The following is a 72,089-nucleotide window of genomic DNA, read 5'->3' as shown; positions in this document are numbered from 1 at the left end:
TTTAAATTTAATGAAGAAGAACCTCAAAAATAGGCCTGCGGCGGGGTTTGTGATAAAGAAATATGAGTGAGAGGCCACTTATAGAACTGGAGACAGTGCAGGGCAGGCTGAGCCGCATCCCACCTTTAGATGCCCTTGTCTGCATATGTGTTGGAATTGCCGTTCCTTCTATGTGTGTGTTTTAGGAATTGGATCCAGTTTGTGTGTGAGCTCAAAAATACCCCACCTACTAAGCCTGTACTTGCCATTGATCTGCTCCTCTGTCCGGTCAAACAGTATCTCTCCGATCCTAAATATCCCCTCCTGTCTCCTTCTCCTTTGCTGTTAAAATCCTTATTTACACATGTAGATTTACTCATATGTAAATTTACTCCTGCACCTCAACGTAAGTCTACACTTTTTCGCATTTCACCATTTCAGAGTGAGGATTTATGCCTAAGTGTAGGCTTGAGCCTCATACAACAGAATTTTCTATGGTTCTTTGGTTGGATTCTGAATCTTTGCTCCATCTTCTCTACAAATGCTTAATGTTCTTCCACCATGCTTTGTCTGACACATTTATTGGAGGGTTGGGTTAGATATGCAACCTCATAAGGCTATGGCTCAGGAAAATGTGAATGCCATCGTTGGTGGTGGCTCATTCCATTTGCCGCAGACGACTGACAGTCAGAGTATTACATTGCCCTACTGCCCCACAGCCTAGGTGACAGTCCTTGCAGTCAGCACTTAGACAGTAAGCATTTGTATGCGCTCCAGGTAGGGATCAGGGAGTCACATGGTAAAATCATATTTTCCAAATTCAGAGTGGAAGCAGATTTGGAAATCTTGGGGCTGATTCACAGAACTAACCTGAGATAAAATCCTAAACTTACTACTTTTGGTATTCACAGAAGGTATTTAGTAGTAGTAAAGTTAGGACTCCTAACTTTACTACTACTAAACTGAGATAAGATCCTAAACGTACTACTTTTGGTATTCACAGAAGGCATTTAGTAGTAATAAAGTTAGAGTTAGGACTCCTAACTTTACTACTACTAAATGACTTTTTCTGAATACTGAAAGTCGTAAAGTTAGGATTTTGTCTCAGTTTAGTAGTAGTAAAGTTAGGAGTCCTAACTTTACTACTACTAAATACCTTTACTACTACTAAATGCCTTCTGTGAATACCAAAAGTAGTAAGTTTAGGATTTTATCTCAGATTAGTTCTGTGAATCAGCCCCCTTGTTCATAAAATACTTTTTGTTCATTAGCAGATCATTGGTCCTGCAAACACATTCATGCAGTCTTCTTCCCGCACCCATGCATTCATCTACCCACCCAGTGATCTGACCGCCCACCCTTCTCCTGACACTCATCCACCAAACACTTGTCTGTTTATTTTTCAGTGCTTTTATGAGGCATTAGTCCACCCTTCCCCAAACAACTAAACAAACACAGATGCATCCACAGACTCGCTCTCATGGTTCCATCATCCACCCTCACCAAAGCATGTATTCATCCAGCTACGCTCAAGCATGTATTCATCAATACACAAGCAAGCATTCATTCATTCACCATCACTGGCATACATTCAGCTAGCAACAACACATCTAACTACCCACTCGCCCATCACTTTATGCACACAAAGCCATCCATCCATCATTTCATTCTTCTACAAAACCACAAAGCCATTACCATGCATCTAGCCAACATCCACCTTTGTTTGGATGTGCTTGTGTCTTTGTTGTCTTACTAAATGCGTGCCTGTGTTGTGTGTGTGTTCATGGATTTGGCACGAGACTGTTTATGTGCCATGATGCAACAAAAAAGGCTCTGTCAATCGTTGTGTAACATAACAATTATATAATTATGCATGAAGCTGTTTAATATGACCAATCCCAGTAATTCACAAGGTCTCACACTGTTCCCTTTTAAAGAAAAAATACATTTGAGTGAATCTGCAGGTGAAAGATTTGGCAGAAGTCATGCTGAATTGAAAAATACCCGATTTCCACTCCTACCAGAAAGACTTCAGAAACTTTCATCTGGCCGGAGTGGTGCTCCAACATGACATTTTTATTAAGGTTATGTATGTGAGCATCCGTCTTCATTCGACTGGTACTAATTACTGGCTGTTGCGCCCTTTGCTACTGTGTACAGGGACCACATGCTCCCCTTGACATGACCGTTGCCAGCGAGGTGGGAGTGGTAGCAGGAAACCTCTCCGCTGTGTGCAGATGTGAACCTGCTGGTGCCTGATCACAACAGCTGGGAATATTCTCCTTTTAAAGGCTTATCTTGTTGATACTTGAGTTTAGCTGTTGCACACTGGAACAAGCAAACGGAGTGAACAAGCCCCTCCAAGGGCGCCTTGTACTGCAACAGCTAAGACCCCTCCACGTGCTCTCCGAGGTTGCTTCATAGACATGACAGCTATGCTCAGCACACACGCTTCTGAACAGTCCATGCTAAGCCAAGAATCGTGGAGTCAAAGACAATATGGCGATAAACAAAACAAAGAAAACTTACTGCACGCGAATTTGGGAGTTACTCCAAAACCAGCCATGGGAAAGAAATGTGATTTTACAAAGAGGTGTTTATTTTAAAAGTAGGAGCCTGCAAATCTCCTGTTGAAACACATTTTTAGTAAATTAAACCAATATTTTTATATTACAATTGTTTGACACCATCTGCATTTAAGGTTTTTATCATACAGCTACATTAATTCTTAAAAGTTCCATAAATACTTTAATTAAACTTTTTTTAAGTTGCAATACTGAACAAGTGGGCAGTTACACCCTGTGCTAAAATGTTTGCTCAAAGCATGTGATGGGATCACCGACTTCTTTCTACGCCGCCCTAAACTGGTGTGCAAAAAGTAGTTTCAACAAGAACAGGCAGATTTGCACACAAGGGGATGGTTTATAAATGCACTGCACAGAAACCAAATTGTGCACCAATTTTCAATGGATGTATGATGGAACCACTCATGTCACTACCACGCATGACTTTACAACGCGATCTAAACCATAAATACGCTTAAACCACACACGTCTTTACCATCCATACCACTACGATGCATGTCCATAGAGGTACATGGAAACTTTACCACGCATGCCATTACCATGCATGCCTTTACCAGTACAGCACATTTGTCTTAAAGCATATTAAAAAAACCTTTCTGCAAAAACGACATATTTTCTACAAGGTAGTAAAATGGAAAGTGATGCAAATATTATACTTTCTTGAAATATTTCATTGAAAATATTATCTAATATAAAATAAATAAGAAATATATATCTTAGACACATATATTAGAAACGATCCCGTTAGCGCTGTACCCTTTCCTTTGTTTCTCTGCTTCTAAAGCTACGTATGCAAAACAAAAATGACTGTCGTAGTAAGTGATGCCTTCACAAAACGTTTCCCTCAAACATTTTAAATACCGTTCAGTCATAATATTAAACACGTTAAAATGTACATTCCAGTGTATATTTTTGTCTGAAATGTGGTTGTCCCTTCAAAACAACTATAAAACGGGCCGTCCACCAGTTTGTGACCAGTGGTACACTGACACTGGTCGGGACCACACATCTGTTTGGCTCTGTGAGACCTGTAATAGTTAGCTGTGGAGTCAGTGCCTTCTACCAGACACAAAGTAAGTTTAGCGATTAAGCAAACTGCATACCTAATACAAGCAATGTATCACGAATAATTAATATTTCTTTTTTCTTTTTTCTCAGACGTTGACATCCCCTACCATTTTTTTAGGCACAACAATAATCAATTTCCAAACTGTAAGTAGCCATTAATTACATTTTCTCATGATAGTAATAAGAATAAATCCAGTACCAATCCTTTAATTTTTTATTTTTTTTTAAATAGAATCTTTTAAAACCTCCGGGGACAACCTTTAAGGGAGATGCTAGACAGAGAGTAGGGGAAAAAATAGTATTTAACCTCTGGTGGGGACTTCCCTCAGGGCAGTTCCTGGACAGTGACTGGGGGCAAAATTATTGATCTAACTCTTCTGGGGGCGTCCCTTGGGGCAAATGCTGGACAGTGACTGGTGCAAAATTATTAATCTAACTCCACTGTAGGCGTCCCTTAGGGCAGGTGCTGGACAGTAACTGGAGGTCCAATTACTATTCTAACTCCACTGGGGGTGATCCTCAGGATAGATGCTGGACAGAGACTGTGGGCAAAAATACAATTCTAACTCCACTGGGGGCGACTCTCAGGGTAGGTGCTGGACAGTGACTGGACAGTGACTGGGGGCAAAATTACTATTCTAACTCCACTGTGGGTGTCCATCAGGGCAGGTACTGGACAGTGACTGGAAGCACAATTATTAATCTAACTCGTCTGGGGGCGTCCCTCAGTGCAAATACTGGACAGTGACAGTGACTAGGGGCAAAATTATTAATCTAACTCTGCTGCGGGCATCCCTCAGGCATGTGCTGGACAGTGACTGGAGGTGAAATTTCTATTCTAACTCTCCTGGGGGAGATCCTCAGGGTTGGTGCTGGACAGTGACTGGGGGCAAAAATACTATTCTAACTCCACTGGGGGCGACTCTCATGGTAGGTGCTGGACAGTGACTGGGGGCAAAATTACTATTTTAACTCCTCTGGGGGCGTCCCTCAGGGCAAATACTGGACAGTGACTAGGGGCAAAATTATTAATCTAACTTCGCTGCGGGCATCCCTCAGGCATGTGCTGGACAGTGACTGGAGGTGGAATTACTATTCTAACTCCACTGCCGGAGATCCTCAGGATTGATGCTGGACAGTGACTGGGGGCATAAATACTATTCTAACTCCGCTGGGGGTGACACTCAGGGTAGGTGCTGCACAGTGACTGGGGGCAAAATTACTATTCTAACTCCGCTGTGGGTGTCCATCAAGGCAGGTACTGGACAGTGACTGAAAGCATCATTATTAGTCTAACTCCTCTGGGGGCGTCCCTCAGGGCAAATACTGGACAGTGACTAGGGGCAAAATTATTAATCTAACTCCACTGCGGGCATCCCTCAGGCATGTGCTGGACAGTGACTGGAGGTGAAATTTCTATTCTAACTCACCTGGGGGAGATCCTCAGGGTTGGTGCTGGACAGTGACTCGGGGCAAAAATACTATTCTAACTCCACTGGGGGCGACACTCAGGGTAGGTGCTGTACAGTGAATAGGGGCAAAATTACTATTCTAACTCCGCAGTGGACAACCCTCAGGGCAGGAGTTAAACTGTGACTGGAGGCAAAATTATTAATCTAACTTTGCTGGGGGTATTCCCCAGGGCAGGTGCTGGACAATGACTGGGGGCAACATTGTAAATCTAACTCCACTGGGGGCACCCCTCAGGGCAAATGCTGGACAGTGACTGAGCGCAAAATTATTAATCTAACTCCGCTGGAGGCGACCCTCAGGGCAGGTGCTGGACAGTGACTGGGGGCAAAATGTGGGGAAGATTTACTAAGATTGTGCACCATGTTTGCATCACAAAAGTGACACAATTCAGCGCAAAATCTTTTTTTCTCTATTTACTTTCCAGCGCTAAATTTGTTTAGCGTTTGAAATAACGGAAAAGTAATGTGCATTACTTTGCGCCATGGGGGCATACCAAGTGTAGAGCATGAGCGTTCCCTTGCAAACACTAAAGGTTTCTCACGCTAAATCCAATTTATTAAATTAAGTAGATTGGGATTAGCGTGAGAAAACGGCACCCTTTTCAAGTAAGCGCACGGAAGGAGAAATGCTTTCATTTCTCCTTCCTTTATGAATTTGCATGCATGCTACACTGTGCAGCACACATACAAAGTAGGAAAAATTTGGCATGTGTCTGGGCATCATATTTTGTACAGAAAGGGTACCCTTCCTGTACAAAACCTATGCTAGACTAATGCACACACCCTAGCGCTATGGCGTTAAAGTGTGTGCGTGGCGCACGGCAACTGTAATCAGCTCTGGAGCAAGGGAAAGGGAAGGAGAGAGCCATATATCTGAAGATATGGCACTCTCCTGCTCCCTCCCTGTCGTGCAATGCAGCGCAGACTCGCAGGGGGCTGCGCTGCGTGATTTTTTTGTAAATCTCCCCCTTATTATTCTAACTCAACTGGGGGCATCCCTCATGGCAGGTGCTGGATAGGGAGTGGAAGTCAAAAGTAACATTGGGAAAACTGTAACCTGCTCTTTTTTCATTTCTTTCATTATCAAACATATACTCCCAGTACAGTGGAGACTCTACAAAGATACACCTTCAATCCTAGAGCAACAGGAGGCATTTTACTTATTGAAGTAGATCAACCTTTAAAATGAAGTCATCAGCAAACCAAATTAGACTAATAGTAATGGATATGTTGGACTTGGCCCTTTTTTCAGGGTCATCCCTGAAATTTTTACCTTCCTCCTGTATTTTTTCTGACCTGTTGTTGGCTGTTCTATGACTCTGGGCACTTTACCACTGCTGATCAGTGCTAAAGTGCAAATGCTCTCCCTACTGTAAAATGTATATGTTGGTTGGATTCCATGATTGGCTTATTTGGTTTACTGTCAGACCCCAGTAAAGTGCACCAGGAGTGCCCAGGGCTTGTAAATACAAATGCTGCTGGTGGGCTCGCAGCACTGGTTGTGCCACCCACAGAAGCGGCCTAGTAAAATGTGTCTAAGGTCTGCCATTGCAGAACCTGCGTGCAGTCTGGTACTGTCATGCTGACTGGGCAAGTGCACCCACTTCCCAGTCCCTAAACCTTCCCTTAACTTCATATTAGTCACCCCTATGGTAGGCCCAAGGGCAGGGTGCATTGTAAGCATAAGGTAGGACAAGGCATGTCCTAATAGTGAATTACAGCCATTTTTGTTTTTCACTATTGCAAGGCTACCTGTTCCCATAGGCAGAATGGGCTGTTAGAATTGTTACATCCTATGATCCTAACAGACCCAGGGAACATGGTAGAAATTCAAGTTTAGTATGCCTGAACTCGGAAAAATAAAATACATCTTTTAGCAAAGTTTATTTTAATATTCTGTGCTTGCAAATACCACTTTTAGAAAGTAGGTATTTGCTTGCCTAACCATTTCAGCCCGCCTCTGCTATGATGTGTATCTGCCTGTCTGGTTTGTGTGAGTGACAGGGCTGGGGAAACCCAGAGGGGCAGGGCTAGGTAGCCTGGTGGTGAATAGAGAGATTGACATCCCGATGGGTGGGAGGAGTGCACCTGGACTCTGAATAGGGCTGTGCTCTGCCACCACAATGCTGGCTCCACCTCCTGTGGAGCGGCTGATGTCTCTGCCCTGCACCCTGAATAGAAAGTCAGAGTCATGTCAACAAAGTGCTCAGGAACTGGTTTGGACTGGGCAAAGGCCCCTCTACCCCAGAGGAACAAAGGAATTAGGGGTATAAGTATTGGGACCCTGCTCCCAAGAAATTAGATCCTGCTTGACAAGAAGAACCTCCGCCTGAGGAGAAGGAACTGGGAAAGCTGTAAGGAGGAGTACTGTCCCTGACCTGGGGGGATTGGCCTGCAGTGGTTGCCTTGCTGTTGAAGGAGAGGAGAAAGACTACAAAGACTTTATTTCAACTTGTGCTTAAAAAGATCTCCAAGGGCTTGGAATAGAGCTTGCGTCCTGCTGAAGTCTCAGGAACAACAGACTTCACCCCCCAGCTCCCCAGAGTTCTTTGGAAGTGCCTACTGCTGTTGTTGGACCTTCTGAGGGACTGCGTGTCGCAAGGAGCTGGAAGCGCGACTCGAGGAGAAGAAGCGTGCCGCCGTCGGAGCTGTTGTCGTCGCATCTCGTAAAGTGTGTCGCCGCTGCAGCATCGCATCGAGCGGAAGCGTCTCGCATCATCCAAGAAGTGTCTCGCAACGCCGAAGAAGCGTGTCGCCATCGCAGCCATCGTAGCTGACGCATCGCACCGCATCAAGAGAAGAGTCTCGCATCGGGGAAGAAGCGTGTTGCCATCGCAGCCATCGTAGCTGTCGCATTGCACCGCATCAAGAGAAGCGCCTCGCATCCACGGAGAAGAGTGCCGCTGCGAAGGCCGCTGTTGTCGCATCGCGCAATGGGTGACGCCGCTGCAGCTGACGCATCGAGTCGAGTCTTCTCGCAACATCGGAGAAGTGTAACGCATCTGGAAGATCTTCACGTCTTTATTTCTTTGCACCAAAAACTTCATCTCATCGATCTCGTTGCAACACTTTCGTTGCCCTGCGTGTCGCATCTAAAAGGTACATTGACTTAAAGTGTCGCACTTAAGAACTTAAGAGAACTAAGCCAAATCCTACTATCTAAAGTAACAGTATTGTGTATTTTTGTCGTTTAATGGTCTTGTGGTAACTCTATATAAAGAATCCTTATTTTTAATATAAAACCTGTGTGGTGTCCATTTGTAGCGTTGTCACTTGGTTACTGTATGTGTTCACAAATGCTTAACCTATAACGCTCTGAGATAAGCCTTGTCTGCTCGCGCCAAGCTACCTAGAGGGTGAGCAGGGGTTATTTTAGGAGTGTACCCCCTTATCCTGACTAGAGGAAAGGTTCCCTGCTTGTCACAAGTCCCTACCTGTGCCAACCATAGAACCCGGATTCAAACATTGGTGGGCAGCGCTGAGGATTCTGGACTTGCATTTGTGACTCATGTACAGTAATTGGTGAACACTACTTAGTGAGTGTAGACCTTAACGCAACCAATACTTGTTGGTAGATTCTTTTTGGGACTTTCTATTTTTGAGTACTGCCAAGCTTAACCATGGTGGAGAAAGCAGCATCCATAGCCTCTGTGAATACTGAATTTGAATGGGAAGAAGAGAAATTGGATAGCTTCACTGCCAAGCAGCTGAAATTCTTCTGCAAGAAATGTAATGTTTCTACAACTGGATGCAAAACATAAGGCAGAGTTCTACAAGGCGCTGAGGGCCTGGGTAGAAGCAAGGAATGCCACTGATAATGATAATGCAGAGGAGCAGCTGGATGGGCCAGTGGGTCCAAGAGGAAGGAGAACCCCTTCCCCTGCCGGTAGCAGTGTTTCTAGTAAAAGTCTATCTCCAGAGGAGCTGGCAGATAGAAAAGAGTGTAGGATGCATGAATTGGAGCTCACCAAGTTCAAGTTAAGTGGGCAGTTAGAATTGGAATGGCAAATTAGAAAGTTAGATCTAGAGGAAAAGAAAACAGAAATGGAGCATGAGTTGAGTATGAGGAAGCTTGACTTAGAGCTCGAGAGGCTTGAGGCCATGAGTGTCTCAGCCCAGCAACAAGAAATGTGTGTAGCTCAGAGATTGAGCTTTGCTGAGTGGGAGGAGGAATCCAGCTCAGATGGTGGCAGCAATATTGAATTTTCTAGAGCTGAGAGAGTAGTACACACACCCAGAGATGTGGCACCTGACTTGAAGGAGGGGGTTAACATACACCAGGAGGTTCACGGACATGAGGTAGCTCCAGTAGTGCGCAGTGTCCCTGAGAGGAATAGGGTAACTGGCGCAGGGGTTCTTGGTCCTAGTGGTGGGAGGGACACTCTACTGACTCTAGATGAGAGGTGCAGGGAGAGGGGTTCCCCCAAAATTGAAGTCCTGGTATGTGAGTGTGAAGACCGCCCAGAAGAGTGTGGGTTGTGTGACAGAGACAGTCAGATACTGTCTTGCCAGTCTCAGGAGAGTGGTGTGGAGTACGTGTGCGGGGCACTGGATGGTGAGGTGAAGGATAGTTTTGTCAACCCTGCTAGGGGGCTGTGTGATCCAATTGTGGCAGAGCATATTGTAAGTCCCTGTTTTCCAGAGCTATGCCAACACCTGTTGGAGAGTGAGTTCTCTGACCGCAGGGAGCTCACATTGGAGGCAGACCTTTTGGTGGAGTCCAAAGGGTCTGGAAAGGCATTGGGGAGTGATCCCAAGATGAGTGGTTCAGGTATCTTCAAACCCAGTGTGGTGGAAGTGGCTCAGCGTAGCCCAACTAGGTCCTGTAGTAGTGAGAGGGGTGTAGGGCCTCACGTCCTGTCTTTAAGGGGAAGGAGTGAGAATGGGTTATGTCCCGGTAGTGCCCAACCTCAGTCTCAGAGCCTGGATGGTTCTTTAAGGGAACACCAGGTGGGGAGCCTAGTCTGTCCTGAGGGGCGGCCCATTGTGCGGGACCCCCTAGTGTCTGGTGAACGGGGAGTGTCTGTAAGCAGGCCTCCATCAGTTCTGGTGTCTGGCAGTACCGCTCCAGTTGGGAGGGTGCAGAAGTCCAGAGTGAGGGGTGAGAGGGGGAAGGAGTCCCCAGTGGAGGAACCAGTGGGTCAGGGGCCAGCCAGAAGGGCTGCAGCCCCAGTGAATGACCATGGTGACACCACTTCTGTCCTGGGGGATCTTCGCGCACTGTCAGATGGACAGGGGTCGGGAGATCTGCACCAGGCAGACTGTCACACGACACATGAGTTATGTGTCACCCTCAGGAGGGGCATGCTTGCTCCCCAGGAAGTCCTGGTGCGCCAGGCGAGCGTTCAACCGCATGGGTTGGTCCCAGGATTGGGAAGCCAGGTTCAGGTGTTGTCTGACCTGGAGGGTGGGACAACTGTAAACAGTGTCCTGACCCATGTTGCTTCTTGGTGTACCACTCCAGGTGGGAGGGTACAGCCATCTGGAAGGGGGTGCAGAGGGAGGGAGTCCTCGCCTCTGGCCCCGGCTCAACTGAAGGGTTTAGACCCTAGGTTGGAGGGCCAGGTTCAGAGTGTCCCCCCTGACCTGGACGCCCAGTTGCAGGGTAGAACCCCTGAACTGGTGGGCGAATTGCGCAGGACACCTGCCACAGGTGCCCTGGCAATTCTGGAAGGGGGTACCACTCCAAGTGGGAGGGTACAGAGCCCCAAGGAGGAGGACCGGGTGTGGGACAGGCCACCCCAGTCTTTGGTCCAGCCGCCGGGTACGGGCCTGGGGCTGGTGGGTCAGTGCCAGGATGTCATACCTGACCTGACAGGAGGGAGAATGGACAAAGGGTGCCAAGCACCTGGGGCTACTGCCCCCCGCTCCCTGGCGCCACAGAGGTTTAAGAGCCCTGAGAGGCATACTACCTGGGTCTCATCCCTGACTACTGTCAGTGGCCACTGTAGCAGTTTGCTGTCTGTCTGTTGGGACACACCTGTGAGCCAGTTACGGTTAGGTGCTGCACAGGTGGTGTCCACAGGTGAGGAGAAGGGTTCCCCATGGATTGGCTTGGTGGGCCCTCAGAGTATGGACAGAGGGATTCCAATAGGTTCAGATTGGCGTAGAACTGGAGTCTGCCCCTGCAGTTGCGGGCCAGGTCCAAGCAGGGAAGCCCATCACGGTGGTGATTGGGCTACCCTGCGTTTTGGCTGGATGGAAGGGGGTCATGTTGGACATGGCCCTTTTTGCAGGGTCATCCCTGAAATTTTTACCTTCCTCCTGTATTTTTTCTGACCTGTTGTTGGCTGTTCTATGACTCTGGGCACTTTACCACTGCTGATCAGTGCTAAAGTGCAAATGCTCTCCCTACTGTAAAATGTATATGTTGGTTGGATTCCATGATTGGCCTATTTGGTTTACTGTCAGACCCCAGTAAAGTGCACCAGGAGTGCCCAGGGCTTGTAAATACAAATGCTGCTGGTGGGCTCGCAGCACTGGTTGTGCCACCCACAGAAGCGGCCTAGTAAAATGTGTCTAAGGTCTGCCATTGCAGAACCTGGGTGCAGTCTGGTACTGTCATGCTGACTGGGCAAGTGCACCCACTTCCCAGTCCCTAAACCTTCCCTTAACTTCATATTAGTCACCCCTATGGTAGGCCCAAGGGCAGGGTGCATTGTAAGCATAAGGTAGGACAAGCCCTGATGTGTGTGGCATGTCCTAATAGTGATTTACAGCCATTTTTGATTTTCACTATTGCAAGGCTACCTGTTCCCATAGGCCAGAATGGGCTGTTAGAATTGTTACATCCTATGATCCTAACAGACCCAGGGAACATGGTAGAAATTCAAGTTTAGTATGCCTGAACTCGGAATAATAAAATACATCTTTTAGCAAAGTTTATTTTAATATTCTGTGCTTGCAAATACCGCTTTTAGAAAGTAGGTATTTGCTTGCCTAACCATTTCAGCCCGCCTCTGCTATGATGTGTATCTGCCTGTCTGGTTTGTGTGAGTGACAGGGCTGGGGAAACCCAGAGGGGCAGGGCTAGGTAGCCTGGTGGTGAATAGAGAGATTGACATCCCGATGGGTGGGAGGAGTGCACCTGGACTCTGAATAGGGATGTGCTCTGCCACCACAATGCTGGCTCCACCTCCTGTGGAGCGGCTGATGTCTCTGCCCTGCACCCTGAATATAAAGTCAGAGTCATGTCAACAAAGTGCTCAGGAACTGGTTTGGACTGGGCAAAGGCCCCTCTACCCCAGAGGAACAAAGGAATTAAGGGTATAAGTATTGGGACCCTGCTCCCAAGAAATTAGATCCTGCTTGACAAGAAGAACCTCTGCCTGAGGAGAAGGAACTGGGAAAGCTGTAAGGAGGAGTACTGTCCCTGACCTGGGGGGATTGGCCTGCAGTGGTTGCCTTGCTGCTGAAGGAGAGGAGAAAGACTACAAAGACTTTATTTCAACTTGTGCTTAGAAAGATCTCCAAGGGCTTGGAATAGAGCTTGCCTCCTGCTGAAGTCTCAGGAACAACAGACTTCACCCCCCAGCTCCCCAGAGTTCTTTGGAAGTGCCTGCTGCTGTTGTTGGACTTTCTGAGGGACTGCGTGTCGCAAGGAGCTGGAAGTGCGACTCGAGGAGGAGAAGCGTGCCGACGTCGGAGCTGTTGTCGTCGCATCTCGTAAAGTGTGTCGCCGCTGCAGCATCGCATCGAGCGGAAGCGTCTCGCATCATCCAAGAAGTGTCTCGCAACGCCGAAAAAGCGTGTCGCCATCGCAGCCATCGTAGCTGACGCATCGCACCGCATCAAGAGAAGAGTCTCGCATCGAGGAAGAAGCGTGTCGCCATCGCAGCCATCGTAGCTGTCGCATTGCACCGCATCAAGAGAAGCGCCTCGCATCCACGGAGAAGCGTGCCGCCATCGGAGCTGCTGTCGTCGCATCGCGTAAAGGGGTGTCGCTGCAGTTGACGCATCGAGTCGAGTCTTCTCGCAACATCGGAGAAGCGTAACGCATCTGGAAGATCTTCACGTCTTTATTTCTTTGCACCCAAAACTTCATCGCATCGACCTCATTGCAACACTTTCGTTGCCCTGCGTGTCGCATCTAAAAGGTACATTGACTTAAAGTGTCGCATTTAAGAACTTAAGAGAACTAAGCCAAATCCTACCATTAATATAAAACCTGTGTGGTGTCCATTTATAGTGTTGTCACTTGGTTACTGTATGTGTTCACAAATGCTTAACCTATAACGCTCTGAGATAAGCCTTGTCTGCTCGCGCCAAGCTACCTAGAGGGTGAGCAGGGGTTATTTTAGGAGTGTACCCCCTTATCCTGACTAGAGGAAAGGTTCCCTGCTTGTCACAAGTCCCTACCTGTGCCAACCAAAGAACCCGGATTCTAACAGGATACAAATCTAATATTGTATTCTATCTTTTTCTCTTCACTACTAGAAAACCTACAACATCGTACTCTGAAAAACAGTAAACCCAAACCAGATTTTGGGCAGCACAACTTTCTACAAAAGTAAGAAGTCACACTATACCTCAGGTAAACAAATGTCAACTTTCCACTTCTCCAATACTAACAAAGAACATTTTTTTTCTAGGTTGTAAGGAAAAAAATATCACTGAAATTTCACATTTTCAATAGGATTTTTAAACTGTTCTTTTGTTCTCTTGCTAGGCAAACTAAACAAACATTTTGACTTTTTTTTCCAAACAGGCAGAAAATCAGTGTGTACAAAATTTAAAGCAATGCAAAAAAAAACACAGGGACCGATTACGATGTCGGGCAGACCCACCCGACACCGTTGCAGATTGGAACCGCCTGACCATGGGTCAGTGGTTCCGACTGCACAGTTTGGATGCGACTGCCTTATGGGTGGTCAGAAACATCAATTTTTCAATGGCAGCTTGTGCGGCAAGTGGAGAAGGTCTGCAGCTCATGCTGCCATTGAAAAATGTATGTTTTTAAACAATCCTGCACCATGTGGCAGGCAGCACGAAGTGCCTGCCACATGGTGCATGGATGTGGGCCCCCCATTACCCATGGCGGAAGCCCAGGGGCATAGAGGCCCTGCTAGGAGCCCCCAAAGTCACTTTCCGACAGCCTTTCCATGTCAGAAATGCGGACATAGAAAGGCATGAGTCCGGTGCTGTCCATGCCACTGGAATCAAGCTATCCTGGCTGAAGAGGGGCGAAACCCCGAAACCGGTCCTAGGATCATTGGTTCCAGTCCAGGGAGGACCTGGCTTGGCAGTTCGGGCTCGACTGTTCCCATGAGGCACAGGGTCAAGACTGATTTGCATATGGCTGGGTTCAAACTGGAATGGCATGGTGAGCAAAAAAACGATGGATTTAGGCCCAGATCTCTGTACTGGGGTGAATGTATGACATTGTTCTGCATTCTGTCCATCAACTGTTGTTTTTGACATAGAAAGGCTGTCGGAAAGTGACATCATAATCCCGACGGCTCTTGCCGTCATTATGGAATTTTGATTCTTTCTGATGCTCAGACTGGCTCAAGGAGCCGGCCGGAACAGCAGTGGATGGTCCCTCACCTGATGCCTCCCCCTGTCACATTGTAATATGCCGGCAGACAACAGGGGTTAGCTCCAGAACAAAAAATCCAACATTTCAAGGCAAAAAACAGAAAGCCCAAACCGAACTTTGAAAATCCCAAACTATACTTCCGGGAAGCAAATCTTACCTTTCCATTTATCTTTCTATAACCTACACATTTTTTCCTAACAGGTAATTTCAAAAATAGCAATACACTTTACAATTTCAAACTGGGTTTCTACCCTGTTCCTTTTGTCTTTTGCTAGCCAAAATTGACCAAACAATTTGACTTTTTACCCATATAGCCAGAAAAGAATGAGCAAAAAAATGTAAACATTGTAAAAAAACACATTAGCGTATACTTTTTTCTCTTTCCCTTTCCTGAACAGCATCAAGAAAAAAATGGCCGAAGGTAGGCACGCTGTATATGTAAAATCCAGAAGGGGCAATCAACTTCTAAAATATAGTGGCTACCTTTATTTTAAGGATCGATTGACTGAGCCCCGGAGTCATTGGAGGTGTTTGCAATATTTTTCATCCCATTCCCAGGTAAAGCGGTTACACTTGGAGATTGTGTGGAAAGTAAGCCTGGGCAAAGCACTACGCTACGCTCGCGTAGTTTGCGAAGTTCGCGCTACTTCGCACTACGCGAACTGCCCGTAGCACAGTGCGAACACGCGTAGCGTAGTGTTGCGTAGTGCTGCGGTCATTTTTTGCTTGCTCGCGGTCCTCAACGTCAAGTTGGCGACCGCGAGCAAGCAAAATGACATCCCGGCGAGACTTTTTCCTTGTTCGCGATCAGCAACATCAAGTTGGCGATCGCGAGCATGGAAAATAAACCTCCCGGCGATATTCCCAACGCGAGGAGGTCAGGTTTCTCATTGCGAGTGGTCGTGTATGCTCGCGACCGCTCGCGATGAGAAACTACCAGTTCGCGTTGAGAAAGCTGCCGCTCAAGTAAAAATCTACTCGAGCAGCAAAAAACTACAGCTCGCATTGTGCAAGATGCCGTTTTCAATGATTGCACAGTGCCGGTTGCTTGTCCGCACTGTGCAATCATTGAAAACGACATCTGGCACAGTGCGAACAAGGTACTACGCAGTTCGCGAAGTGCTACGCGTAACTCGCGTAGTGCGAACTGCACTTTGCGTAGCTTCGCGAAGTGCTACTTCGCGAACTACGCCCAGGGTTAGTGGAAAGCACATCTGAGCATAACCTCTCTGCCTCTGCAATGGAGATAGAAGTTAGAGAGAATGTCCAAAAAATCAAGCAACTTGCATCCACCTCCAATGAACCCTGTGGCGCAGTTTTGAGGGGGGTTTCATAAAACATTCCCATCCATGTTGCTAGTAGTATGCCTGCAATACCTAACCTTAGAAGGATGATTCGGAGGCAAAAACAGGCAAGTAATCCCCAACATGTGACCCCCACAGACCTTTTCTGATATTAAAATTCCCCAAGAACTTATGATTACATTCACTAAGGAGGCCTTTCTACTGCATGATAACAAAAACCCTAAAAGAAGACTAATAATTTTCTCAACAACCTGTAACCTGGTAACTTTTGAGAATAGTGACATTTTGATGATGGATGGTACTTTTAAATCCACACCCCATCCATTTGCCCAGATATACACTATTCATGCCAAAAGTAATTACACAACCGTGCCTTTGATGTACAGTTTACCCTCAGACAAACCATCACCAACAACTACTGAATTTTTGTCAGTGATAAAATCCAGAAATTTGAATAAAAACCCAGTAAAGTGATTATTGACGTTGAATTATCATTGATTAATACCATTACTAAATTATATCCCACCATCCAAATTCAAGGATGTTTTTTCCACTTTTCACAGGCATTTTGGCAAAAATTCCCAAAAACTTTGAAAGTTGAGGATTATATGCCTGACAGTAAATTGCAATTCAAATTACGCAAACTCCCTGTCTTATGCTTTGTACCATCTGTGTGTATAGACGTGTTCTACACATCAATTACTGATTGATTATTTTTCACAAAATGATGACATATTGGCACCCTTACTAAATTATTTTGAAGACACCTGGATTGGCCATCTAAGCAGGTTGGGACAAAAGAAGAAGCCAAGGTTCCCAATTGACCTGTGGAACTACTACACAATATGTTTATTTGATGTTGCAAGGACTAACAATGACATTGAGGGATGGCACAACTCCTTCAACAAATCTATTGGCAAAAATCATCGAAACCTCTATCATTTTCTGGAAATTTTGAAGATGGAGCAAAGTTTGGAAATGAAAATTGCACAATCTTTTACAGGTTGTCATGAGCCACTCACCTGAACACCGGGAAGTTCTGATGGGGTGACAATGGAACCTGACTCCCGCTAAGGACCTTTCCTTGGTAGCAATGAAAGGTACTAGCCCAGGGAAAGTTCTCAAGGGAAGGGGGTAATGGCAAGGAGAGGCAAAGATACAGATCGCACAGGCTCTGCACATCTCTCAGGACCCTGGACTGCATGGGCAGGAGGGTGATGCTCTTGACCTCCGTAAAGAACAAGTTATGTTAATACACAATTTGTTTAGCGAAAATAGATATTGAGTAATTACTTTTGCTAACTTAATAATTGATTACCTTTTTAAAACAGTCCTTGGGGATGTTGTTGCCAAATGTGATACACGCTTCTTTTAGATGATCTAGCAAAACGTTTAGCCTTGGTCCAAACCAAACTTAATCTTCTTGAATCCAGAGTTCTTTATGTTTACAAAGAAACTGTCTTAACAAATTTTTAGGTGTAGTTTTGTCCATCGACCCTAAAGATGTATTTTTCAAAATGAATCTGAGAGATAAGCTCTTCCAGGAGTGTAAGCAAGACGCGATACACTTGTGTCCTTCTATCTGACTCTTACACTTTCATTATGATTCCCAAAACTCATGAGCTGTCCTTTTGCATCTTTCATTACAATGTTTCAAACTCTTGAGCTCTTATTGTGCCTGCCTTTAGAAAATAAATTGTTTTACCTGAAGTTGAGTTGAGATCTGATCATCAGATGGCAGTTCCATGGTGAGTATTTCTTGTTTTTTCTTTCCTCCTTTGTCTTTGTCTGTAGGAAAATTGAGTCAGCGTGGGGAAGAGGTGAGCAGCTCGAATAACATCTGGGATCTGAGTGGTTGCCTTAGAGGCCTGCAGGACGCCGAGCCAGGCCGGGTGACAAGCAAGACAACAGGAGTTGCTGTGATAAGAGGAGCTGGAGCTGCTGCGAGAAGGTGAGCAGGATTCAAAGCAAAGTCCGGAGCTCAGGTGAGTGGGTTTGGGCAACAAGGCCAAGTGCTAGTTCCAGAGCCTTAGGGGTTTTATAGATAGTAGGTGCGAAATGTGGTGCCAATCAGTCATCAGGAATTAGATTGGTGTGGCAGAAACCAATCAGTGAGTCATCCACAATTACCAGCAGGAAACAATCAGTGAGTTATCAGCAATTACCGGCAGGAAAATAATAAGTGAGTTATCAGCACTTACTGGCAGGAAACAATTAGTGAGCCATCAGCAAATATTGCCAGTGTAGTGTCTCATAAGAACTTGTTCTTTTTTCAAACATCAAGAGCCATTGCAGGGGCAACAAACGTATTAGTGAAAAACACCACAGACATACTTGAGTGTACACTACCATTGCTATTGGAGAATTCCTACTCCAAGTAATGTCTTAATAGGGAAGGAGGCCACACTAGGGACAATGACGGAACGAGCAGTGGAACTGGACAACTGGGTCAGGTAGTCTGAATCCCCGAGTATCCAAAATAATTCAGGAAATGTCAGAAAGACTATTGGCAAAAAAGAAAGACTTTTCTTTGATAGGTGCATCAGAGTACCTTGAAAATAATGGGCTTTATCTTACACTACTAAAATCTACTTACACTTTTTCCCATTACTTGCCAGTTTTTACAAAACTGTATTTTTAATTGGATTTTTTACAAACATTCTTTTGCACTTTTAAGTTACAATGTTTTCCTATCTGATGATGTCTTCTTTCTTCTACTCTTGGTAACGTTTTAAGTCCTCCTGTCACCAAGAGTTGTTCGTGTCCCAAATATCCAAATTTAGCTTCCACATCCAAATTCGAAACCTCTTTCGCAAAACATTTTTTAAAATTAAAAACGTAGTCTATTGCTTTGAAAAAAAAAATCCACTATCTCCAGAAAGATTCTGACAAGTTTTTTGAAGAAGACTATGCTCCAATGCAAAATAATTTCCCGCCCACTGGTAGAATTTTCATAAAAAATAGAAGGAAGCCAGTTGCAAAAATAATAAAAATCCAAAATGTAATCCAAACTGTTACTTAGAAAATTAAAATCCAAACAAGGTGTCATCCCTGGAAATGCAAAATGTTCACTTCTTGAACAAATCCCAGATATTGTGTCCATGTACTCCGGCCTGGTTCCACCAAGTTTTTGAAGATTCTTCAAAATGTAAACCCACTACGTAATGAAAACTCAAAACGTTGTTTTTCTTGCCAAAAAGTCTTAAAAAGTACTCACATATGTGTTTTCTTACTTTTAAAATTTTTGGGACATTAAAAACAACCATCGCGACACAGGCATACTACTACAACCTGTATGGGAATGAACTTTTCTGTTAAACCTTCAAACATAACATCATTTGACAATTCTGCTATAAAATACCTCCCCCTTTCTATCCTTACAATAAATGTAATCACCTATATACATCTAAAAAGTAATTTAAGTTTATCTTACCTGACTGCAGCTTTCCTCTCCATCCGATCTGTCCCGTGACGCTCTACCGACTGTCTAAAGAGACGCACAACAGCGTATGTCGTAGCTGACTGTAAAAAGATAAAAAGGATCATTTCACCCATTGAAATCAATGAGAAAACACGGGAATAATAATGTAGTAACTTTTAAACTATTTTTTCCAATGTTATAATTTTTGTGTTATATTTTTTAAAAAATTGTTAAATACAAAGTTACAATATTTATTGTATATATTTTGTAAATGTTTTAATAATTTTTTTTTTAAACTCGTGTTGTGTTTTTTATAATTGTTATATTGAATGTTTTTAATAAAATTTGCATACAATTATGCTTGTGTTTTAAAATATCAAATTATCATTTAAAGAATTTTAATTTTAATAATATACTGTAACCTTCTAAATACTTTTTTCAAATTATTAAAGTATTTTTTAAATGCAAATTAATGCTTGGGTATTAGAATTAATACTTGAGTATTAATTAATACATTTCTCCACCCTATATCCCTGGCAGCCCGTCCCTAAAATCATTTGTCATAGATTTGGAACTAATTAAAATTTATTTTATACATTTAAAATATATTTTACAAATTAATACCCGGGTATTAAAAATAATACCTTAGTATTAATACACTTCCCCACCCTGTATCCTTGGAATACCATCACTAAAAAAAATTCTCTTGGATTTTTAACTACATAAAACTTATTTTTTTATAATGGAAAAATATTTTTTTAACTAATGCTCAAGTATTGAAATGAATACCTAAGTCGAATCAAAACAAAACAAAGCTTTATTCGATTTTTGTAGGAACAAATCATAAAAGCATACATAGTATTACAGATATAAATATAACATTTAAATACAATATTAAATTAATCCATTAGTCGGTCAAAATTACATAAAGACTAAAAACAAATAGTGCTGCATTCAATCATTTTGTATTATCTCATTAAAATTGTTTTCCTACACTTGATTATACTTTTTAAAAATAAGGCTATGTCTCTTATAAAACATTGATTGTCTAAGACCTGCAGTGCAATAAAAGCTGGGCGGCATTGCTTCAGGCCCCATAGGTATAAAATGGGTATAATGCATCTTCTTCTATTTACAATATAACATTTGCAGAATAGAACTACGTGTATAGTACATTGCTGGGACACCAAATCGCACGGGCACAGGCACAATATTTTTGACCAATCGTTTGTTGATGGAAAACTTACCAAACGATGGAAAGTGCTCAGTCTAAGGCGGGTCAAAACTAGTCTATCGTACCCGCTTGGTATGTTGGCTAAATAAGGCTGGATGCAATAGGTACTTAGCCGCATTTGATGTGACAGTACCGTTGAACGTGGGGCTTCCCCAGCAAATCTATTCGCCTCCAGATGGGCCATGCAGAACTTTAAAAAAACGTTTCTAGAGATAGAGCCCATAGAAAGGGAGTATTCAAAATAGCCCCGTTCCTCCATATCATTCATAAAATCTTTTATATATCTCAACCAGCGGATTTCAAGTGCGTGATCTAGTTTAAGGCAATTTCTTAGGACCTCACGATTAAAAGCAGTATTAGTAGAGGACTAAGGGCCTTATGTAGGTAAAATACATTTACCGATTCTTAAATACCGAATTTTACCGATTCGGTATTTATGAATCGGTAAATGTAATGTAGGTAAAAAAATACAGATTCGGTAAGTGTCGGTATTTTAGAATCGGTATTTACCGATTCGGTAATGGTAACCTGTATCTCATTGATTCCTATGGGCCAGGAGGCCCATAGGAATCAATGGGAAGCCAGTTACCATTACCGAATCGGTAAATACCGAATCGGTAATGGGGGGAGCTCAATCAAGGGTGGCAGGGTGTCACATTGACACCCTGTTGCACCCCTGATTCCTGCATGTGTGCACATGTGGCACACATACATGCCCTGAGGGCATGTGTGTCTGCCACATTGCACACATATAAGGGCCAAATAATGCATTCACAGGGACATTCGTCATTTACCACCAACTCTCAGTTGGTGGTAAATAACGAATCCCCACACCCACCACACACTCCCCCTACATCTCATTTCTGTATTCGGTATTTACCGAATCGGTAAAATTACAGATTCGGTAATTTTACCGATTCGGTAAATTACCGAATACAGAAATGATCCCCCTACATCTCAAAAGCCTAAATACCGGTCGGTAACGGTATATTTACCGAAAATCGGCCGTTACCGACCGGTATTGGCCTACCTACATATGGCCCTAGATGTGGTGCCAAAGGAGGATCGGTTGCACTTTTATGATATCTGCTAAGTACATGACTTCCAATTCTGAATGACAGATTTAATTCGAGGTGCTGGGTGGAACTGCAAACAAAAATCTTAAAAAGGTGTTCTCTGTCTTTTGAATGGAGTTTACATCACAGTAACCCCATATCCCTGCGCCATATGTAGCCGTGCTAACACATTTCGCATTGTAAATGTGTAGTAATTCAGCTGGGTGTCTTTTCCCTAGTTTCTTGGAGACATTTACCAAGGCTGATGTTGCCCGCATAAAGTGTAGGTTCCTAGTTTTGATGGCTTCGCTCCAAGACCCGTTCGAGTCGTATAAAATTCCTAGGTATGGATATGTAGTGGTCTTAGCTACCTTTTTTATCAATATAGATAGCACTACTCTTCACACTGCCTTTCCGATAGCCCATTATAAAAGTTTTGGTGATATTCACTCTTAGGCCCAGATTTTTCATGTAGTCAGTATAGGTGTCAAGGGCCTGTCGCCTTTCTTAAAAATAGCTACCACTACAGACTCAGACCATGTTTTAATGAAACCGGTTGCACAGCAAGCTGCTAAGCAGTGCGTTAAGAGTGGGCCCCATAGATCAGTGTTAAACTTAAAAAGATCTATGGGAACCCCATCTGGGCCTGGTGCCTTGCAACCCTTACTGGCATAGATTGCAGTACCTAAGTATTAATACACTTCCCCATCCTAAACCCCTATATCCCTGGCACCCCATCCCTAAAAATATTTTTCGCAGATTATTGTTTACATTAAAATATTTTGTATTAATTTAAAGTATAGTTTTAATATTAATAATAAGGCACTAAAAATAGTACCTAAGTATTATTAAACTTCCCCATTCTATACCCGCATTTATGCGAGCTGTTCCTCGCACCTTCCCCTGCTTTGTACTTTGCTCCTGAGTTTTATTTAGTGCATATTGATTGTGTGTTGTTTTTAAATTGTTTTAAATACTGTGTCCTATTGGCTCTCTGTATCCCACTTGGGGATTGTAGATCTGGTTAAGCATACCTGCTGTGTGCATTTTTGGGCCTCTCACCCTGCTCCCCGGTCTACCACCGCAGGTAGTCTGCTGATTGAGTGGAAGGAGTTTTCTTCCAGTGGAGGAGGGCTTCCTGGATTTTCCCTTACTTCCTGTGGGCTATTTTTGTGCCAGCATCTTGGAGGTGAGATGCTCTAGTCTCCCTCCATCCGGTCTGCTTCATCACTATATTAGGGCTAATGGCGCTGAAGTGCAGCAGGCGTGCTGGTGGTGCATCAAAGTCAAGCTCATCCGCGCCTGTCCGCATCCGGACAGCGGCCAGGGCCAGTCATGCTGTCCAAAATTTTTCAGAATGCACGAGTAGCCGGGACAGAGATGAGCTTTTAGCACGAAGACCTGCCATCTTCCTAGGCCAGGCGCCCACGTTACTTCGTGACTTAGAGGGGTTCTTTTACTGCCCGTGTTGCAATTTCTCCCTTATTCCCGGGCATACCCCCCAGCTGGACATGGACATGGAGGCGCGTCCTGTCCCCTCAAAGCTCTTTAAGCCCAGGGACTTAAAACCCTGCCTCATCAATTGCAGGTCGCTGCCAAAACACGCCCTTGACGTACACCAATCCCTAGTGGATAATAACTGGGACCTTATGTTCCTGACGGAGACGTGGCTGCGAGAAGATTATAACCCAGCTGTGGCCATTGCTATCCCTCAGGGCTACCGTATAAACGGTGCGAATAGACGAGATAACAGACTGGGGGTGGTGTGGCGATTATCCACAAAGACACCTGGGTAACGTCAACTACTCACTTCAGGCATATAGGCAGGTTTGAAGGACTGCCCTTTTGCATTAAACTTTCCACTTCTGAATCCATCGCGGGGCTCCTCCTCTACTGGCCCCAGGCTGTTGCCATAGTTTCACCCCTATTCTGGCAGACTATATCGCCCAGGCTAGCACTCGCTATTCTAATTTCACAGTTCTAGGTGACCTCAACCTTCATGTTGATGATCCCTCCTGTTCCCATAGCACAAATATTGTAACGTCGCAGGCGGGTTCCAATCTGCACAAAGCGGGCCATACACTGGACCTTATCTGCTCGAACATGCAGGAGGTTACAGTAAACACGCCCTCCCCAGTGATTTAGTCGGATCATTTCCCAGTCCCCTTCCAGTGACACCGGAAAGCTAGGGCAAGGGTCACCTCTCTCCCTAAGGAATTGCGGAGGAATGGAGGTGGGTCTCCCCTGAGTCCCTAGCCCTCCTTCTTAAAGATTCAGAGCCCCTCCTCTCTAATAATCTCGATGACAAAATTGTAAAATTGAATACCTGGTTTAAGAAGGCCCTGGACAAAATTGCGCCACAGAAGCTTGTTATCTCGTCTAGAGTAGCCCCCTCCCCTCCTTGGTTTACCGGGGACTTGAAGCAAAAAAAAAGCATCTGTAAAAGACGGGAGTGCAAGCGGAGAAAATCATACACTACGGAGGATAAAACTGGATATAGAGCGGCACTAAAAGAATACCGCAAACTCCTCATTATTAAGAGAAGATGTTTCCTGGCTGATCGAATGGCCAGCGCTTGGAATTCCCCCAGGGAAGTTTTTAAGGTGGTGAAATCCTTCACCAAACCCCTCGGCACTTCAGCACCCAGTGGTTCCTTCGGTAGGGATGTGCAACAATCTCTCGTATTTCTTTGAGGAGAAAATATCACAGATCTATGCCTCATTTCGGGCAGACCCTCACCCTAGTGGGGAGGACGTAGTCTGTGGCCATAGCCAGAACTGGTCAGTTTTTTCTGAGTTCGCAATGATTCCTGTTGAGGCCTCCCTGGTAGAATTGCAGAAATGCAAATCGGGGTCACTCAGTGATCCTTGACCAGCTAGACTTTACAGCCTGCTGACAGAATGGCTTAACCCTCCCCTTAATGCCATCTGGAATTCTTCACTCAGGCTAAGGGTTTTTCCATCTGTCTGGAAACAGGTGTTTCTCCTCCCCATTTTAAAGAAGCCCAATGCCGACCCGGAAATCACCAACAACTTCAGACCCATCTCTCTTCTCTCGGCCCCCCTGAAAATCTTAGAGAAATTAGCGCATCAGCAGTTGGCTGCCTTTATTGAGGCTAACAGGCCACTGCATGATTCTCAATCTGGCTTTTGCCCTGACTACAGCACCCAATCCGTACTGATTGAGATGGCTGATTCCATTCACTGGGCGGTGGATGGGGGTTTGGTGCCCACGTTGGTACTTCTTGACCTGTCAGCGGCGACTTTGACACGGTGTCCCATTCCATCTTGCTTGATCGTCTTAAGCAAATTGGCATCCGTGGGACAGCGCTGGGCTGGATCTCATCTTACCTGCATGGCCGAGACCAACATGTCTTTCTTCACCCTTTCTCCTCCGATGCTAAACCTCTAAGATGAGGGGTACCTCAGGGCTCGTCCCTGAGCCCACTTTTATTTAATATCTATCTGGCACCATTGGTGGATGACACCCAGCTGATTTTTTCCTTCAGTGATGTGTTGGTATCCATCTTTGACTCTTTTAGTCAAATGAATTTTCATTTAGTAGCCTAAAGCACTGTTGGAATAATCACAGTCTGAATTATGCGTGAGAAGCTGGGCTCATTCAGAGCTGAATAATACCTTTAAATTAGATTCATCGAAATTTGAATAATGTAATGTGTTTGAATTCTGTAGTGGTAAATATCACCCACGTGTTATTGATTTTCATTCATGAATCATGCATAACACGAATATAATTTGAATTTAATTTATAGGTGACCCAATCATTGTCACACATATGAAGTTGGCTACAAATTAATTTCATTGAGCTTCATTGAATGATAGTGTCAAAATGGCCGACACGTTTTTTTACCTTAAGAATGTAGTTTAACTATCAAGTCCCTCTTTGATTTTGTATTTCACTGCGATCCAATGAGAGGAATCATTGTTTAAAAGGGTGTCTTTTGAATGAAATCACTGACATTGACGAAGGCCAGGTGGCTGAAACACGTTTGTCAGTATTCTCGTGTTTGTAATGATTTAAACAAAACAATACATCAATAAATATGGCCGGAGTGCGCAGCAATTTCTGAACTTTGTTGATTCCATATATATGGGCCCGCTGCCGAGTGCGTCCTGTGAAGCTCCAGGGCAATTGGTTTAACATTGATGTGCACGGCGGCCCAGTCGTGGCAGGACTGCACCATCTTTCGAGAGGCTGCGGCTGGAAACGGTTTCCAGCCGGAACAGCGCAGTGAGTCAGACGCAATTAACTCGCCTGAATATTCAGGATCCTGCTAAGTAGTATAAATGTTCTTATGCAGCACGTGGATACGAGCCCACTGAGGGTAACAAGACTGTTCTCTTTCTTTCTTTCAGGACAGCTGGTCCCATCATGCAATATGTTACAACCGAAACATTAAGTGCCACCCACTGAGGGCTAAGAACCAATCATTGGCATGCAAATTGATAAAGTAAAGGGAAGAGCATATCGGAATCCACTTGTGAGCAGCCTATGAGTAAGGGGCGTAATAGCCTTGAAACGCGTCAGGCAAACATCTGTACCTGAACAGAAGGCGAGTTGTCTTTTGAAAGCCGTATGGTGGGCCCGCTGCAGAGTGCATCCTGTGAAGCTCCACGGCAATTATATATATATATATATATATATTCACTGAAAAAACCACAGGTTTCACACATGTTATAGTTAGCTGTACATTTCACTCGTACAAAACCAATGAAATTCCCCCGTTATAGTTAGTGCAGGCAACTATAACTCACGCGACCGCAATCTTCTGCTGATGCTAATACTGTATTTCGACACTTATTTGCCCATGTCTTCTTCCATTAAATTTTAGCTATACATATATTACAAATATTTTTTTTCATAAAGACACATATGTCATCAGCAGAAGATTGCGGTCGCGTGAGTTATAGTTGCCTGCACTAACTATAACGGGGGAATTTCATTGGTTTTGTACGAGTGAAATGTACAGCTAACTATAACATGTGTGAAACCTATGTTTTTTTCAGTGAATTTGCAAGGTTTTTTAAATGCTAATTCCTAACTATAACGTGTGTGAAACCTATGGTTTTTTCAGTGAATTTGTACGGTTTTTTAAATGCTAAGTTACTTTACGCCATTCGTGGCGTGCACGCCCAGTTAACGCACTTCATTCCGTGCCCACGTTATGCGGGATGGGCCATGTACGCACGATGCGCTTCGCGCACCGTGCGCACATGGGGGACATATTATGCGCATCTTTGTGAAATGTATTCTTTGTTAATTTCATAGCTCTCATATGCCATGCACAAATGGTGCCTTTCTGGCACCATTTGCGCATGGGGTGGGGAGAATGTGGATAATTTTTTTTTAAAAAATGTTTTACCGTACGCGTACGGTAAGCGTAATCGGCGATTTTCCGAAAAAAAAAAAAATTTTTTTTTTTGGGCTTGGGGGTAGTTTGGGGACCCCTATATCAATGCTGGGTGGTTAGGATCTCAAGAAACTGCCTCTTTAGACATTATTTGGCTTCGTTTTTGCTGGCCAACTCAGAGAGCGAGAGAGAAAATGGCGGCCGCCGCTTCCTGGTTTCGACCGATTCGAATGTTTACTAAGATCTAAGAGCCAATCAAAATCGCGCTCGCGCACGCCACCGTACGCGTACGGTAAGCGCACCGTAAGCGCACCGTAAGCTGTCACAGATATATATATTGATTTAAAGGCTATTTTCTCAGAATCTACTGAACAGATTTACACCAAACCTACAAAAGGCACTTCCTTGACCTGAGGACTACCTCTCTGCCAAATTTCAAGTAATTCTGTTCAGCCGTTCGGGCTGTAGCTGTATCTAAAGGTCCTATGGAAAAATGCATGGGAAAAACGCGTTTTGGGACCCCCCTTTTATCTCAGCCCCCGCTTGATGAATCCCCCCGAGACTTTCAGGGTAGGAGCGGAGAGTAGCGCCCCACCTATTTTGAAAAATTCGCGAGGATTCGTCGACCGGCGCCAAAGTTATTCAAAATAGAATGTTGCAGATTTCCTATGGAAACGTGGTCCTAACTATAACTACCTACTGGCGACCGCCAGTAGGTAATATATATAATGAATATATATATATATATATATATATATATATATATATATAGATAGATATATACCGCAATCCTCTGCTGATGACGTCAGATATTACATCACTGTATTTAGACACTTATTTACCCATGTCTTCTTCCATTAATCTTTAGCTATACATATATTACAAATATTTATTTTTCATAAAGACACATATGTCATCAGTGATGTAATATTTGACGTCATCAGCAGAGGATTGCGGTCGCGTGAGTTATAGTTGCCTGCACTAACTATAACGGGGGAATTTCATTGGCTTTTTACGAGTGAAATGTTCAGCTAACTATAACATGTGTGAAACCTATGGTTTTTTAAGTGAATTTGCAAGGTTTTTTAAATGCCAATTAGTAACTATAACATGTGTGAAACCTATGGTTTTTTCAGTGAATTTGTACGGTTTTTTAAATGCTAAGTTATGTATTTATTTATTTTTTTTTTTTTCAGGTTTTTCACCGTATATATATATATTATCTACTGGCGGTCGCCAGTAGATAGTTATAGTTACAACCTAGTTTCCATAGGAAATCTCAAAATTCTATTTTGAATAACTTTGGCGCCGGTTGACGAATCCTCGCGAAATTTTCAAAACTAATGGGGCGCTCCGTTCAGCTCCTACCCTGAAAGACTCGGGGTGATTCGTGAAGCGGCGGCCGAGAAAAAGGGGGGGTCCCAAAACGCATTTTCCCCATGCATTTTTCCATAGGACCTTTAGTCGCAGCTACAGCCCGAACGGCTGAACAGAATTACGTGAAATTTGGCAGAGAGGTAGCCATAAGGTCAAGGAAGTGCCTTTTGCTGGTCTGGTGTAAATCTGTTCAGTATTTCCAGAGAAAATAGCATTTAAAAGCAATTCTGATTGGTTGTTAGATGTCGGTAAACATTCGAATCGGTCGAAACCAGGAAGTGTCGGCCGCCATTTTGTCTCTCGCAGTCTGAGGGGGTGAAAAAAAAAGGTGGAGAACTTGAAAAGGGGTCTGAGTGGACAGTTCCTGACCCCCTAGCTTTGGTCAGGGGGTCACAGAAGGCCCTTCAAGGGCGAAAAAAAAAAATTTTCTTTTGTTTTAAAAATCGCGCGGTGCGCGCGCGCGCTGTGGGCGCTCGGTGCGCGAACTGGCGGTCGCCAGTAGATAGTTATAGTTACAACCTAGTTTCCATAGGAAATCTCAAAATTCTATTTTGAATAACTTTGGCGCCGGTTGACGAATCCTCGCAAAATTTTCAAAACTAATGGGGCTCTCCGTTCAGCTCCTACCCTGAAAGTCTCGGGGTGATTCGTCAAGCGGGGGCCGAGAAAAAGGGGGGTCCCACAACGCGTTTTCCCCATGCATTTTTCCATAGGACCTTTAGTCGAAGGTACAGCCCGAACGGCTGAACAGAATTACGTGAAATTTGGCAGAGAGGTAGCCATAAGGTCAAGGAAGTGCCTTTTGAAGGTCTCGTGTAAATCTGTTCAGTATTTCCTGAGAAAAAAACATTTAAAAGCATATAAATATCTATACGCGTGCACCGTGCGCGCACGGTGCGCGCACCCTGCCGTGCGCGAGCGCAATTCTGATTGGTTGTTAGATGTCGGTAAACATTTGAATCGGTCGAAACCAGGAAGTGTCGGCCGCCATTTTGTCTCTCGCAGTCTGAGGGGGTGAAAAACAAAGGTGGAGAACGTGAAAAGGGGGCAGGGTGGACAGTTCCTGACCCCCTAGCCTTTGTCAGGGGGTCCCAGAGGGACCCCCAAGGGCAAAAAAAAGATTTTATTTTTTTTTCGAAAAATCGCAGAGTGCGCGCACTGCGCGCGCACGCTGAAAAAACAGACGTAAAACATTTTTTACAAATTTTTCACGGAAAATTAAGCGAAGTTCGGGCACCGTGCGCGCACGCTAAAAATCCCATAAAAAAAATAAGAAATACATACATAAATTAGCATTTAAAAAACCTTTGAAATTCACTGAAAAAAACATAGGTTTCACACACGTTATAGTTACGAATTAGCATTTAAAAGACCTTGCAAATTCACTTAAAAAACCATAGGTTTCACACATGTTATAGTTAGCTGGATATTTCACTCGTAAAAAACCAATGAAATTCCCCCGTTATAGTTAGTGCAGGCAACTATAACTCACGCGACCGCAATCCTCTGCTGATGACGTCAGATATTACATCACTGATGACATATGTGTCTTTCTGAAAAATAAATATTTGTAATATATGTATAGCTAAAGATTAATGGAAGAAGACATGGGTAAATAAGTGTCTAAATACAGTGATGTAATATCTGACGTCATCAGCAGAGGATTGCGGTCGCGTGAGTTATAGTTGCCTGCACATGGTTTTTTCAGTGAATATATATATATATATATATATATATATATATATATATATATATATCACCAACACCACTCCCACCTCAAACTCCGAACACAGGGCGGGTGCTTACTCCTTATAGTGAGGGTGGGACCTCACTTTTGCTGCACAGCAACTTGAACACGGTTTGGAGCACTCGCAGGATCGTCTCTGGCTTTATTTGTTAACAGCAGACACGTTTCGGCGTTCATCGCCTTCTCAATGCTGTGAAGCTTGTCCATGGTACACAGTGTATGATTGAACAGTTATACTGTGTCCACTTCTGCCATTGGTTGATACCGGGCCAATGGGGTGGCTCTGATGTTCCGTTAGACCCATGTCCAATTCATTGTATCGCCACTCCAATGGCCCCATGTCCTTCGCCACAGCCGCCGGATTTTACATGATGTTTTCCCAGTAGGAATCAGATAGTTAACTGGCTACCCCAAGTTTGAATAACTTGCGACTTTTTCGTCGGCCAGAAAGAACTCATCGGCGGCGGTTCGGGAGTTCGAATAATCTATCACCAACACCACTCCCACCTCAAACTCCGAACACAGGGCGGGTGCTTACTCCTTATAGTGAGGGTGGGACCTCACTTTTGCTGCACGGCAACTTGAACACGGTTTGGAGCACTCGCAGGATCGTTTCTGGCTTTATTTGTTAACAGCAGACGCGTTTCGGCGTTCATCGCCTTCTCAATGCTGTGAAGCTTGTCCATGGTACACAGTGTATGATTGAACAGTTATACTGTGTCCACTTCTGCCATTGGTTGATACCGGGCCAATGGGGTGGCTCTGATGTTCCGTTAGACCCATGTCCAATTCATTGTATCGCCACTCCAATGGCCCCATGTCCTTCGCCACAGCCGCCGGAGTTTACATGATGTTTTCCCAGTAGGTATCAGATAGTTAACTGGCTACCCCAAGTTTGAATAACTTGCGACTTTTTCGTCGGCCAGAAAGAACTCATCGGCGGCGGTTCGGGAGTTCGAATAATCTATCACCAACACCACTCCCACCTCAAACTCCGAACACAGGGCGGGTGCTTACTCCTTATAGTGAGGGTGGGACCTCACTTTTGCTGCACAGCAACTTGAACACGGTTTGGAGCACTCGCAGGATCGTTTCTGGCTTTATTTGTTAACAGCAGACGCGTTTCGGCGTTCATCGCCTTCTCAATGCTGTGAAGCTTGTCCATGGTACACAGTGTATGATTGAACAGTTATACTGTGTCCACTTCTGCCATTGGTTGATACCGGGCCAATGGGGTGGCTCTGATGTTCCGTTAGACCCATGTCCAATTCATTGTATCGCCACTCCAATGGCCCCATGTCCTTCGCCACAGCCGCCGGATTTTACATGATGTTCTCCCAGTAGGTATCAGATAGTTAACTGGCTACCCCAAGTTTGAATAACTTGCGACTTTTTCGTCGGCCAGAAAGAACTCATCGGCGGCGGTTCGGGAGTTCGAATAATCTATCACCAACACCACTCCCACCTCAAACTCCGAACACAGGGCGGGTGCTTACTCCTTATAGTGAGGGTGGGACCTCACTTTTGCTGCACAGCAACTTGAACACGGTTTGGAGCACTCGCAGGATCGTTTCTGGCTTTATTTGTTAACAGCAGACGCGTTTCGGCGTTCATCGCCTTCTCAATGCTGTGAAGCTTGTCCATGGTACACAGTGTATGATTGAACAGTTATACTGTGTCCACTTCTGCCATTGGTTGATACCGGGCCAATGGGGTGGCTCTGATGTTCCGTTAGACCCATGTCCAATTCATTGTATCGCCACTCCAATGGCCCCATGTCCTTCGCCACAGCCGCCGGATTTTACATGATGTTCTCCCAGTAGGTATCAGATAGTTAACTGGCTACCCCAAGTTTGAATAACTTGCGACTTTTTCGTCGGCCAGAAAGAACTCATCGGCGGCGGTTCGGGAGTTCGAATAATCTATCACCAACACCACTCCCACCTCAAACTCCGAACACAGGGCGGGTGCTTACTCCTTATAGTGAGGGTGGGACCTCACTTTTTCTGCACAGCAACTTGAACACGGTTTGGAGCACTCGCAGGATCGTTTCTGGCTTTATTTGTTAACAGCAGACGCGTTTCGGCGTTCATCGCCTTCTCAATGCTGTGAAGCTTGTCCATGGTACACAGTGTATGATTGAACAGTTATACTGTGTCCACTTCTGCCATTGGTTGATACCGGGCCAATGGGGTGGCTCTGATGTTCCGTTAGACCCATGTCCAATTCATTGTATCGCCACTCCAATGGCCCCATGTCCTTCGCCACAGCCGCCGGATTTTACATGATGTTTTCCCAGTAGGTATCAGATAGTTAACTGGCTACCCCAAGTTTGAATAACTTGCGACTTTTTCGTCGGCCAGAAAGAACTCATCGGCGGCGGTTCGGGAGTTTGAAAAATCTATCACCAACACCACTCCCACCTCAAACTCCGAACACAGGGCGGGTGCTTACTCCTTATAGTGAGGGTGGGACCTCACTTTGCACGCTGAAAAAACAGACGTAAAAAATTGTTTTAAAATATTTCACGGAAAATTAAGCGAAGTTCGGGCACCGTGCGCGCACGCTAAAAATCCCATAAAAAAAATAAGAAATACATACATAAATTAGCATTTAAAAAACCTTTGAAATTCACTGAAAAAACCATAGGTTTCACACACGTTATAGTTACGAATTAGCATTTAAAAGACCTTGCAAATTCACTTAAAAAACCATAGGTTTCACACATGTTATAGTTAGCTGGATATTTCACTCGTAAAAAACCAATGAAATTCCCCCGTTATAGTTAGTGCAGGCAACTATAACTCACGCGACCGCAATCCTCTGCTGATGACGTCAGATATTACATCACTGATGACATATGTGTCTTTCTGAAAAATAAATATTTGTAATATATGTATAGCTAAAGATTAATGGAAGAAGACATGGGTAAATAAGTGTCTAAATACAGTGATGTAATATCTGACGTCATCAGCAGAGGATTGCGGTCGCGTGAGTTATAGTTGCCTGCACGTGGTTTTTTCAGTGAATATATATATATATATACATATATATATATATATATATATATATATATATATATATATATATATATATATATATTACCTACTGGCGGTTGCCAGTAGGTAGTTATAGTTAGTTATAGTTAGGTCCTAGTTACTATAGGAAAATGGCAACATTCTATTCGCAATAACTTTGGAGCCGATTGATTAATCCTCATGAAATTTTCAAAACAAATTCTTTGTTGAGATCAGCTCCTATGTTGAAAGTTTGGGGGTGATTTGTCATGAGGGGGCCAAGAAAAAAGGGGGTAGACAAGGCTACAGGTCGAACGGGTGAACGGAATTACCCCAAATTTGGCAGGGAGAAGGATCTTCGTCTAGAAAGCACGCTTTTGTTTATTTGGTGTAAATTCGTTCAGTAGTTTTTGAGAAATATCGAAATTTACAGATATCGATATTTGGGAATTCTGCCATGTGATTGGCTGAGGCGTTATGAGCATGAGCTTGTTGCTGATTGACTGCGAGCGGTGCTAGCGGTTGCAACTAGGAAGTGTTGGCTGCCATTTTGTGATTCCATTGAAGCAAGTAAGGTGAAAAAAGGGGGAAAAAAGGGGGTAAAAAGTGGGAAATAGGAGGGTAGTAGCACTGTAACCTCTGTGGGGTGTTTAGGGTGTGCTATAGAGGGGGTGCAAAGCGAAGTATTTACCCCTACCGGTGTGTAAGTGGTAGGCTATGGAAATTAAGTGAGGTATTGGGTAGAGTCTGATGCGGGTAAGGTGAGCTGGTGCGGGACTCGGGGATTAAAGCGTGAGCCCAAATTGTGTGTCTTATGCTGTGAAGTCATGTGTCGTGGCCGCTGCACTGCAGTTGTGGAAGTAGTGTCCAGGATGTGTTTATAACTACTAGGATGAACAACTGACCCGTACTGGTATGAAAGTCCTGGGGTACGGAATATATGTGAGGTATTGTCTAGAGTCTCATGTTGCTAAGCTGAGCTGCTGCCGGAGTCGGGGATTAAAGCGTGAGCCCAAACTGTGTGTCATATGCTATGAAGTCATGTGCTCTGGCCACTATGCCACATCTGTGCAAGTAGTGTCAGCATGTAGTTATAGGTACTTGGATGAACTTTTGTTTAGGACATTGTAGCTTGTGTATGGTGCTTAGGTGGTGTTGTATAGGGAGTGCGAAGGTAACTCAATATGGTATTTGTAGAGCGCAAACAAACTACTCACCCCTATGGGTGAGTAGAGCTGGGGATCAAAGCGAGAGGTCTGTGCTGCAAAGTGAGATGGTCTGGCCGCTGCGCCACAGCTGTGTGGAGAATACATTTTGGCGAGGGTGCAGGAGTTGGCGTTATATGGCCCTAAAATAGGGGGCCTAAGTTGTAAGTTATAGGGTGGCTCTAAAAAGAGCCCTTGTGTTCATTAGTTGGAGCTACATATAAGTGCGGATGTACAGCTTCAAGTTATTCAGGAAAACTCGGTTTCCCTGATCTGTGAAGTGTACTTCATCACTTCTGTATATATCCGCCATATCAAAACGTATGTTGTTGTTGTATATGGACCCCATTTTGTGGTCTCTTGTCTTTTAATCAATCCTGTCCCCTCTCTTCGAGCCTGTGGTGGCCGGATGAATTGGGCTCTGCTCCCCTTCCCAAGGACTCAATTAAGAACCTAGGTGTTAGATGGGACAAGCATATGTCCTTGTCTACACAGGTTCAAACGGTGGCGGACGCTTGTTTCGGCAAAATTCAAATCATTAAAATTTGTATCAACTATCTCCCCAATACTACTCGTAAAACGTTGGTTCATGCTCTGATAACTTCCCATTTGGATTATGCCAATGGGCTGTACCTGGGGCTTTCAATTGGCCTGATGCATAGATTGCAGACAGCTCAAAATGCGGCAGCTCGGCTGATTTGCGGGACTCCTCTACGTCATCACATCACCCCATTTCTGCGACAACTTCATTGATTACCCATTGCCAAACGTATCGAAATCAAGGCTTTGACCTTAGCCTATCGAGGCAGTATAGGTAAAGGCCCATTATATTTAAGAAAGAGACTTCGTCCCTATCATCAAACCAGATCTCTCCGTTCAAATAATAAGCATCTGCTTGTCACCCCTCGTTTCATAAAATCTAGAATGAGAGGCAAATCCTTTGAGGTGGGAGCTACTCAATATTGGAATAATTTACTGCTTGCGCTCCGCCTGATACAGTCTGATTTGGAGTTCTGCAGGTCCCTAAAAACTTGGTTGTTTAGTCGCTCCGCCTAGATCTTCGCCTTCTTGACTTGTCCTTGTCTACCTCAGCGCCGGGACACCCCTTTTGGGGTAGCTGTGCGCTTAACAAAATACATTTATTATTATTATTATTATGCAGAGATAGCTTTGTTGATTGTTTTCCGAGATTTTTCAATCTGAGGACAAAATTGTTTGGACCATTTCCACTTCTGTTTTTGGCATATATTGGAATATACAAAGACAGTTTGAGGCAAAAGTAACATCAATTGTCCAACGGTGTTCTTCATAAGCATTTCCAAATCTACCCCAGTCAATGTGCCTAGGTCATTTCCACCACAGTGCACAATCATGAGGTCAGGGTGTTGGAGATGCAAACAGGTTTTAACCAAAGGCAACAATTGGTGCCACTTCAATCCTCTCTGTCCAAACCATTTAATGTTCACATTTTGTAAACCTAGGTCTAAGTCAATACGTCTCTGTTCTGCATACCTCTTGCACCAGAAAACATAGCTATGTCCTACGATCCACACTAGCATTTTGAAGGTATGGCTGGAAGGTATGGAAAGATGTCTGTAGCTCATGCAGGTCCTTCGTAGAATAAGAGATATGTTTAAAGATGGAGAACTAGTTTCTTTTCGCATACAAAACGGTACCTGATTGGGAGATGAAAAGCATTGTTTTTTAAAAGTAGGGTGCGCATTCGTTTTGTGGAAAAGTATCTTTGTGATTGGTTAAGAAAAAGCAGTTTGCACGTGTGTATTATAGTACATATTATAGAATAACATTTGCTCAACTCAACCACACCTGCTACTTGCATTTGGAAGGCACTGTTCGAACTTAAAACAATCATGAACTTTTAACCTGCACGTGCTGTTAAATGTTCGAGAAAATGTTGCAAAAAAATATCGTTAGGTTTAAAAAAAATTATGAACTTTTAACCTCCACGTGTTGTAGAATGTTCTAGAAAGTGTGTTGACAGAATACGTTGCATTTCTGACTTCGATGTGTACTTGAATATTAAAAAAACTATTTATATGGAAAAGTAGAAAGACAGTAATAGAGACCATTTTTGAAAGCTAAAAGAATCAAGGAACTTTTGTAATTTGTTCTTGATTACCTACTGGCGGTCAACAGTAGGTAGTTATCTCTGTTATCGGTCTGAAAGTGCGGTGTTGCTCAGAGTGGCATCGTGGTGATATGATATGGTGCTACACTCGGGTATGAAACCGAGAGTCTAAACCGTGAGGTCATTGCTGTAAAGTGATGTGGTCTGGTGTTTGTAGGATACGTGTTCAAGTAGTGTTAGTAGGTGTTTATACCATACAGGGAGTGGTAAGCGAACTACTGACCGCTACTGTTTGTTGATAGTATACCGGAAGCGAAGTAGTTACGCCGACCGGTGTGAAGACTTGGGGATGAAACCGAGCTGATTGCTGTACAGTGATGGGCTCTGGGCGGTGTAGGATATTAGCCGCTGCAGTATAAGTGTGTACGTAGTGTTAGTATGCGTTTATAGTATATAGGGAGTGGGAAGTGAACTACTCATCCCTACTGGTGTGAAGATTAAACCATGAGCCTAAATTGTGAGCTCCTTGCTGTAAAGTGATGTGCTCTAGGTGCTGTAGCATACATGTGGAAGAAGTGTTAGTTTACGTTTATACAATATAGGGATTGGGAAGCGAAAGTCTTACACCTACCGGTGTCAAGATTCGTGGATGAAACTATGAGCTCATTGCTGTAAAGTCATGTGCTCTGTGTAGTATTCCATTGTAAGTCATAGTAGAATGTTAGTATGTAATTCTACTAGAATCTAAGGGGCATATTATCAAGGAACGGCGTTAAAATTATCGCCGCTTTAGCGGCAGGAAACTGCCGCTAAAACAGCGATAATGGGCTTGAATTAGAGAATTCAAATGGAAGCCCATGTTAAAATGAGAAAATGGGCTTCTATTGGAACTCTCTACGGCATATTATCAAGCCCATTATAGCCGTTTTAGCGGCAGTTTCCTGCCGCTAACGCGGTGATAATTTTAACGCCATTCCTTGATAATATGGCCCTCAGTATGTAATGTTAGAATGTAGGGCTGTCATGAGGGGAACCTTGCGGAGTTTGTACACGGTGCTGGATTAGACAGTTGCTTTGCTGTCTACTTCTGTTGGTGGTTGTTTCAGGTGTCTTGTTTTCTTGTAATAAATCTACTTATTGGATTCACTGCTGTCTGCCTCTTCACTACATAGATTTGGCGACGAGTGGGAGAAGGCAAAAAGAAGGCACTACTCAGCAATATTTCAAAATTGCTTGCGTTGTGCTGAAGACCCGTTTTGTTCGTGTAGCTGTTTCTACTCATGCCAGTGTCGTCGGCTCATTGAACTATGTCATCCGACTTCTGGTAGAATTTATATTTTTAGATTTTGCGCTTCCTCTGCTTCTTCACTACATTCTGGTCACAGTACTACACGTGTGTAAGTAGTGTTAGTATGCGTTTATACTAACAAATGCATCATGGTAGTAGGAAACCCGACCTCTCAGGCGCAGCTCATACAATGTCCCTGGGTGTGCATTCGCTGGACATTTATGTTTGCAATTAGAGGGTAGTGCATGGCTTCCACCCTGTGATAGCAAATACTTTAATTGTTCGGGGGGTTCGAGGCCAACTGAAGTCCGGGGATCACCATACTCCGGGTCTTTATTTAAATATGCAGGGTGGGCCTCGGCAGTCCCTGATGCCTCGGTGGTCCTAGGCAGTGCCTGATTTGTTCTGTAATCACACGGGCAGTACTTATGGTGTTATAAAGTGATACACTCATAGAACTCTTGAAGTTGTACAATTACCCAGGCTTCATTTATCTAATAGTCAGTTAGATTATGTTTGGTAGGTGCACTCTAATAATAAATAATGTTGTCCTTAAAATCTCCTATAAACAGATGATTTTCACAATAAACAATGGACAAGTGTTGGCAGAAAAAGAGGACCTATACACTCAGATATTTATTTGAAAAAATAAGTAACCTTTATTAAAACATAAATAAATAGAAATGTAGCTTTAATAGAACAGTATAATAAAAAAACGTGGGTTGGACTCCAGTGGAAGCAGCGTAGGAAACCTGCAAGACAAAAATGAAACATAAGTATGTGTGCTATGTGGAAGCGGTAAAGAAAGGTAGTCCAAATGAAAGGACCATAGTGAGAATGGAAGGGAGGGGGAGTGGGTGGAAGGGAGATGGGGAGGGAGAGTCAAAAGAAGAGAGGGAGGAGGAGACAGAGTGTCGGCCTATTGCACCCAGCCCTTAGTGTTTACCCTCCGTCACCCGTTTGTCTAGGACGCTGGGGCCTGCGAGAAAGAGTGTGGTTCAGCAAGTCCTTAAAATTAAATACATGAGGCCAGAGATTATGGGCGATATTATGAAGGAAGGGCGATAACATTATCGCCGCTTTATCGGCAGGAAACTGGCGCTAAAGCGGCAATAAGGGGTTGATAATGAGCCCTTGTGAATTCCCTTAGAAGCCCAGGTTCTGGTGTGAACCTGGGCTTCTAATGGGAATTTACAAGGGCATATTATCAACCCCTTATCGCCGGTTTAGCGGCAGTTTCCTGTCGCTAAAGTGGTGATAATGTTATCGCCGTTGTTTGATAATAAAGTCCTACATTATTAGCTACAGGAAAATCGCTTGTATGCACCTGTGCACCCAGGGTGCTGCACCCCAACCCCTTCCCCCGCACTGTGCTCAAGTGTAGGTCTTGCACACCGTGGCTTCACTGCTCACCTGCAACCACGGTTGTGTCCCACGACGTGTTGGTGCAAGCTCCTAGTCCGGGGTATGTTTGTCCAATAGACCAGATCTATGGTCGGGGACGGTGTCTTGATACCACGATGAAAGGTGTCAGAATGCCAGGGCATCATTGCGGGGTCAGCTCCCGCTCTGCCCTTCTTGTGGTAATCAATGGAATCTCTGAAAAGAGAGAAATAATTTAATGGTGGAAACGTCTGGAGGTAAATGAAGGTTTATTTCAAGCTTGATAGAAAATAGGAGTTGAGTGCATCCTTCATTTTTGAAGTACGATCTACCAACTGTTTGTGGTAATCGTGGTTCAAAGAGGAGTTGGAGTGCACGAGAATAGACAAGGTTAAATAATAATATGTTATGCCAACGTTCACATACAAAGGAACAGAGCACATGCTAGAAGCATAATGTGCGCGTGTAATGCAGTGGCGGGAGCCTGTGTGCATGTACACTTAGTAAGGAGCTCACTACAGTATCCTAAAAGACAACGCCACGTGTCTGTAGGGCAGCGCTGCCCGATGGCTCAGGCCTACAGTACGGTCCGCAGGTACTTAAAATTAGATCGATGTGACTGAATGAGGTCAGAGATCACATCATTACGCACGGCAACATCGCTTTTTCGTACTTGCGCACTCAGGGTGATGCACCCCACCCCTCCCGCAGAACCGCCCTCAACAGGTGTCTGTAGGGCAACGCTGCCCGTAGGTTCAGGCCTACCTTATGGTATAGCAGGTCTTTAAAATGAGACAGAGATGTGACGGAATGAGGTCAAAGATCACATCATAACACATGGCAATATCGCTTATTCGCACGTGCACAGTCTGGCTGATGAATCCCATGCCTCCAGCAGCACCGCGCTGAAGAGGTGTCTGTAGGGCAGCGCTGCCCACTGGCTCAGGCCTACAGTACAGTCCAGAGGGTCTTTAAAATGAGACAGAGATGTGACTGAATGAGGTCAAAGATCACATCATAACACATGGCAATATCGTTTGTTCGGACCTGCGCAGCTAGGCTGAAGCACCCCACCCCTCTCGCCGCAGCGCGCTCAATTGGAGGACCTGTGCACCCAGGCCGCTCTGCTTACCTGCTGTCATTGTTGTGTGAGCAAACACTACGGGCAGCAGTGCTCACAATTCAGATGGAGTGTTGATTGCAGGGGAGTGTACACCTCATTGATCCCTTTCGTAGACGACGGGCAGTAGGGCTCCCAATTTAGATCCTGTGTTGATTGCCAGGATGGCGTACACCTCATGGATCCATTTCTTTTTTTTATTGCGCATTGTGATATGCGAGGTGGATGTGGCAAATCATTTGAGGTAGTGTGGAAGAAGAGGGATGTGTGGCGTTGTGGTTATCCTATTGAGACGTACGCAAAGTGGGCTGGGCTTGCGTACACCAGGCCAGAGTAGGGGTGTGAATAATTATTCCAGGGACTTGGGCGTTGTTCAGTTCCTACCTGGCCAGGAAGTGTACTTATGTGTGTTTCTTTTGTAGTTTTGACCTCGCAGAGATTGCAATTTAGATTATTGTAGCATGTGTCAGGAGGGCGAAAACTATCGTTAATGAGATGGCATGTGATCTAGGATGTGCCATCAGCCCATGGCTGATGATGCTCCTTAGAGCCAGCAATACCCAGGCCGAAAGGCAGCACACTAATGTGCAGACACACACACCAGGGGCATCGTGTAACACATATTTGTTTTTTGACGGAACGTTTGATATGCATGGCAATCACACGTGGAAGGCTAATGTACAGAGCATGAATATTGATCAAGATGATCGTTGCATGTTGTTTGTAGTATAAGATATGTGTATACAGGAAAATACTTTTCAAGAAATCTTTCTAAGCAGAAGAGGTGTCTCTCATCAAATGCTGTAGAGAGAATGAGTAAAATGGGTGGGGTCGTACAACTCTTACAATGGGAAATGTTATGAACCAATCAAATGCTTTTTTTTAAGGTCACATGGCAATCACGCACCGAGCGCGCAAGGAGGCCGCACCCGACGCGATTTTGACAAAATATATTTATCATAATATAAGTTTATTAGAGTTAGAAATATATCAATGTTTAAAATAATTTAGATTTTCGCGTGCTCTCATATACTGTTTAAAGTTATTTAGATATACTTTTGAGACAAAAAAAGGGAATGGCGTACCCGGCGCGATACTATACGTCTGTGACGTAACACAGGGCCTGGCAGCATGTACTTGTTGAATACGCAACACGCAGCAGGCGCGACCCCATACATACATGACGTAACGCGTGGCTTGGTACTGCATACCCGTCGGATACCAATGTAGTACCTGGGGTGACTTCATGCATATATGATGTTACATGGGACGCAGTGCCACAAACTCGTCGGATACCAAAATGCGCATCATTTACGAGTTTAGCAATATGGCGGATAGGATTCGTGTGGTGATGGAGCTTGGTACGCTACCGGTATGGGTGTGCAGTTTTATCCCCAAAAAAACAAAAAATACATATTTTTGGGGGAAGATATAAAACATTACATGATTTTTAAAGTTAAAAACAAGAAGTATAATAGAGTTCCAAAATATTTCAAAATATAATAGAAAAATAAAGGTTTTATAAACATTAAGATATGAAATTAACATTTAAAAAACCTTTGAAATTCAGTAAAAAAGACATATGTTTCAGGGACGTTATAGTTAGTTGAACATTTGACTCATATAAAACCAGGGAAATTCGCCTGTTATAGTTAGCTGAGCTAACTATAACTTGTGTGCCCGCAATGCACTGCTGATGATGTCACATATTACATCACTCATGACATGGTCAGTGACATCACTGATGACATCACTGATGACATCTCAAATGACATCACTCATGACATCATCCACATGACAATCTGATTCACATACTGATGCTCTAATATAAACTTTGATACACCCATTCTAAAATGCTGACTACTATTTTTGAAACCATACACAGAAGAATGACATATACTACATAGCACTCACTATTTCCTAGGTCTACACACACATCCAGTCACTTATACATGTAGTTACTCATCAATAGAGGACTATAAAATGCACTCATACATCTATACATGCAGTCACACGCTGCCACTCATCCATAGAGTTACTCACACGCCTAGTCAGTAATACAAAGAATGAATCCCATACCCATTTAATCATGCATAGTTATACACCAACTTCATTATTTTTAGACATACCACATCACTTATTTATACAGATACTAACACATATTTACTGTCTTATACAATGACTGATAGAAGCAGACACTTATTCATACACCCACTCTTGAAATAACTTAGTCTCACGTATACTCATTTATATGCTCCAACACTCACATATAGTGACTTAAAACATATGTAGTTAGTCACAGATATGCCACTGAGACATGTATTCACTCACCAACACACCCATAGACACACTAACTCACCCATACAGCCCTTTCCAGATGTACTTTTTAATCCATACAACCACTGAATCACCCACTCAGACATCTATGCACTGACTCATACACCCACCCACCCACCCACACAGACACTCAGGGACCCATACAGATACTCAGACAACAAATCAATAACCTATATAGACACTCATGTAGGTATTCAGCAACCCATGCAGTTGCTTACACACCAATGGAGAGACTAATACAGACTTTTACACAGTTTAGTCAGTAACCCATGCATTCAGTAAGACACATTCAATCAGTCACTTATACAGTCAGTCACATACATACAAAATAATTCCTTTCGGCACTTGTAAATGCATTCATTCTTCAATACACCTTGGCATATATATAAAAAACATATTTACATTTTATAGAAACACACATTCACTGGATGATGTAATGAGTGATGTCATGAGTGATGTCATTTGAGATGTCATCAGTGATGTCATCAGTGATGTCACTAACCATGTCATGAGTGATGTAATATGTGACATCATCAGCAGTGCATTGCAGGCGCGTGAGTTATAGTTAGCTCAACTAACTATAACAGGCGAAGTTCTCTGGTTTTATATGAGTCAAATGTTCAACTAACTATAATGTCCCTAAAACCTATGGTTTTTTACTGAATTTCAAAGGTTTTTTAAATGCTAATTCCTAACTATAACGTCTATAAAACCTATGTTTTTTTCAGTGAAAAAAATAAATAAATAAATAAATAAATAAATAAATATATATATATATATATATATATATATATATATATATATATATATACAACCAGTCCTGCTGTGGAAATTCAAAACAGGCGTAGACTCCGTGAGGATAAAGCATGAAGGAATTTATTTTCGTTAAGAGACCAAAGACGCGTTTCGACGGCAAGCCGCCTTTGTCAATATCACAGGTAACACCAATGGCAACCATTAAGTACTGTGTGTCATAGAAAAATCGTCATGGCAACGATATACAATTGACATGGAAAACAAAACTGATGTAGTCTCAGCCTAGAATTGAAAGACAGACTATTTTGATTAGCATATAGGTTCCTTACTGCTGAAAAATTGTTACAATTAAATTCACAATTATACAAAAGTTTAAGCAGTGTAAATTCAACAGAAAACGGAACATAAGCCAAATTAAATAATTAATTAATTATAGAGCCCCAGTGGGCCTAAATTGTAAAACCTCCCTAAACAGTCTTTGAATTTATTACCTTGTTAGACAGAAAATAGCCTAATAGCTACATAGTTCTGAAACATCTGGACTGAAGGGAGGAGAAAGGCTAAACTGAACTCATAAATGGGTCCGCAAAAAGCATATCGTCTGTCGTCCTGGGCTGGGGATAATAGCAGTCCAGACACATAGTTCAAAGAAAACTAAAAGTACAATTGGGTGAACCTGGGATAAAAAACGGAGTTTGGGTACGGTTAGAGACAGGCAGAAGTAGATTCATAAATGTACGGATAAAGCCTCATCCGTATTTAATCCAATGGGTATTTTGGTGTTAAACAGAATGATGTACTTGGATTCTAGTCTACGCAATGTTTGCTGTCTATTACCTCCTCTTGGGTTCTTAGGCACAGTATCAATAACCCAGTAGGAAAGGTCAGATGATTTTCCACTGTGGCATTGATTAATGTGTCTGGCCACCGGGTAATTGGGGTCATCATTGTTGATTGCCCGCAAATGCTGCAGTATATGTACATGAACAGGGGGAATGGTAGACCCTATGTAACGTTTGTTACATGTACATTGTAACATGTACACTGCAAAATCACTTTTACATGTGAAGCTTCCCCTTATAATAAAGGGAGAGTGTCTAAGTGGGGAACTGATTTCTTTCACATTAATACCATGGCGGCAGGCTTTACATTTGGTACACTTCCTAAAGCCATTGTTGGTTTTAAGCCACTCAGAACCCTTATTGACACTAGGTGCATTATTGACTAATTCCTGTCTCATGGATTTTGCACGTCTAAACGTTAAGGATGGTGTCCTTGGCAGTATTGGACCTAGAACAGGGTCATTGCGCACAATCTGCCAATGTTTATACAGAGTCTTTCTCAAAACGTCATGATAGGTATTGTATCCAGTTATGAATCTAGGTATACCAGATATAGACTTTTTATTTTTATTCTTTAATTTTTCTGGATTAGGGAAAAGAAGTTCCTTTCTGGTGACATTTTGGACTTTGGCATTAGCTTTATTTAAAGTGTCTGCATTGTAACCTCTTAGTTCTAGTCTATCAAACAGGGTGTTGGTGGCTTTGACAAGGCTGCTCTCAGTGCTGCAGTTTCTCTTCATACGGAGACATTCTGCGTATGGGATGCTTTGTTTTAAAGAGGTGGGATGGAAGCTACTGTAGTGGAGAATAGAATTTCCTGATGTAGGTTTCCTATAGGTTCTGGTCTCTATTTTGGAATTCTCCACAAAAACCTCTAAATCCAAGAATTGTATAGATGACTTGTTGATGTTACATGTGAAAGATAAATTGAGAGAATTCTCATTGAGTGCTTTAGCAAAGTTAAGGGCAGATTCTTCTGTCCCTTGCCAAAGGAAAAACAAATCGTCTATATATCGAACGTACAGCACCACATGGTCAGTCATTGCCTGCTCATGATCAACCATGAGTACCCGCTCCTCCCACCAGCCCATATGCAAATTAGCATAGCTGGGGGCGAAGCAGGTACCCATGGCAGTCCCGCGCAGCTGTTTGTAAAATAGTTTGTCAAATATAAACACATTGTTGTCTAGACACCATTCAGACATTTTTAGCAACATGAGAGTGTGATTATATAGTTCAATGGATCTTTTGCCCAAGTAGTGTTTTAGGGCATTAAGTCCATCTCTGTGTTTAATACTCGTATACAGAGTATTGACATCAAGTGTCATCAATAAAGAATTTTCATCACAATGTAGGTCATAGATCTTAGTCAGAAAGTCCCCCGTATCTTTAATAAAAGACGGGAGAGTCTGAACGTATGGCTGTAAAATATATATATATATATATATATATATATATATATATATATATGTATATATATATATATATATATATATATATATATATATATTATCTACTGGCGGTCACCAGTAGATAGTTATAGTTAGGACCGTGTTTCCATAGGAAATCTGAAAATTCTATTGTGAATAACTTTGGCGCCGGTCATCAGTTCAACAAGTACTTACTTGCACACACTGGGGTGAACCACTCAAGAACTTCATGTACCAGCTTCCCTTGGGGCAACCCGGAGGAGGGGCTAGCGGAGTGCGGTCCATTGTGGTTGTTTATAAAAATGGCTCCCTCGAGCTTTGAGCTGACGAGCTCCTGGACGACGCACCTGCGTGCCTGTGCGGGCACTGAGGCCCTTGACGGATGCTTGGCGGCCCTCTCGTCCACCCCTAACTATTTTCTCTACTGAGGAGGGAAGTTATCCCGAAACCCGAGCCATGTCTCAGGCGATGTTTTAAAACCCGGGACATGTATCGTGTCTAGAGATTATCAGTTCAACAAGTACTTACTTGCACCCACTGGGGTGACCCACTCAAGAACTCCATCAGAGATCATCAGTTCAACAAGTACTTACTTGCACCCACTGGGGTGAACCACTCAAGAACTTCATGTACCAGCTTCCCTTGGGGCGACCCGGAGGAGGGGCTAGCGGAGTGTGGTCCATTGCGGTTGTTTATAAAAATGGCTCCCTCGAGCTTTGAGCTGACGAGCTCCTGGACGACACACCTGCATGACTGTGCGGGCACTGAGGCCCTTGACGGTTGCTTGGCGGCCCTCTCTTCCACCCCTAACTATTTTCTCTACTGAGGAGGGAAGTTATCCCGAAACCCGAGCCATGTCTCGGGCGATATTTTAAAACCCGGGACATGTATCGGGTCTAGAGATCATCAGTTCAACAAGTACTTACTTGCACCCACTGGGGTGAACCACTCAAGAACTCCATCAGAGATCATCAGTTCAACAAGTACTTACTTGCACCCACTGGGGTGAACCACTCAAGAACTTCATGTACCAGCTTCCCTTGGGGCGACCCGGAGGAGGGGCTAGCGGAGTGCGGTCCATTGCGGTTGTTTATAAAAATGGCTCCCTCGAGCTTTGAGCTGACAAGCTCCTGGACGACGCACCTGCGTGCCTGTGCGGGCACTGAGGCCCTTGACGGTTGCTTGGCGGCCCTCTCTTCCACCCCTAACTATTTTCTCTACTGAGGAGGGAAGTTATCCCGAAACCCGAGCCATGTCTCGGGCGATATTTTAAAACCCGGGACATGTATCGGGTCTAGAGATCATCAGTTTAACAAGTACTTACTTGCACCCACTGGGGTGAACCACTCAAGAACTCCATCAGAGATCATCAGTTCAACAAGTACTTACTTGCACCCACTGGGGTGAACCACTCAAGAACTTCATGTACCAGCTTCCCTTGGGGCGACCCGGAGGAGGGGCTAGCGGAATGCGGTCCATTGCGGTTGTTTATAAAAATGGCTCCCTTGAGCTTTGAGCTGACGAGCTCCTGGACGACGCACCTGCGTGCCTGTGCGGGCACTGAGGCCCTTGACGGTTGCTTGGCGGCCCTCTCTTCCACCCCTAACTATTTTCTCTACTGAGGAGGGAAGTTATCCTGAAACCCGAGCCATGTCTCGGGCGATATTTTAAAACCCGGGACATGTATCGGGTCTAGAGATCATCAGTTCAACAAGTACTTACTTGCACCCACTGGGGTGAACCACTCAAGAACTCCATCAGAGATCATCAGTTCAACAAGTACTTACTTGCACCCACTGGGGTGAACCACTCAAGAACTTCATGTACCAGCTTACCTTGGGGCGACCCGGAGGAGGGGCTAGCGGAGTGCGGTCCATTGCGGTTGTTTATAAAAATGGCTCCCTCGAGCTTTGAGCTGACGAGCTCCTGGACGACGCAACTGCATGCCTGTGCGGGCACTGAGGCCCTTGACGGTTGCTTGGCGGCCCTCTCTTCCACCCCTAACTATTTTCTCTACTGAGGAGGGAAGTTATCCCGAAACCCAAGCCATGTCTCGGGCGATATTTTAAAACCCGGGACATGTATCGGGTCTAGAGATCATCAGTTCAACAAGTACTTACTTGCACCCACTGGGGTGAACCACTCAAGAACTCCATCAGAGATCATCAGTTCAACAAGTACTTACTTGCACCCACTGGGGTGAACCACTCAAGAACTTCATGTACCAGCTTCCCTTGGGGCGACCCGGAGGAGGGGCTAGCGGAGTGTGGTCCATTGCGGTTGTTTATAAAAATGGCTCCCTCGAGCTTTGAGCTGACGAGCTCCTGGACGACGCACCTGCGTGCCTGTGCGGGCACTGAGGCCCTTGACGGTTGCTTGGCGGCCCTCTCTTCCACCCCTAACTATTTTCTCTACTGAGGAGGGAAGTTATCCCGAAACCCGAGCCATGTCTCGGGCGATATTTTAAAACCCGGGACATGTATCGGGTCTAGAGATCATCAGTTCAACAAGTACTTACTTGCACCCACTGGGGTGAACCACTCAAGAACTTCATGTACCAGCTTCCCTTGGGGCGACCCGGAGGAGGGGCTAGCGGAGTACGGTCCATTGCGGTTGTTTATTTGTAAAGGCATATTCGTTGTAATGGCATGCATGGTAATGTCACATACATGGTAAAGACTTCACTGTACACATGTCGTGGTAATGACTATGTGGTAAAGGCAGTTTCCCATTTTCAATGAAATTATGCTATCTACAGTGCATCTTGCATATGCAATACTTTAGAATAATAATTCTGGCAGTTAGTACTTGACCCGGGTGCATCGCAACTAGAAAACACGGAGCTGCAACCAGCACTTGTTAGCTGTTGGCCCCGGCTCTCCGTGTTTCAAATCGGCACACATGGCAGACAGGATCAACTTTTTGTATGCAAAGGTTTTTTTGTGGTAATGGTAACATGAGCACAGTACCGAATGCTGCTATGATGTATAGCAGCGAAACGCTGATAAGTTACGCAAAGGGGGCATAACCTGGTGTGAACTGCGCTAACACTCGTAGGATTCAGTGCAAATCCAAGTGAGCTAAATGAAAGGAGTAGCCAGGAAATTTCAAATACCCTCCACTTTAAACCAAATCTTTAGCACCAAGCAAGTGAAACAAGTCATCAGGTCCTTCCCCAGAGGAGCTTGCTTGTCTCTTCCATCCAAGCATCTACCCATTTATCTTTTCATCCTTCCTCCCACCCTCTCATATCCACCTTTTCATCCTTACATTCTGTCATCATTCTGTCTATCCGTCAGCCCATCCATATCCAAACCTATCCATCTATCTTCAGCTCTATCCATCAGACATACCCATCCTTTCACTCAATCATCCATACTTTCAATTATCCATTCCCCTTTCATCTATGCATACCCGAACCAGGTCCTAGGATGCTTGTTTCTGGAGCAGGGAGGACCTGGCCTGGCAGTTCGGGCTGGACACTGCTCATGGGAAGCAGAGTCAAGACTGAATTGAATATGGTTGGGTTTGAACTGGAATGGCATGGGGAGTAAATAAACAATGGATTTAGGCCCAGATCTCTGTACTGGGGTGAATATTTGACATTGTTCAGCATTCTGTCCCTCAATTGTTCTTTTTACATTTGTCAGCCCGAGTGGGTCGGGGTATACCCAGACGTGAGTCTCTTGCTCTCCATGACACTGGAGTCATACTAGACTGGCTAATGAGGGGTGGTACGCCAAAACCAATCCTAGGATGCTTGTTTCTGGTCCAAGGAAAACCTGGCCTGGCAGTTTGGGCTTGACTCTTCCCATGGCGAGCAGGGGCAAAACTGATTTACATATGGCTGGGTTTGAACCGGAATGGCATGGGGAGCAAAACAAATGATGGGTTTAGGCCCAGATCTCTATACTAGGGTCAATGTTTGACGTTGTTCATAATTCTGCCCATCAATTGTTCTTTTTGCAGAGTCCTACAGCCAGCAAAAACTAAATCCATCAGACATTCAATAATGAGGAGGCCAGAGGCAAAAAGACAGGGGAAACCATGCCAAAAGATGCCAGGTCTAACACATGTGTCCCCCAACTTAAAGTGAGGACAGCTACCCAACCTCTTGGGGGGTTCTCATCACTAAGGCGTAAGAATCTGGACAGATCGTCAGCAATGGCGTGTTCTGTTCCAGTGCGGTGTTCCACTGTAAAGTCCATTCCCTGTAGGGAAATGGACCACCTCAACAGTTTAGGATTCTCACCCCTCATATGCATTTGAAATCTGAGGGGCCTGTGGTCTGTCTTAACCCTGAAGTGAGCCCCAGACATGTAGGGTCTTCGCTTTTTCAGCACCCAGACCACAGCAAAAGCTTTTCTTTCTATTGTGTTCCACCTCTGTTCCCTGGGAAGTAACCTCCTACTATTGAAGGCACAGGCTGATCTAGGCACTCTTCATTTAACTGTGAAAGCATGGCTAGCACATCATGCTCTCAGGCATCAGTCTGCACCATGAATACCATGGAGAAGTCAGGAGCCAGGAGCCCGGGCGCCGTGCAAATGGTCTCCTTCAGGGTGTCAAAAGCGACCTGACACGTCTCTGTCCAGATCACCTGACGGGGTTGTTTCTTGGAAGTAAGGTCAGTAAAAGAGGCAATAATAGTGCCAAAGCCCTGGATGAATCTCTTGTAGTACCTGGTGAGACCAAAAAAGGCTCTCATTTCCGTCTGGGTCTTGGGGTTGCCCAAGCCAGAACCGTTTTAGTCTTTAGCTGTAGGGGGCTGCACCTTGCTGCTCCTCACCTGGTGTCCAAGGTACACCACAGACCCCTGCACTATCTGGCACCCTCTAGCCTTGATAGTGAGGCCTGCACTCTGAAGGGCCTTCAACACCTCCTGAAGGTGGTACAAATGTTACTCCCAATGGGAGCTGAAGACTGCAATGTTATCAAGGGAGGCGGCATTGAAGTTCTCCAACCCAACCAAAACCTAGTTGACCAACCTCTGTAATGTGGCATGGAGGTTCTTCAACCCAAAAGGCATGACCGGGGACTAGTAGTGCCCTTCTGGCGTTGAGAACGTAGACCTCTCTGGTCCCCCCTTGGTCAAGGAAATCTTCCAGCACCCAGACGTTAGGTCAAACATGCTGAGGCACTTGGCAGCTCCACACCGATCAATATGCTCATCAGCTCGGGGGATGAGATGTGCTTCAGTCTTGGTGATGACATTGAGCCCATGGTAGTCAACACAGTATCGCAGTTCAGGCGTGACACCGGGTAGGGAGGCCTTGGGGACCAAAACCACTGGGCTGGACCAATAACTGTTGGATGTCTCAATCCCCCCTAACTTCAACATCTTGGAAACCTCCTCTTTGATGCTGCTCCTTACTCCATCAGACAACCTGCACGACTTTTGCTTAACAGGCAGGCTGTCCCCAGGGTCAATATCGTGGGTGCACCATTGGGTGACTCCAGCAATAAGTGAGAACAGAGAGGCAAACTGCCCCAGCAACTGGCGACAGTCTCTCCGCTGTTCTAGGGGAGTAGGGTGAAGGATTACACCTTCTATTGACCCATCCAGCTATTTGGAAGACAGAAGGTCGGGGAGAGTTTCACTCTCCTCTTCCATCTCATCATCCATGACCAAGAGCATAGTCAACTCAGACCTCTCAAATTTTGGTTTGAGGCAGTTCACATGCAGGACCCTCAAAGGGTTCCTAGGAGTCTGCAAGTCCACCAGGTAGGTGACATCACTCTTATGCTTCTTCATCTCAAATAGCTCTGACCAATTGTCTTGGAGAGTGTAAGGATCTACAGGTGCCATCACCAACCATTTCTGGCCAGGCTAAAACTCATCCAGAGTGGTATTCTGGTCATACCAGCATTTCATATCCTCCTGTCTAGTTTCCAGGTTTTCCTGTGTTAATTTCCGGAAGTGGGATGTCTGGTTCTGGGAGGACAGCATGTAACTGGATACATTCTGGGGTTGCTTCCTAGAAGCTTGCTCCCAGCCCTCCTTTACGAAACCGAGAGGTCTTCTCACAGGGTGCCCAAACAAAAGTTCAAAACAGATGAAGCCAACCTCCTTCTGCGGTACCTCCCTGTAGACAAACCAAAGGCATGGTAAGAGTACATCCCACTTACGCCTCATGGGTTCTAAGAGATCTATAATTATGCCCTTCAGGGTACAGTTAAATCGTTTAACCAACCCATTGCTTTGGGAATGGTAAGGGGTGGTGAACTTGTAGGTAACACCACATGCCTTCCATATGGCCTACATGTACAAGGACATGAAGTTCATACCATGGTCAGATACCACCTTCTTGGGAAAATCTATGTGGGTAAAGATTCCCATCAGTGCTCTGGCTACCGTGTGCTCAGTCACCATTCTCAGAGGGATAGCTTCCGCATACCGGGTGGAATGGTCCATTAAGACCAGGATGAAGCTGTTGCCCATGGGTGTCTTGGGATTCAGAGGCCCCACAATGTCAAGGTTCACCTGCTCACCTGGCAGGTACGACAGGACCTACAGAACAGTTCTGAGGCCTTCCTCATTTGGGGCCAATAAATCTAAGTGACAAGCCTGTCAAACATTTTGCCCTTCCCCCAAATGACCTGCCAGAGGAACATAATTGCCCAAACCCATTAGGAAGGCTTTGAATTACTGGGGTACCACCAGCACATGTGCTGCCCTAGGCTCAGCAACCTTAGCCTTGCTAAATAGGAGATAATTCTCCCAATTGATCAGGTGAGAAATCCTGATGCGCCACCAGCTCCCTGGTCCCAAGTCTGTTTCTGAAGACCAACAAGAATGTGGCACGCTTTCTGAACTGCTCAGAATTCATCGCTGGTGGGGCCTCCTTCCTGCTGCCCATGGGTCCGCTCAGACAGGTCCCCCAGTTCAGCAACATCTTCCCCTGTAGGTTCCGGGATCTCCTCCTCAGGTTCAGACTCCTCCCGGACCATGAGAAGTTCAGTAATGGGTTTCCCACGCCCATTGCCTCTTCTCTTCCTGGCAGGCACCTGGCCCACTCTTTCAGGTTCACGGTCCTTCTGATCAACCTCTCTAGCTGCCATGGACCTTGCGGTCAGGCATGCCCACTCTAACAATCCCAACATCTCAAGGTGTGACCTGATCTCCACCTCCTTCCAGGTGGTATGCTTCAGGTCGGTGCCCAGCAGATAGTCACCAAGCATGGATGGACTCCCAGCTACTCTCAAGGAACCTGCAACCCCCCACACTCAAAGGGAACCTGAGCAAAAAAACATTGGCACTCACTGTTGTCTACAGCAACAACTTGTTGGACCACATTAGGAACTACTGAGTGCTACACTCGCCATTCCCATTTACTGCACACCGGTGAATGCTATGCCCACTTGGGACACTTGGCATCCCCCTTGAAGTGCCCTTCCTGATTACATGAAAACACTTTAGGGATCCCTTTCCTGCAGCTTCCCTGCCAGGAACCAACTCATCTCCCTAGGGCGTTGGGAATCCTTACCTTGAGAACTAGTTTGGGACCCCTTAGAGAACTCCTTACTCTGTCCTGCGTCGCTTTTGCGCCGCTGTTGCATCACTTTTAGTGACGCAGCGGTGGCGTAAATAATGCGCCATGTTGCGCCATATTGACGAAGTGACGCATCTAGGCAGATGCGTCACTTCATAAACCCCTGCGCTACATTATACCTGCGCCAGGTATAATGTATGCAGGGTGGGCGTTCCCCCACAGGAAAGGGTCGTAGGAGTGGTGCAGTGAAATCTATTAAATTTCTCTGCGCTACTTCTAGGACGCCAATGCATTAAAACCTTACGCCTGCATCATGGCACAACTCCAGAAATGCGCAACGTTTGCGCCGACATATACATCAGTAATGCTGATGTATCTGTCATTCCTTGTGACATGATGTACCATACTGTAAATATGACACATCATTGTGTCGCAAGGAGGGCTCACTGAGAAGTGTTTCATCGCTGCTTTCACGCAGCGAGGTTCCACTTCTCATAAATTAGGCCCACAACCCCTTGTGAACCCTGGTAGTGAGCCAGGGGTATGCCTTCTGAGCATGCTTCCTGGTGTCAGTAAACTTACTGTCAATCAAGTGCTGGTGCAGCTCTGGGAAACACAGACTAGACAAGTGTTCCCATACAATCACATTGTACAGCCCCTGAAAATCTGTTACCTCACTTCACTACACCCAACTATCCAGTGCTCTGCAGACAAAATCAACACATTCAAGCCATGTCTGTGAGTCAAGTTTGGTACTCTTCCTAAATGTGTCCCTGTGCCCCTCTGAAGTAAGATCATACCTTTTGGTCAGGACTGCCTTCATGCTGGAGTAGGTGAGATGCTCTGTGGTACCTAGGGCCATCAGGATGTCCCTCCCCTCCACTTCAAAATGCTTCCACAAACCTACCCCCAATTTCTATTAGGGATCCTATTCATGTATAATGCTGATTCATAGCTCTGAAACCATTTATCTATGTCAACCTCCTTGGTATAATCATTCACCAAACCCCTGGGTATGTGCACCTTCCCCTCAGACTGCACTGAAGTTACGCTGCCACCATCTGATCATATCCAGGTCCTTTAGACTGAGCTCATGAGCCAAAGAAATATTATTCTCCTCAATGGCTAGTCTCCTTTCCTTCAAAGCTTTTTCTCTCTCATGCTCCATTTCGAGCTTTTGAAGCTCCAACTTGAGCTTCCCCCAGCTCCTGTGGTATAGACTCTTTGAAGAAACACTGCTTGTCCTGGAGGGTGACTTTCCCCTAGGTATTTCCTGTTGTACCACAAAATCACAAAGCAGTCTCTGTTCCTCAAAATCCACAATATCATTCTCATCCTCTTGGTGCTCCCCAGCCTCCCTGGCTGCCAGCCCTGCCCTTAGCATCTTTTGCAGCTCTTCCTTTTTAGTGAGGACTTTTGGATCAAATGTCTTTTTATTAGCAAACCAGAAGAATGATCACACACACAGCAAGCCGCGTACAAGTGAAAACGGGCTGGCCGCGAGGTTTAATTGCATACAGGCGAACAACGCCATATTCATCAAACTATGTATTCGCAAAGTAGCCATGGTAATGCACAGCTTACCGCCTACAACCCAGCATGGGCTGGTCGCACGTAGGGAACAGGGGATTAAGAGCCAGTGAAAACACGTTAAGATGTGCAATGCAATTCATGTTCAGTATTGTTTCAACGCATCCTCAACGCTGTGTTGCTGAGTGTAGCAAAGCGCTGGGCATGCCAAAGAATACCAGTGAAAACAAAGAAAGGAAACTAACCCAAATTGAACATATTCCTGCTACTACCCCCCCATCCTTTACCCTTCTGACCAGGACCATCCCACAATTATTAAGTGCCTAGCTTAGCTAGTGTATGCTAGGAGTCAGTTAATTTACACTGCCCCTGGCTCCTCTTGCTCGCAGGGCAGTAGCCTGAAGATACACAGATAGGATGGGCAAGTCAATTCCCTGAACTCTTTGGATAGGCTAGAAATGAATAGGGACCAGATTTTTGTATATGCAGTAGGGTCAGTGCCAGTCGCCATCGACAGCATTTCCATGCCTAAAAGGGACCAAAGCTGGTGAAGCCATTGTCTGTGCTCCAGGACTTTGTCTGAGCCCCAGTTGGCCAGGAGTAGCCTATGTGAAGCATTCGGGGCTAGTGCAATCTGTCGCCCTTTTGTGGACCAAAGTGGGTATGTGGGTGCGTTGGGGAACCCCAGAAGGGTATACACGGATAACCTAAGGATCTCAGTATTAAAGGAGCTAATGATTTGCTCCAGGACCGTCTCCAAGAACATAGAAAGCTTGGACAATGCCACAAAAGATTCAGCTAATTGTGATCACGTGATCGGAAATACCTCTGAAGCGCCGCGCTTTCACAACAAAATAATTGTGAAGGTTGGAACACAGTAATTGACTTACTCACCTCCGAAACCATATTGGACCTTCTTCTCTGGACCACTTGAAATTACCAGATTTCGCCCCAGAAGACATCCACGCTTGGCACAACGTCTGTGCTACTCCTTGTCCCCAGTTCCTGTCCTGAAGAGTCCCCGTATCATGAGAGGGTCGAAACATCGTCAACTAGTATAAAGAGAGAGCTGAACAAATATATATACAAATTATTATATTATAATTATGAAGAGCTCCTACTACCAATAACCAATTCCCCCTTCACGTATTTTGTACAGCACTGTTAGGTATAGTCACTTCACTGGGGTTCACTGAATCACGTATAAACTGCTTATAGTGTAAATATTTAGAATACATTTTTGAAAAGCTGTCTTTGCTATTTATGCTTATTGTAAATGCAAAATAAACTATACTCATTTCAGCTGAAGTGAGTACGGCTTTGAGACATTGTTGTGTGAGTTTTCTGAATTCAAATCTATACAAATTTTTTCTACTGAATTTAATTAGGGTCCTATTGTATATTTGTCTTTGTCTTTTTGATTTATTCAAGCAAGCTACACCTTCTTGCAGAGATTGTCTCACTTTTGGTCAATTAGTTCCTTGTGAACACTGTTTTTTTTCTGATTAGCAACACCCAGTTCGCAAGGACATATGGGTCGCTCTTGTCTTCTGTATATACAAAAGATTCAGCAGCATCCCTTGGTTTCCACAGCCTCGCCAGCATTGGCAGTCACACTGTTCACTACATTTTTTAATGTGCGCAGGGGTGTAGCACCAGTATGAGCTAATTTTGTATGCTTTTTCAGTGTGCCCTGAGTTGTGTGCCCTGTGGTGTGCCCTAAAAAATATGTCCTCCCATTCTTTGTCTGTAAAGGTTCGACCAAGTTCTGCTTCCCAGCGGATCTGGCCTTAGGTCTTGTGGTTACGGGATGACTCACCAAAAGGCGATACATTTCAGAAATGAGCTTCTTATCGTCACCTTTAAGGAACAGCCATTTCTCAAAGGGGGTCATTGGTTTACTGGCTTTGGGGCGTATCTCAGTGTTAAGCAACCTTGTGAGTCAGCTGTGTGTGGGTAAATCGGTCCTGATCCAGCAAGGAATAGTGAGTCTTCAGTTGATTAAATGGGATAAGACACTCATGGTCAAAGAGGCAGCCAATCCACTTACAACCACCCGCCACCCACTGCTTAGCGATGCCCAGGGACATACCAGGGGGGAACTCTGGGTTTGTGAACAAAGGTGTCATAATAGATGGGAGACATGAAAGCCCAGCGGTCTCTGCCACCCTGTCCCATACTCTCAGCGTAGTACTGGTTACTGGGGATGAGTAGAGACCCCATGATCTGTGGGCATGGGGAAGCCAAACCTCACGCCAAACATGTGCACTCGCCACTGTTTGATCCATGAAGACCCAGTGCTTCTCCGTCATATGGTGATTCCACTCCACCAGGTACCTCAGTTGCGCTGCCTGATAGTACTGCAGGACATTAGGTACCAATTGACCCCCCTCTTGTTTTATTCATTGCAGCAACTGCCTTTGCAATCTGGGCTTTGTCTCCCCCCCATATAAAGCAGTCGATTTCTCTTTGAAGGTTGCTAATCACGCAGGGTGGTGGACAGAGGGGGAGTGTCTGAAAAATGAGGAGGGCCTGAGGAAGGATATTCATTTTCACAATGGCTATTCTTCCCGGCCACAAGAGAGGCAAGCGTTGCCATTGGTCTAAGTCTCTATTGAGGCCTTTAAAAGAATATTTGAACTCCCTGCAAACCTTTTTGAGCTGAATAGTATAGGTTTCCAACTTCTCCTGCTCAAACCCCAAATCTGCAGGTACAGCTGAAGCCTCTACAGACTGGGAAATTATTGTGGCAAAAGCTCAAGAGTTGAAAAAACAGAAAAAAACAAGTTTTGCAATGATGCACCAGCTCTGAATGATGCTGGAAGTCGATGCCTTGATTTCTCTCCTTTTTGCACCCGAACTCCCTTCCAAGGGCCCAGGAACTGGATTTGACTCAATCCCTTGGAGAACCCCAGAAAGCAGGATGTAGAAAGCAAAGTCCAGTCCTTTCCCTCCTGGGACAGAAGCAGCAAGCAGTAGGCCAGCACGGCAAAGCAAACAGAAAAGTCTCAGTCCCTTCTGAAGCAACACAGCTCTTCTGCCTTGCAGAATGTCCTCAATGCAGAAGTGTTCTGAGCATATGGTGTCAGAGGTCCACTACTTATATCTGTTTCAGCCTTTGAAGTAGGCGAACCTCAAAGGAAAGCCTTTGGAGTGCACAAGGTCCTGCCCTTCCTGGCCTGGCTCCAGACACACTACAGATAGGGGAGATTGCTTTATGAAGGAGAAAGGCACAGCCCTATTCGGGTGTGGGTATCAACTCTTGCCACCACCCTAGCTCAGGAAGACCCATCAGTCTGGTGATGGGCCATCAGGATGTGCAGGGCACAGGTCAGCTTCCTATTTTTTTATATTTTAAAAATATATATGAATTTTGGTAAGCTCAGAGTTTTTTCTCTCTCTCACATTATTCTATTAGTTGTTGTAGTATTCTTCTGCCTACCCTATCTAGTGCCTGCATAGCAATATACAAGGAATCATTTTACATCTCAAAAGAACACTGAAACATCTCTCTCTCTCTCCATCTTTCTCTCTCTCTCACACACACAAAACCACATACCCGCATGCACACGCACACACGCACACACACACACACACACACACAGACACACACTCTTAATCATTTAACTTGAAAGACCGAAAATATAGCCCAGAGGCCTGGCGTTAATGTGTTAAAGTATGCAAGTATCATCTGTGCATCAGTGTTTACATCTTTTAGCACATTAAAGGCAGGCCTATTGACATTTCAAATGCTTGTCTCCGTTGTTTGACTTGTGTTATCCTACAACGACCACTCGGGCTTTCCAACCTACACAGGAGAGACCGAATTCTCCCGCTGCTCATGTAACATTGTGAGTTTTCTCCTTGTGTGCGTCCCTGGGTGGGGGCTTGAGGGGTGGGGTAAGTAGTGGAGCATACGAACTTCCCACATTTGGGTGTCCACAACTGTAAGCAAACCTGGTACTTCATGTATAAACCATCTGCAGTTCTAGAGATGGTGCTTACATTACAACCTTCCCTCCACAGTTGAAAGGTCACCACTATGTATACATGTCACTTCAATTAAATATAAAATAGATACATTATGAAGAGAACACTTCGAGATTTCTTTTATCTGTGTCTAAAAGCCATCACTGGACCTGCAACTGCTCAAGTCGGACATTTTTAGAACCGTATTTATGTTACAACCATAACAACTCAGAAACCGAAAAAACTATTATGAGCTCATAAAAGTGTGATTGTTGAAAAATAATTCTTAATGGTAACTCGGGACGGGTCCTGATAAAACTGGGTTCAGGCTGCGTTTGCCTGGCAGCCTGCCAACCCTGTACTCGCACTGACTTGGCAGCGGGTACTGCCCAGCGCATCCCCTTCACATTCTGTGTGACCCTCTCCCCCTCATCCGAAAAGTGTGGGGCCTGGCAGGGGTTTCCATCATCCTGTTGTTGTGTCGCTGGCCAGGGATGCACAGACCAATTAGCCCTCGCCAATCCTCCTTATTAAACTTGACGACCTCAAGGGAAGGAAGTAACCAATGACACTGTCATGACATGTACTTAGAGGCAAGGAGGGTGCAGTAATTTAGCAAAGTCTTGGGAGCCAGAATCACCAAATTTGTGGTAGGACATGGGTCACATGGCTGAAATATGAACTTAATTTGGGAAGAATTACAGGTAGTGCTGGAGTAGGTCGGGTTTTTCCACTTGTGAAGTGTGTGCAATTGGATCAATTTTTTGAGTTAAAAAAATATATTTATTCAGCTTAAGATGGCATACAGTAGAATAATGTGCAATTTGATCCACGTTAAGATTAAACAACTTCTCTTAACACTCACTGCTCGCTCACTGCCCCTTTTGCTTCCTGCTTGCTCATCACTGCCCTCTGTGCTTCCTGGCGCTTCTGCTCCGACCCTGAACCTCTGCTACCTGCACCCTCTGCTAACACACAGCCCATTGACTATCTACTCTGGCCTCTACCACACATACTACCAGGGCACAAGTCCTAAAAACAGAAGGGGGGGCTGACAAAGTCAGGCAGTATGCAAGTGACATCATGATGCGTGTGACATTCCACGTGGCATCACAGGAAGTGACCTCACTGGAAGTGATGCTCTGATATGTGTATGCTATAACATATGCCAACTGAAAATGCAATAAAATATGTTGTTTTTTAAAGTTGTCTCCTGCAAAGCATATCATGTAACATGTGGATCACGATTTTTATTTTATGTAGATAGGTAAGTGGATTACTGCTATGAACACAGAGATCCTTTTGTTACTTGCAGTTAATAAATTGTGATCCTTCTAGTAGACCACAGTGAGCTATGAAGTGTATTTGACTCCTGCACCTTATAACCCTGACTGTCTCATGTAACACATCTTGTACTTTAATTTACACACTTACATGATTTATTTGGAATGTATAATGTGTATGTTATGTAAAGTGCTCTAACACTCGGCATTGGGATGAGTAGCGCTATAAAAGAAATAATATAGTGCTACTTAAATTGTTACTTGTGTAAATACTGAGACAGACCAACCCATCTGACATTCTTACAGTGCATGCACTTATATACAAAAAGTCAAAAGCATGCATATCTTAAGTACGTGTGAAGAGATAACAAGATGTGTATTTATGTTTTCTTGCTGGCCCCTTAACTTCTATCTTTATCGTTGCCCAGCTGGAGGTGGGGGAAAAGCCCCCTCGCTGCCTGCACGTTGCTGCTGGGAATCGAAAGCAGACAACTTGCAGGAGCAGATGAACGTATCACGGTGTCTCAAAAATTACACTGGGACAAGTTCATCATATTTCTGTGGGTCCCAACTTCTTATCAGGGTGGATGGCGTCTGTAAAAAGAGCGGGTGGACGCTGTGCAGGGCCGGCTCTAGGCATGGGCAGTGTGGGCAGCTGCCCAGGGCCTCGCGCTCAGCTAAAAACAGGGGGCCGCTTCACTGTGAAAGGCCACACTTTCACACTTTCACAGTTAGCCCACCTGCTACTCCAGGGCCTCCTGCCCACACAATCACACAACAAATGGGGGATGTCTGGGCCTTTCTGTTCAGCGTGTGATGGCATTCCAGGAGGGTGCAGGGGTGGGGGGGGGGACAAACAGAGTGGGGAAGGCACAGCAGCCGGGCCAGCAATTATCTTGGCTCACAGTGACAGGGGCGAGGCAACACCTCTGTTAAATACCGGCCATTGCCTTTCTGCATAGTGTTTCTAGGTGACAGAAGACCCCTTTGTTACCAGACCCAGTCAGACACAGGTAAGGAGAGGTGGGTGAGGGAAGGAGGGAGCAGCCAGATCAACTGGCTTTAGTTAACTTCTGCATCACCAATTTTTTTTATGGGACAGTGCATTTTAAATTAATGTAGAACTGCCGTGGTAGGGCAGTGTTTTACGAAATGGTTACTGCTTCGAGGCTCAGGGGAGGGGGCCCCTTTCCCTGGGCCTCTAAGCACTAGAGCAAGCTGCAAGGTCCAGGTGTGGGGCCCCCCTCCCTGGGCCTTGTAGCTATTACTCCCTCTTTCCTTTGTTTGTTCCCCAAAAAAGAAAAACACTTTTGCTGGAAAGGTTGTCTTTTTTTGGGGACATTTTTCACTCCCAAAAGAGAAATAAAAGGTTAAAAATTTGAAAAATAACGAAAGCAAGACAGAGTGGGTCGAAAAGGAGTGAGATTGATTTTATTCAAACCCAAACCACATTAGCGCCACTTTATAGCGTTTGCTAGTGAAGCGCTACTTTTGTTTTCATGTCTTTCTCTGAACAGCACTGTTTTCCCTGGGTGGGGAAGTGCACCATTCCTGAATGTACTGCAATACCTGTTTGATGGGTGGATTGGAAAACAATATGCATACCGCGGCTCTATATTCACGAATGTGGTCTTGTCTTTTTAAACCATACTGCTTATGTTTTGTAAGGATATACGCAATGGACATTAAAATGGGTCCCTTCCGGCCCTGTAGTCATGTCCTTAACTTTTCATGCAAAAGCACTCACTGATTTCCGGATAATCAGTGCAGAAGCGTTAAGGTAACCAATTTGTTCCTTCTCACATTCCACGTGCTTTACTTAATCTTGCATTCTCTAAGAGTGTTTGCTTTTTCCAGGATGTTGTCACTTTTTTTAGGCAGCATATTAGTCTAGTCTAGTGCGTAATTTATTGAGTCGCATCCAAGTATTTATAGCGAGGCACAATTGGGTTGTAGTTGAAGGCCGTGCAAGTTTCTCTCAGTGGGGCAGTATGGTGTTCAGTGGGAAAGGATGTGGCACTATGGCCAGAGCTGCTGACTTGGGAACTGGGGAACCAGGTCCAGCCTTCATAACCGGACCACTCTCCTGAGGGAGCACATTCCCGTGCTACACCTTAGAAGGCCCCGCTAGACCTTAGAAGCCAAGGTGTCTTAGAAGCAGCAGGTGGACCCTAGCGGTGGCAAGTGCGGGTTAACCTTGAAGGCCTGTCCATCACAACCCCTATTGAAGCTCACCTCAAGTCTTTTGGGGAGGCCTATGAAGCAGCACACCCTAGAGCGACAGTGATTCTGTCACTAAGGTCACAGAACCCTTGAGCAGAGAGGCTCTAGGGCAGTGCGTGCGGTGCGATCGCACCGGGTGCTGAGTTTAGGTAGAGGCGTCATGTTTGCAAGTATATTATGGTTTTAAAAGCGCTGCTGTCTCCTTCCTGGCCTCCATAATTTTCAGCAACGATAAAAATGTCATGATAACTCGGGTGATTAATGTTCTTCCTAGAGTGAGATGGAGTTTTGTCAAGTGGAAGTATTGACTCGTGGAAAGGTAGCGCAGAGGGTTAATGTGCCTGCTGCAAAGAACAAGTACCATGCAGATCACAAAGTGTACATAACGTAAATAGGCCAGTGGGTTACAGCTTATGTCAGTGAGATCCATCTGTTACTTGGAGTTTATAGTCAAAATTCTAGCAAAGAACAGTGAGCTATTAACTGTCATCTAAGAGCTGCATACAAACTGCAAGGTATAAATTAGAGGGTTATGTTTTTCCCCCAGTGTTTGGTTATATTAATGTTGCAAAAAGGGTTCATTTGGATAGAATTCAATTCTGGTTATTAAAGAGAACCCCCAATTACGTTCTAAATTCAGAATTTGTGTCTCTCCAGACCACTCACTAATAAACTATAATGCCTACTAGTATGGTTGTCATGTGACTCCTACACCTTGTAGTCCTTTGTCTTATGTAATATTTCCTATACAGTGATTTACACACGCATGATAGATTGTCTCTGTGTAAGGTGTGTGATATAAAATTCTCTGACACCCTACACTGGTATCAGTGGCTCTGTAAATCAAATTAAATGCATCTGAGCTAGAATGTGGTTATCGAGACTTGAAGGGCACTGTTAAAGTGTGGCAGTGAGGGAATCCATGGCAGAGGGAGTCATTGGGGGCAGCAACAAACATTGTCGCACAGGACTCCACCAGCGCTAAAGCCGGCCACTTCCATTTCTACAAATCTAGCCCCAAATCAAAAACGTTGATTTGAAAACCCCTTGAATCTGCAGCATACCTTCAAGTCAATGTATGATTTAGTAGTGGTCTCAGATGTCCTAGGTTTTTTTTTTATTCATGTACAATCTTAATTTGTTTGCAATGGTGTCTTTTAATTTTGTATTATATGTGTTGTGTTTTTGCTCTTAACATAATTCTGGCAATCAAAGAGCTCACACACAAAAAAGATTGTCCTACGACTCTTAGCATGTGAGTGTGGGATACTGATAAGAAGATTTATGTTAAAACAAATTACCAAGTATTAATGTCATCTGAAGGTGACACAATAATGGCCCAGAATGATAAGAGAGCCTTTTGAAATTTGTGATTATACCCATGTTGTGAGAGCTTTTCTCTTGTGTAATTTTATATTTTGAATGATCCTGCTCATCATTACCTCAACAGGATCTGTCCCCTTTATGAGACAGAACTGGCATTTTTATCATGCACTCATCTGGAAACAATCAGTTAACATGGAGTAAAAAAAGTCCACATTTTTTAGACCTGCAACTAGCTTTTCTATCCAAGGTGACAAATGTAATCCATTTATTACAATTTTAAAATATATGGACTTATTTAATTTGCATATTTATCTTTTTGTCCTTGTTACTGATATCCATGTTAGGTCTCTTCAGTGATGCCTAATAAAATCAATAGTCTTGCGAAGTCACTTTCTGTGATGTCACTTCTTGTGATGTTACACATCTTCCCTTTCGCCCGGGGCCCCAGAAGTTCTAGGAACGGCCCTGATGTCGTGTACCCGCGTGTACCCCTGACTTGTGCCCTGCATACAATCATATGTGCTCCCTCCTCCTCTGCTCCCTGCCCCATCTAAACACTCACTGCCCTCTCTGTTTATTGTACATAAATTGCCTCCTGTGCTCCATCGGCTCTTACACTTCTCCATCTCACTGACCTCCCTGCTACCTGTTCCTTCTGGTCACACCCACCCCGTCTGCACCATGCCCCCTGTCCTCACACACTGCCCCATCTGCACTTTTACTGCCACCTTGTCCTACATTCATTCCCCCTCTTTGCCCCTCCTGAGCACTGGCTACTGTTTCTCCTCCGCATACCTTCTGTTCACACATAGCTATCCTGCTCTCTACTCCTGCTCACACACAACCCTGTCTGCTCCCTGCCCCTCTGCTTCTTGCCCATCTTAGCCTACATAGACATCTCTTCTCCCTGCCCTTTCTATTTTCAGCCCCATACACTTTCCTCCCTTTTTCCCAGTCTCTTTACACAATGCCCCTCTGCTTTCTTTGCTCTAAGCTAGAACTTCAAAAAGATATGTGTGTATCTAAATACCTACAATCATGATGATTTGTAATTATCCACATATCTTTTGTAGGTAGGTTTCCACCCAGAAAATGCTCAGATTTTACTCCCGGGATAGACAAAGTCCAGGTGAGATACCACAATATTTAATGGACAAATTGGTGAAGTGGTTTCTTCTCAGGAAAAAATCTTTCCTCTAGTCAGAACTAACGTTTAATTATTACACTGACATTTCTACATGACTTTTTTGTGGATTCCGTGACGGCTCGCAGAGAGAGTGCTGCGGGGCTGTGGGGTAGGGGGGAGGAGGGGCTGGGTGGGGGTATAGTGGAGTCGGATTTACGACGGCAAGGAGTAAAGTAAGAAAATAAATAAATAAAACGATTTACCTTGCGCCGAGCTCGTGATGCAGCAAGCACAAGGTAAATAGTTTTATTTATTTATTTACTTACTTTACTCCTTGCCGTCGTATGTCTGGCTCCACTAGCCCCCACCCTGCCCCTCCCCTGCCACGCCTCACAGCCTGCAGCACTCCCTCTGCAAACCGCCACTGCGTTGATTGTCCACCAACCAAAAAGTCTGCATGAGTGAATCGTGCAAACTGGTGTACTGATAGAATCTACTGTAGATTCAAAGATTACACCTGGGGATCATTTTTGAGGTGCAAAACAATGCGCCAAGTTGTGAAAGGGGAGTTAGTCGCCATTTTTTCAATCAGTTTATAAAACATTCAACATCCGCTCAGTGCTTAATTTGTAATAAATAAGTGCCAGGGCTCTCGTCAAGAGGCTACTGTAGCTTGCACAACACATTGCCCCTGCCTGCTGATAATGATAGTAACAACGCAACTACCAACCATCACACTCCTACAAGTGTGACAATTCAGACTATTTCTGGTCCCCAAAGCTATGAGAATAGCCTGGACAGCAGGCGATAGTAATTTTTAATGTATATTGAATTAATAATTAACTGTTGTTATGGCCATCTCTAAATCAGCCAGACAGCACCACTTTGTCACAGACTGTCACAGGTGTAGTTGTTGACAATTAAGTGCTTGTGCCAAGCACCGGAAAATACCGGCTTAAATTAAGCACTGCACCCTCTCCGCTGACTAACCAGTGCAGCAGACAAATTTCAGGTGATTTGTGTAATTTGTCCGGTTCCTCCTCGTTGCAAAACATGGTTGAGGGAGAACCACACAAGCAGCATGCACTGTAATATGAAACAACATGTTGGCTGTTTGCATATGGTTTGTTTACTTTGTTTCATTTCATTTTATATTCATTCTATGGGTAGCAAATAAGCTACATTTGACAGATTTGCACAATGATCTGCATCATTTTACCCCCGGATTTTAAAAAAACACCCAGCCATAGCCACCTGCAGTTATTCTTTATGTTGTGTTAGATAAGTTTGCACTGCTACTGTCCCTGTTGTGCCTGTTTTGCATCGTAGTGAAGCTTTCCAAAAACACTTTCACTATACTAAAGTCAAATCGATTGGCGTTGTCAATGCATGTTTTCGTGCATAATGCAAGTTAAATTATGCGCTTCCATAGGTGTACAGTATTTATTTATGGGTTTTACTTGCAGTACAAAATGGTAATAGAACTGGAAATTAAAGATTAAAGTGCTTAGTAAAATGTAAAAATATAGGGCCCGATTCACGAAAGTAATCTGAGACAAAATCCTAACTTTACGACTTTCGGTATTCACAAAAGGCACTTATGAGTAGTAAAGTTAGGATTTTGTCTTAAGTTTTGGTCTTAAGACAAAATCCTAACTTAAGTTAAACTTACAAAATCCTAACTTTATGACTTTCGGTATTCACAAAAGGCATGCAGGAGTAGTAAAGTTAGAATTTTGGCTTAAATTTGTTTCAAGTTTTGGTTTTAAGACAAAATCCTAACTTAAGTTAGGATTTTGCCCTAAGACCAAAACTTAAGAAAAACTTAAGACAAAATCCTAATTTACAAAATAAATATATATGTATATATAAATATATGTGTATATATATATATGTGTGTGTGTATATATGTGATAATTTATATATGTGTATATCTATATAACTATATATATATATATATACACACACACACATGTATATTAATCACAAATGCCCAGAAGCTTTTCAGGACGAACTCAGCAGCGAGTCAACCCTCCGGCTTTCAGCGATATCCACTCGCCTTCACATCATGGTCAATGTAGGTGCCTGACGCGTTTCAGGGCATTCCGCCCCTTAATCATAGGCTGCTTCTTTCAGGTGAAACAGATTGCTCTTTTATTTTGTTTGCATGCTTACTATTGGTTGTATGCCCTCAGTGGGCTGCACTTTGTTCATAGGTACTTGTTGTGCATGCTGGGACTTGTATTTCACCAAGAGCTCCTTTGGTATCACCCTGAGTGGGTTCCGTTTTCACGTGCACAATTAATTGCAAATTTGTGTCCTGTAGTAGGATCCATGACGTCTAGGCGGGTGTATTACATCGGACCTGCTGCGCTGTCATCGGTTCAAAATTGTTTCAAACCCCAGCCTCTTCATTTAAATTGAGGAAGATGGGGCCTTCCTGCCGCGGTCGGACCACCGCGGTGAAAATATTAATCACAAATGCCCAGAAGCTTTTCAGGACGCACTCAGCAGCGAGTCAACCCTCCGGCTTTCAGCGATATCCGGCCGCGGCAGGACTGCACCATCTTCCTCAATTTGTATGAAGAGGCTGGGGTTTGAAACAATTTTGAACCGATGACAGCGCAGCAGGTCCAATGTAATACACCTGCCTAGACGTCATGGATCCTACTACAGGACACTCATTTGCAATCAATTGTGCACGTGAAAACGGAACCCACTCAGGGTGATACCAAAGGAGCTCTTGGTGAAATACAAGTCCCAGCATGCACAACAAATATCTATGAACAAAGTGCAGCCCACTGAGGGTAAACAACCAATAGCAAGCATGCAAACAAAATAAAAGATATCTATTACTATATTTCTCCTGAGGCACAGCTGGGAGTAGCGTTCTACTGCAACTTTAAAATATTGTACTTTTGTGTTTTTAATCACTTACTTACCCAGCTTGGCACTTCGAATTCCTTCTGGCAGAGACACCCCCGCACAGCGGACTTAACGCTGCCCCGGGTGAGGTGTTTTGTTAGTTTATTTCTGCCGCCATTTCCGCGACCAGCAGGACACGCCCACCTGCGCTGGCCACGCCCCCTCCACCAGGCCTATATTTAGCGCTGACTGAGAGCGCCGCCCAGTTTACTATATTTCTCCTGAGGCACAGCCGGGAGTAGCGTTCTACTGCAACTTTAAAATATTGTACTTTTGTGTTTTTAATCACTTACTTACCCAGCTTGGCACTTCGAATTCCTTCTGGCAGAGACACCACCGCACAGCGGACTTAACGCTGCCCCGGGTGAGGTGTTTTGTTAGTTTATTTCTGCCGCCATTTCCGCGACCAGCAGGACACGCCCACCTGCGCTGGCCATGCCCCCTCCACCAGGCCTATATCTAGCGCTGACTGAGAGCGCTGCCCAGTTTACTATATTTCTCCTGAGGCACAGCCGGGAGTAGCGTTCTACTGCAACTTTAAAATATTGTACTTTTGTGTTTTTAATCACTTACTTACCCAGCTTGGCACTTTGAATTCCTTCTGGCAGAGACACCCCCGCACAGCGGACTTAACGCTGCCCCGGGTGAGGTGTTTTGTTAGTTTATTTCTGCCGCCATTTCCGCGACCAGCAGGACACGCCCACCTGCGCTGGCCACGCCCCCTCCACCAGGCCTATATTTAGCGCTGACTGAGAGCGCCGCCCAGTTTACTATATTTCTCCTGAGGCACACCCGGGAGTAGCGTTCTACTGCAACTTTAAAATATTGTACTTTTGTGTTTTTAATCACTTACTTACCCAGCTTGGCACTTCGAATTCCTTCTGGCAGAGACACCCCCGCACAGCGGACTTAACGCTGCCCTGGGTGAGGTGTTTTGTTAGTTTATTTCTGCCGCCATTTCCGCGACCAGCAGGACACGCCCACCTGCTCTGGCCACGCCCCCTCCACCAGGCCTATATTTAGCGCTGACTGAGAGCGCCGCCCAGTTTACTATATTTCTCCTGAGGCACAGCTGGGAGTAGCGTTCTACTGCAACTTTAAAATATTGTACTTTTGTGTTTTTAATCACTTACTTACCCAGCTTGGCACTTCGAATTCCTTCTGGCAGAGACACCCCCGCACAGCGGACATAACGCTGCCCCGGGTGAGGTGTTTTGTTAGTTTATTTCTGCCGCCATTTCCGCGACCAGCAGGACACGCCCACCTGCGCTGGCCACGCCCCCTCCACCAGGCCTATATTTAGCGCTGACTGAGAGCGCCGCCCAGTTTACTATATTTCTCCTGAGGCACAGCCGGGAGTAGCGTTCTACTGCAACTTTAAAATATTGTACTTTTGTGTTTTTAATCACTTACTTACCCAGCTTGGCACTTCGAATTCCTTCTGGCAGAGACACCCCCGCACAGCGGACTTAACGCTGCCCCGGGTGAGGTGTTTTGTTCTGCCGCCATTTCCGCGACCAGCAGGACACGCCCACCTGCGCTGGCCACGCCCCCTCCCAATTCTTCAATCCACTTGCACAAAATATGTGTCCCTACCGGAAGCGCAGCGGACGAGCGCAGCGGGCGCAACGTTGGCGCGCCGAAGGCGCGCCTAAGGCAAGTCCGTCTGCGCCCGTCCGCGACCGACCGGACCAAGGGCCACCACCCCCTGCCCCACTCAGACATTACATGTCGGCCCAACTTCACGGTCTTCAAGGCCCTTGGCCGATCAACGATTCTGTGACTTCTCATATTACCAGCCTGGGACTCACTGCCTCCATATCCCTACCACTCTTCTCTCCCCCATCCTTTTCCCCCCTGCCCTTCTCCGCCCCCTGTCCTGAGCACCCTACTGCACCCACATGTGCCTCTCTCTCTATCTATTATCTTAACACACGTTCGGCCGTTAAGCACTCTCACGAGCTCTCTGTTCTTTTAGATCTACATAAACCGGACCTCTTATTCCTCACTGAGACTTGGTTTCGTGATTGTTCCCTCCCTTCCCTATTAGCGGCCCTCCCTACCACCTATTACGCGCTCCGAGCTGATCGTTCCACGGATAAAGTGGGCGGTGGTGTCGCTTTGATCGCTCGGAAAGAACTTCTCTTCCAGCCTCTCTCCTTCCCCCCTATTGGCACTTCGGACTTCTTAGTAGTCCGCTCTCTTTCCATCAAAGCCCCCCTTACTTGTCTACTTATGTATCGTCCTCCCCAACCTTCCCCAGCCTTTCTCCCTGGTTTTCAAGAACTGGTGGCCACCCTAGCGGTTAATAATTCTTCCATCATGGTGCTAGGGGATTTTAATTTTTGGCCCTCCGACCCAGCTGAATGCGCTATGTCCAAAGAATTTTCAGACACCCTTCATTCTCTCAACTTCAATTCCTTTGTTCACCTCCCTACTCACACTCACGGACACACTCTTGACCAGATCTGGTCTCTCAACTGTCCCATAAATTCACTCTCTATTTCTCCCTGTCCCTGGTCTGATCATTCCTTGATTTCTTTCCTTTCACCACTTGCTTTAACCCCTAAGCCCCCACTTCCCAAAAATATCTGGGCTCGCTCTTGGGGCCGGCTAGACACATCCTTAGTGGTTTCCACACTCCTCCCCCTTTGCCCAGACTTACTTGGCTTACGGCTTACAACCCAAGCTGACTCCATCAACTCATGGCTTGTGTCAGGCTGCGACTCGATCGCTCCCCTCCGCCGAGTCTCCTCTAAACGGCCTAACGACTCTAACCGCTGGTTTACTGAGGACCTTAAGGCGTTAAAACTCTCAGTGCGACATGCCGAACGTGCCTGGAGACGTCAATACCATCCAAACCTCAAAACCCAGTACACCTCCCTCCTGTCCAAATATAAAAAAACTATTGTATCCACCAAAACGGAATATTTCTCTTCTAAAATCCTAGCTGCTGATAATCAGGCTAAAGAAATATTCTCCATTGTCCATAATCTTGCTTACGCTGACAGAACCACTCTTAAACCCCCGCCGTCACAGTCCTTATGTGATTCCCTGAATATTTACTTTCTGGACAAAATTGATAAAATCAAAGCTAATATTCCTCCCCCGTCGTCTTCTTTCCTCAATCCCCCCACCCCTGCTGTAAAGGCTCGCCTTGACTCATTTCCCCTCCTAACAGATGAATCCCTTCTTTCCCTTCTACCTCTGGTTAACTCCAGTTCCCCTTTAGACCCTTGCCCTGCTCACATCCTCAGGCTCATTTTCACTACTTGTGTGCTTCCCCCACTTTTCTTTCTTAACTGTTCTTTATCTCAGGGCGTTGTTCCTCCTGTTCTCAAAACAGCCATCATTCTTCCCATCTTAAAAAAATCTGGCGCTGACCCCTCTGCCCCTGCCAACTTTCGACCTATTTCCTTACTTCCCTTTTTAGGGAAAGTACTGGAATGGCATGTAACCAGAGCCCTTACCTCGTTTGTGGAAGATAACCAGGTTCTTGCCCCCTGTCAGGCCGGATTCCGACCTGCTCACTCCACCGAGTCTGTGGCGCTAGCCGTGCTTGACAACCTTAGAGAAGGTATGGATACTAACCTTCCCCAGGCCCTGGTCCTCTTCGACACGGTGGACCACTCCATCCTAATTTCCCGTGTCGGGGCGGCCGGAATGGGTGGAGTGGCCCTGGTCTGGTTATCCTCCTTCCTTAGGGACCGCACCCAAGCAGTGCGGCTGGGCGAGTTCTCGGCCGAGCCCTGTAAGGTTCCATGTGGGGTTCCACAGGGTTCTTCCCTCTCTCCCTTACTTTTTAATCTCTATATTGCCTCTCTTATTTTTGCCCTTCAACAAATGGAGCTCTCCGTATTTAATTATGCGGATGACCTCCAGCTTATATTTAATCTTTCTTCATCCCCTGATTCTATTTCTAACTTTCAAACTATTATGATTTTTATCCGGGACTGGATGAGTCACAACCACCTGAAACTAAACCCGGATAAAACCGAACTGGTTTTGACAGGTGGTTGTGCCAGCCCCTGGTCCTCTGTTTTCTGGCCCCCTTCCTTGGGTTCCCCTCCTTCTCCCTCTCCTTCCGTCAAAGCGCTTGGTTTCAAAATTAATGACCAACTCACTTTGCACTCCCAGGTGAGTTCGGTGGTGTCCTCTTCTTTCCTTTCTCTCCGCACCATCCGCAAGGTATCCCGCTTCTTCACTTTCCCTGCCCTAAAACTCATTGTACTGGCTATGGTAGTCTCTAAATTAGACTACGGCAATGCCTTATACTGCGGTATGCCCGCTTACAACACTCGATGACTCCAACTGGTGCAGAACCAGGCCGCTCGACTAGTTTATAAGTTGGCCAGGTCACATCATGTTACCCCGCTTCTGAAATCCCTGCATTGGCTCCCTATACGCGAACGCTCACTGTTCAAGATGGGCTGTATTACTTTTCAGGCTCAGTTAGGCTTCGCCCCTGCCTTTATCTCCTTTGAGATAAAGCTCTATACCCCGGCCAGAGAATTACGTTCATCTTCCCAACATCTGTTGGCTGTCCCCCGGTTTCGTCGTAAAAAATGGGGAGGCTCCAAATTCTCCACCATCGCC

This window comes from Triturus cristatus, chromosome 6 (assembly GCF_964204655.1).
Source record: "Triturus cristatus chromosome 6, aTriCri1.1, whole genome shotgun sequence".
NCBI lineage: Eukaryota > Metazoa > Chordata > Amphibia > Caudata > Salamandridae > Triturus > Triturus cristatus.
Note: the sequence above shows the minus strand (reverse complement) of the source record.